The sequence below is a fragment of the Thermobia domestica genome, chromosome 9 (assembly GCF_964235325.1).
Source record: "Thermobia domestica chromosome 9, izTheDome1.hap1.1, whole genome shotgun sequence".
In the NCBI taxonomy this organism is placed as follows: Eukaryota; Metazoa; Arthropoda; class Insecta; order Zygentoma; family Lepismatidae; genus Thermobia; species Thermobia domestica.
Genome location: NC_137462.1, coordinates 247,721,630 through 247,793,718, shown reverse-complemented (window position 1 = coordinate 247,793,718; position 72,089 = coordinate 247,721,630).

The window sequence follows — 72,089 nt, the reverse complement described above, 5'->3', positions numbered from 1 at the left end:
AATGGTTAGGGTTTAATAATTTGCATAATAATTAAATAAATAAAAATAATATAATATTACAAATGTTGTAATGTAATTTAATTTGCTTAAACATGAAAAATATTATGAAAATGAATTAAAAAATCTGGTGAATATAAAAAACGATACAGTGTTTTTTCATATAAGGTGTGTTATTATATGGAAAGCACTGTATCATTTTTTATGTCGACATTAACAGCTGTATTAGAAAAATAAGTTGCTAATGTTGGTATAAAAATATTATGAAAATGAATTAAAAAATTTAGTGAATATAAAATTATGATACAGTGTTTTTCCATATAAAATGAGTATGAATAATGTTAATTTTACTGGTGAGGAGATGAAGGAGATGTCAATTACAAAACTAAAACAAATATGTAAAGTCAAGAAAATCCGCGGCTATAGTTATTTAAATAAGAGTGAATTAATCAAAAAAATCGAACAATACCAAAATGAACCAGATGAATTGAAAGTTATATACACAATGAAAGTTGATGAACTAAAAAACCATTGTAAAAGGAAGGGGATAAAAGGTTATTCTAAATTAAGAAAGGCTGAACTTATTGACCGTATTATAAAATATGAAGATGAACAAAACAGATCACAAATTAGAACCATATTTCCATTTAAACAAGATGTTTTTGAAGAATCCAAACCACAACGAATACCAATTAAAATAGAAACAAAGGAAACAGCAATACAGAAACGATTACAAACTATCACAATTGAAAACAGGAGGATATAAAGATCCAGTGAAGTTTTTAAATATAAGTGGGAAAGTAGTTATTAACAAAATCAAGGAAGAATTAAAGCACCATCCATTAAAAGTCAACCTTGTATTCATTTGTGATTATATTAAAGATAAAGAAGTACAAGAACGCAATTTTAAAACTATGAATGAAAGAATATTACAATCAACTGACTTAGATGAATATATAACCAATGCTAAACAAAAACTATGTAGAGAGATGGAGGAATTTCAAGGAAGAGGTTCAGGATGGTCATTACATCAAATTAAATATTTAGAAATCAGATTAAATAAATATGTACCATTACGAGCTTCTTCCTATATTGACCTTCCTAAACCAATTAAAGATAAAAAAGCAGTGATTAATGTTCAAAATAAAGATAATAAATGTTTCTTATATTCTATTGCATGTTATTTAAAACCTATAGATCACCAATCACATCCTCAACGGCCTTCAAACTATACAGAAATTGTGGATGAATTACAAGAGAAATATTGTAAGGGTATTGAATTTCCTGTACAATTAAAAGATATAGTAAAGTTTGAAAAAAGAAGTAACATATCCATTAACGTGTATACCTATGATGATGAATATAATATATACCCACTTCAAATCACAAAAAATAAGCAGGATAAACACATCAATTTATTATATGTAAAAGATGAAAATAATGATCACTTTCGTTGGATAAAGGATTTATCAAGATTAATAAGAAGTCAAGTAACAAAGCATAAGGAAAAATTATACTTTTGTGATAGGTGTTTAACAAGACATTTTAGAAATGAGATACAATTAGAAGACCATGAACTATATTGTAAGGAGCATGAATCTGTTAGAATAGAACTTCCAAAACCATATGACAATCAAATACAGTTCCAAAATTATAATAGATCATTAAGGGTACCATTTGCGATATATGCCGATTTTGAATGCTTGTTATGTAAAATGGAAGTAGACCATAATTGTTCTAAAACTGTGAAGTATCAAAAGCATTTACCAATGAGTTTCTGTTATTACATCAAATACTCAAATGGTGTGTATAAAAGGCCTGTTAGTTATATTGGTTTAGATGCTGCAAAGGTGTTTGTGGAGAAGTTAAAACAAGAAGCAATAGAAATAAAGAAAATATATAACAAAAGAGTTGAATAACCTAACTAAAGATGAGGAAGAGTTATATAATAATTCCAATAGTTGTCATATATGTGAGAAAAACTTGAATGATTTACCACCCGCAATTGAAAAACAAATAAATGTGTTAAATAAGAAAATAAAATTCGCTAAAAATAATGATAGCATGGTTGAAAAATTAGAAGAATGGAAACATGAATTAGGTAAATGTTTGAAAAATATAAATATAAATAAAGCAAAAGTAAGAGATCATGATCATTTAACTGGAAAGTTTAGAGGTGCAGCTCACAGTTATTGTAACTTAAGCTATCGAAATCCTAATTTCATTCCAGTATTTATTCACAATTTAAGTGGTTATGATACTCACCTATTGGTTAAAGAACTTGCTTATGATAAGAATGAAATAAAACTAATTGCAAACAATGAAGAAAAATATATAACATACTCGAAATATGTGAAGGTTGATAAAAAGAATGGAATTAATTTACGATTTCTAGATTCATTTAGGTTTATGTCAAGGGGTTTAGCAGAACTAGCAAATAACCTTACAAAAGAACAATATAGAGAAACGTCAAAGTATTTCACTTATGATTTATTAGATTTAGTAATTAAAAAAGGTGTGTACCCATATGATTATATTGACTCAATTGAAAGATTAGAAGAAACAAAACTACCTTCAAAAGAAATGTTCTTTAATAAACTTACTAACACCCACATCAGTGATGAAGATTATGAGCATGCGAAAAATGTTTGGAAGTCATTCAATATTAAAAATCTAGGTGAATATACAGAACTTTATAACAGGACAGATGTATTAATATTAGCCGATGTATTTGAAAATTTTAGAGATGTATGTTTAAAGGCATATGCTTTAGATCCTGCTTGGTATTTCACTGCTCCTGGTTTATCATGGGATTCAATGTTAAAGGTGACTAAAATCGAACTAGAAATGTTAACTGACTATGACAAAATATTAATGATTGAAAAAGGTATAAGAGGTGGAATTTCACAATGTAGTAAGAGGTATGTAAAAGCAAATAATAAGTATATGAAAAGTTATAACAAAGACAAACCTTCAAAGTATTTAGCTTATCTAGATGCAAATAATTTATATGGATGGGCAATGAGTCAATACATGCCTTACAAAGACTTTAAATGGGTTCAACCTTACATAAACATAATGAATATTCCAGATAATTCAGAAACTGGTTACATATTAGAAGTTGATTTAGAATATCCAGAATACTTACATGATAAACATACAGATCTACCATTAGCTCCAGAAAATATGTGCCCACCAGGATCGAAACAATCAAAATTATTAACAACGCTTTACAATAAAGAAAGATATGTTATTCACTATAGAAATTTAAAATTATATATGTCACTTGGAATGATATTAAAGAAAATTCACCGAGTATTAGAGTTCAAGCAATCAAACTGGTTAAAGGAATATATTGATCTAAATACAAATATGAGAACACAAGCTAAGAATAATTTCGAGAAAGATTTTTACAAGTTAATGAATAATAGTGTATTTGGTAAAACAATGGAAAACATTAGAAAGAGGCCATCAATTACTTTAGAATGTGATCCAATGAGGGTGGAAAAGTTAATAGCGAAACCGAACTTTGATTATAGAACAATATTTACTGAAGATTTGTGTGCGATACATATGAAAAAAGAAAAATTGACCTTCAACAAACCTATATATGTTGGTATGAGTGTGCTAGATTTGTCAAAACTATTAATGTATGACTTCCATTACAACATTATGAAACATAAATATGATATTGATATAGGGTTATGTTATATGGATACTGATAGTTTTATATATGAAATTAATACAGATGATTTCTACAAAGACTTAAAAGAAATGGTTGATTTATTTGATACAAGTGAATATGGAAAGGATAATCAATATGGAATACCATTAGTAAGCAAAAAAGTATTAGGAAAGATGTAGGATGAAAACAATGGTAAAATAATGACAGAATTTATTGGGTTAAGATCAAAGATGTATGCCTTTAAAGTTGAAAATAAAGAGAAGAAAAAAGCAAAAGGAATAACAAAATGTGTAGTATCAAAAGAGTTACAATTTGATGATTATAAGCAAACCCTATTCAATGATGTGAAAACATACAAAAATATAAATCTAATTCGAAGTTGTAAGCATGATGTGTATACCATAGCTGTAAATAAATTAGCTTTAGATTCGAATGATGATAAAAGATATATACTAGAGGGTGGTATAAGTACATTAGCTTGGGGGCATTATAAGATATAGTTAAAATGTATTTATGTGTAGTTTAGTTTTAGGTCATATTTAATTAACTTTTATGTATAGTTTAGTTTTAGATAAAATTTAATTAACTTTTATGTATAGTTTAGTTTTAGGTAAATTTAATTAACTTTTATGTATAGTTTAGTTTTAGGTAAATTAATTAACTTTTATGTGTGGTGTAGTTTAGTTTTAGGTCATATTTAATTAACTTTTATGTATAGTTTAGTTTTAGGTAAATTTAATTAACTTTTATGTATAGTTTAGTTTTAGGTAAATTTAATTAACTTTTATGTATTGTTTAGTTTTAGATAAAATTTAATTAACTTTTATGTATAGTTTAGTTTAATTTTAGGTCATATTTAATTACCTTTTATGTATAGTTTAGTTTTAGGTAAATTTAATTAACTTTTATGTGTGGTGTAGTTTAGTTTTAGGTCATATTTAATTAACTTTTATGTATAGTTTAGTTTTAGGTAAATTTAATTAACTTTTATGTATAGTTTAGTTTTAGATAAAATTTATATTTTTAAGTCATAAAAGTTGTTTTTGTAATTTTATCCTTAGACATAGGCAACCAGTAACGCGTTAGAAAAAAATTATAAAAAATAGAAACCATTTACCGTTTGAATTTTGAAAATCGGTTAATATTTGACGATGTTATAGCAAGTTCAAAATTTCGGGAATTTTTTACGGGTTTATTTTTGAGTTTTCGGGAAAATGTTATTCTTTAAAAAAGTCTTTAAATTTTATTCTAATTATGATAGTATTTTTATTTTTTCGATTTGTTGAAATTTTGTGGAGATATTGAAAAAGGGAAAAGTATCCTTTGGGTTATGCAACAATTTATGCATTTTAGAAAATTGGCTATGTTATTAGTATTCATTTGTCGTTTGAACTTTGAAAATCGGTTAATAAACAACAAAGTTATAACGACTTAAAAAAATAACATCCCTCGAGTACGCCATTAAAACAGGGTTGGTTATCGTTTCCAAAAAATTATCATATTTACCTTATTTGGTACTAGTTCATTTGTAATAGTTTCAGAGCTTAATTCATAATTTTAACAATTCTGGAAAAATATGTTAAAAAGAATTAGTTTCCAACCCTGTTTGTCACGCGAAAGTAAAAATCATCACGTTACCAGTAAGAAGTTTAAAAGAGTTTAAAAATTTTTCGACTGTGAAGAGAGAGAAAATTGTAACTGCATAACGTGACTAGCTAACGTGACGTGACAGTTTTGGTGTTATTATTACACTTTCCATATACTGCTTGACTACTAAAAAAAAAAATGTTGTTGCTGCTCCGGTTGACTGAAGAGAATGTGAGTGTGGATGAGTGTATGATGATGTAAGCAAGTCACGTTCCCATGCTAAGAAAGAAAGAAGGAGAATTATCGTAAATCTCATGTACATATATGCCATTCCTTCTCTCAAGCAAACTCAATTGTAAATGTGTGTGTGGACAAACCTTCTGTGCTGTGTTGGGTTGCATAAATACAGGCGGCAAAATGCTAAATTCGTTATTTTTTATCCGATTTTGATAATTCAAACGGCATTTAAAAGAGTATGTATCAGAGTTTAAAATGCAATTGTTCATTCTTGTTAAATGTTGTTAGATTTAGTGATTTTTTTTTGTTTTTGTAACTAGATTTAGTGATTTTTTATAACCAAATTTAGTAATTTTTAAAACCAAAACCGGCTATAACCAGATTTTGTAACTAAATTTAGTGATTTTTGAAGTCAAAACCGGTTATAACTAGATTTTGTAACTAGATTTAGTGATTTTGTGACTAAATTTAGTGATTTTGTAACTAGATTTAGTGACTTTTTTGTAACCAGATTTAGTGATTTTTTGTAACTAGATTTAGTGATAGAATGCATTAGAAGTTATTATGAGTTAGATAGAAGTTATTTGATATGGTGATAGAAGTTATTTGGGAAATAGGGAGTGAGGTAGAAATTATTAGGGGTAGTTTAGAAGTTATTTGGAGGTAGGGGGATGCGCTATTGTTATTAGGAGTGCGCTATTATTATTGATGGTGTGCTAGATTGTTATTGGTAATGATGAGGTGGCGCAGAATCCCCATCCCACACCTACTTATGTAATAATTTTAATGGCAAAATATTCACTAAGTTAGTTACGTAATCTTGAATAAACACGTCATTATCTGGCATGTTAATAATTGCAATAACTATTACAATTATAAGTGTTTGATAATGAAAACCTGCCTGATAAAATGAACTTTAGTCCAAGGAGTATGTTTCAAGTTGTATCAACCATTGGCAACGGAATGTGCTGTTTCAGCATAAGATACAGCATTTTCCATAGTATCAGAGGTTCGAGTAATGGTATTAAAAAATGTTATTGGATTAATTATTTACTTGAAATGGAGTTTTAAGTATATAGAATATAATGTGCATTTATCCCATTATGGTTGCAGAAGATAATAAATGCAACATGAATGATAGAAAATTGTTGATAAATTTTCTTTTAGTGTAGTTGTTAAACAAAGCTTGGATATTTCACGTTTTTTAAAGAATATTGGAAACAAGAAGGTTGTATATGCCTATGAAGGCTAGATTAGCCATAAATGATCTTCCTTGCTCTAGTGCGAATCGAAGTTATATAGGATTGTTTTAGAAAGATCTGAAATTAATGGAAATCTTCAATTAAGATTAATAGATATACATTTAATTGTTTTATTACTCATTTTTAGACAAGCTGAGTTTTTAGAAAACGATAATCATGAGTATTTGTTATTGTAAACGAGTAGGTTTGTTTAACATAAACTGAATAGAATAAGTGAAGCCGTGACTTCCATAAACCACGCAAGTGCTGCTGAAGAGATTGAAAACCTCAATAAAAACTGAATATTTGTTGCAAATTAAAGTTAGTGATATTTGGTTTTAAGCAAAGTGTGAGTATGAAAAAAGTATGATTTGCAAGTTCATATTTCCAACAAAAACCTCGTTTTTATTAAGTTTCTCATTAATTATTTCTTCAGCTGGAGTTGTATGGTTATGGAAGTCACGGATTCAAATGTATTATTTTACCCTTTTTACTGGTGGGACGTCTAGCGTTGCTGCTCACTGTCTATGGTATTACAATATGAATGTCTGTATGACTGTTTCTGGTGCTTGGGGTCCCGGGTTCGATCCCAGCCCCCGCCAAGTGAACTTTGTGGTGGACAAACACCGTGTGCGTGGGTTTTCTCGGGGTTCTCCCGTTTCCTCCCACTTTCTTCATTCCACCATTTCATTCATTACTCATCATCACCGTCTCCATTAGCCTAACCGGCATAACCGTGGGACGTAAAACTCAAAGATTTCATTTCATTTCATTTCATGTATGACTGTTGAAGCTGAACATCAGAATACTTGAATGGTATATTTGGAGAGTGATGTGAGTTATTGGTAATTGTATTCTTGGCTGTCTCTGTATGTGTTTCGTTGCTTTTGTGTGTGTTTCTTTATGCGTTGTCTTCTCAGTTTGTGTTGTGCTTAGTACAGAATGAATTGATCATTAAGCGAAAGATAGAATAAAGAGAGTAATTTGTGGCTAATTGATTATCTGGATTAACGCATCCACGGAGGGACAACGGAGTTTGCAATTACGATTATCTATTTTAAAAAAAACGTATGAATATTGATTATTATATGTTGGTACCTGTGATGAAGATATGCTATTGGTTCAAGTGGTTTTCATGTGATGTGAGTCTTTGCAACAGGTTAGTAGGATTTACTGTGGCAATTTTGATCTTTCGTCGAAATGATGTTGAATAAACTCATCAGTGATAAGTGATATTTCATGCTAATTTTAAGTATTGTTTTTTCTACTGTATGTAAATGATATTAGTCAATCATATATTTGTTCTCGGTTTTCATAGAATTTATATGTTCTTAATTCAAAATTGCCCCGTTTTGACGATATGGCTAATATTTTGATTATTAAAAACTTGAAAAATTTATAGAATTACTTCTTCGTATTATATTTGTAAGGATATATTCTAAGGTGATATTCTGGGTGAAATGTTCGGTTTTAATAATGGATAATTGAGATGATTGTTTGATAAGCATGGTCCGTTGTTCTGGTATCACGTCAGAAAGCCTACACAAATGGGCGAGATAGAAGGGCGAGTCAAAAAGGCCCTGCGACAAAAGAGCCCGGCGAAATGACCTATTATAAAAGTAAAATATATACTGAAATGTATAAAAATGCTTGTTAGTTGAAAATATTCTCTGCACGGTACCTGACGTATTTGTGTTGAAAGAATATAATCGTAGATCTGTATACGAAGTTGTCAAACGTATAACGACGGATCAATAATAACGGTACAGTGGACAGAGGGAAGTGAATGTTGCAGCTTGGTACTGATACGCAAACTGCATTGAATGGGATATGGAGTTTGAGCCAGATACCTCAGGTTCCACCATATTGGATATTACTGAATATTCCTCTAATGAAAAGAGGTATGTTTGTCACATTAGTTTCCCACAAATGAGAATGTGAATTATTATTGTTTAAATTTATATTCAATCGTTTCCAAATAGGGCGTGACACAAGACTATTTGACTTTTGTCTAGTGGACAAAAATACCTGAACCTCCAATCATTAACGAGATATGAAAGGAGGGAAAAGCAAGATAGCAGGCGGGCATTAGTGCAAAATTTGCATTGAACGAATATATGCACATCGTAGCAAAAGTCTTTGGATTTCGCCATTTTAGATATAACAATACATTTTAATGGAAAGGAATATATTAGCACTTCTATTTAGGCTTGCACCTTCTCGAAATGTGAATCAGAACTCATTTCACCCTTTCATCATTCGCTTGTGTTAACTTTGATATTTGTATGTAGTAGATAAATGTATCAGAACAGGTCAGTAAAAACGCTACGTGCTGGCGGAGGAACAGCAAATATTGCAAGTGGGTGTTGGTGCAAAAACTGCACTGAAAGGGGATACGGACATCGGGGTAACCAACTTGGATTCCATCACATTGGATGTAATATAATGTTCTTTAAATGGAAACGATATGTGCCACCCTAATACTACTTTCTACCTATCGCTAATTCTTTATGACATAGAGTATGCTACTTTCGACATTAAAATTGAGACTTATCTGAAAAAGATTTACTATATTCCTGTGAGTAACTGTACACTACACATTACAGAGAGTATGGAACAGAAAATACATTATTTACTCAATTTTCTTGCACTTTGTCAATTGCTTGACAATAGACTACCCAGTCATAAAAATTGGAAGGTGTTTGCTGCAGCACATCACGACGAAGTCTTCTTGATTCTTTAATAATCCTATGCAATAACTCAATTAGGAAGTGTGGGTATGGTGTTATAAACAATGTCCTTAATGTATGCCAATATATCGTAATCAAGAATGATACATTGTGAAAACGTGTCATCTTTTATGTAATTATTGTCAAGAATTCACTTCATAGTTTAGAAGCGGCCCGCCCTGTTGAGCTAAACGCGATCAAAATTAGTTGTAGATACTTCATGGCAGAAAAGAAATTGTTCACGAACCGTCAAATACTTCTCACCTTTCAGAATGTCGTCATTGAGAGAATGAAAAATAATGATGTTTTCTATCATCCTACCCACAAATCGGTTTCTGTCGGGACTGGAAATGATGATCCATCACCCAATACGGGTTTTTGTCGCTCCAATATTATGAGATGTCCCGTCATCGAACGCGGTTTATAATAGTTTATCTGACCGCTCAGCATAAATAATCTTTCATCTAGGAATACAACGTTATTTAATTTAATATTACCGTCATTGATATTTTGCACCATTATTTTACAAAGTTCATTGCGGTGACAAAAGTCACTTCTCATCAGCTCATTTACTAAACTTGCATTGAAGGGTTTAAATTACTGCGCACTAAAATTCTTTCCATTGAACTCTTCGAAATCACCAACGTATTGGCAACGCTGGTTGTCGATATTTGCGGAGTTTCCACTAAATTTTGTAACACATCCAAAGAAACTGTCTCATTGTTACATGATTTAAGTCTCCCTGATTACACTTGATCTCTATCATTTTCACTTTCTGCAAAATGTTGAATGGCTCTTTCGACTGTTGACTTTGAAAGTGAGAAGGTAGCTTTAAATTACTGTCGAGTCTCGATTTACGATCAGTTGTGATTTCCTCAACCACACATCATTAGTGACATAGTTGTTTTCCGTCCACTTTGTTCTGTTCTGACGACTGAAACAGACACAACGTTCATATGTAAGGTAATAAGTGTAACTGAATGTTATATTCTGAGGTTTGCAAGTTCCACTCGTTATGAGCTACTTCATGTAATAAATAATCGTATTTGTAGTATGATACTAAACAATTTTGATCCATGAATAAAAAAGAATTCTGATTCCATTTTTTCTTTATTTGCTTTTTTCCTAAAAACTAAGTAGAGGTACAGATAAGGGCTAAAGTTCTTTTACACTAACACTTCAATAGCTGCCACTTAAATTACTCACTAAGAGTACTCATCTTCACATATTCTTAACGTTGTACAACTAAAATCACTGTAACTCTCTGATCTAATTTATATAGCATAAACAATAGCAACTCCTAATTTTAAGGTATGTCCCAAAAATTTTAAACATTTTCTTCCTTATTATAACTAAAATTTGTAACACTGATTTTCGGATCTTCTTAGGTGGCACATATGTATCCCGCAGTACAGTATCCCACATCAATATTGAGATTCTTCCACAAATATATATATATATATATATATATATATATATATATATATATATATATATATATATATATATATATCGGGCGTTGCAAAATAAGTGTTACAACTCTTGGGAGGTGACTCCTGTCAGTGAGACAAGAAAAAAAGTTGTCTTGAACTTTCGGCTATCGGACATAGTTTCGGATCTAGAAGATGCCGAAAGCGTGGGAAAATGACTTTCGGACGCCAATAGCTCGGAAACTATCCAACGTAAAGAGGGCGGGTAAAAACTTCACTGAAGAAGTCATACCTGCTGTATTGAATTTTGCATGTTTCACAATTCTACCATGCACACGCAAGGGATTCCCCAAAGGAACGTAAGGAGTCCCGGATAATCTGCCAAATAAAAATTGGTCTAAATGAATACGAATTGATAGGGTTTCTACCAGGTAACAATAATTCGTTTGTATTAAGTCGATATCTAGAACAAATACAAAATGGCGGACACCTTCATGGCTTTTGTGTGTGGTTGCACAATTGCCAGGTACGAATGCTGGCCAACAGTGACGTTCTGAGTATTAAGTGTAGCGAATTTGTACTCAAATGCTCTAGAAATATATTTGGAATGACGGTAGAACACAACAGATGAAGCAGGGTGATTCACATGTGTGAAAACACATAACGAAAAATGACCAGAAAAAAAATCACTCATACTAAAACGTGAGTTCAAAGCGTCGGAAATGTAAGGAATAGCATCAAGAACATGAAAGCCATTGCCTATTCACCAATAATATTCCATCAAACCGATGCAATATGATGTGCAAGGTTGCAATTGGATGCAACAACTGAGGCCAAGTTGAAATTGTGCAAGGGGACTAACAAAGAAACTCTAAACTAAAGAAATGTCACTAGTGGAACATGATCGATATTGAAATGTGGCTAATGTGTGTGTTGATATCAACACGGCCCGAATGAAAACGCCGTCATCGAAAGGGCTTGGGTCAGAAAGGTCCCACTAGAAAATGATCCAAGTCGAAAGGCCCTGCGTCAAACGGGTCCGGATCAAACAGGGGTCCATTACAATAGGGCCCGAGTCAAACGGACCCGCGTCAAAACGGCCCGGGTCAAATGCTCTCCGCAAGAAAAGGGCGGGAGGCAAAAGGCCCGAATCAAAACACACTCATGAAAAGGACCCGTGTTAAAAGGTCACCACAACAAACGGGCCCGAGAATCATTTTTAAATTAACGCAAAAATTTGGGATTTAGGTAGTGTCAATACACATAATAAACATAATTATAATGACTGTCTGCGTTACGTTACTATACTCAGAACTTTTGCTACAACTAACGTCAGTAATAGAGGCGACTTTTGAGGGAGTTACCATTAACATTTTACGAATGCAATCCACGAGAAATTAACTACGCAAATGTATGATGGAATTTCATTTACGGTGGAAAACATTAATGGTATCAAAACAAAAGTTCAAACAAAACACATCAACCACTTTTTGTTCATTGTTATGCATATTTTGATTATTATTAGTATTATTATTACTGGTATTATTATTATCATTAAGATTAATAATAATAATATACAAGGTCCGTGGTAGCCTATGGATTTAAACTAGTATACGCCACTGCTCTAAACCATTAACTCTACATTAAAATCGGTCGTCTTTTGATCATTTTATGTTACTCCCCCCCCCCTCCACAAGGTGTGCATGGGTGTCTTACTCCTTACCCCAAAGCAAGAAAAGCAAACAATATTTTCGCAAACATAGGCAGGGGCAGAGAGGAAGCGACATAGAACGCATACAGCTCGATGTATAGCTGCAATAGACCCCTCGGTAATTATGATTGCCCTCTTGTTACAAGGGGTTCAGTAAAGGGTGTACCTACCAAGATCCATTCCGGCAGTTGAACATGGAGTTGAGTGTTAGAATACAACAGCAGCATACAACCATTCCCTTCTGTTTACTTTTCACAAATATTTTTCACCTTCATGCGTACAGGTCACGTATTGTGTAGATTTAAGTTACATGATGTGTCAAGTATATATTCCCAAAAAGATATGAGTACTAAAAAGGCAAAAATATTTACCTATTTTTGTTTTCCCTTTTTCTATTAGCCAGTGGAAGTGCGTATGGTTGTTTCAACATCGATCTTGTAGTTTGCTTAGGAGTCTCTTCCTCTTTTTAGTTAAGCTTTTGGCTATAAATACCACCGCGACAAGTCGTGGTTCTTATGATAGTTTCGTATTTTCGCCTGGAGAAATTACGGAAATAATAAATAACGTAGTCTATGATGCTTTTGAAACGGACGATGAATGTAGTTTGTAAGAAGATTCTAACATCAATTTATGTGACACACATACCTATTTTCACATAGCCTCGCTGCTGAACGGGACATTCAACCATTGGCAAAGCGTATTGTTAAAAACGGGGTAGACACACATATAATAAGCAGGGTGGTACATTTTAATCTTTCCACGGAAATATCTCGAAAACGGTTGAGCATAAATAAACTGGACCAAAACTCAAATCGGAAATGTCATGGGACAAATCTAATAGTGCTGTCGCGGTGCCTCCAAGGCCGCTCTTGAAGGGGGGCCGTGGCCAACTTTAAAATTTTAAATAAAAACATGGGGTGAGTGACACTTCATTCGATAGGTCTTTAAAAACTAAAAAGCGATGTGGCAAAAGATTTTTCATATTGGTCACCGTATTCAAAATGGCCGTCAAAATATGTTATCTGTATGAGATAAACGTCCAGTAGCACTAATATGAAAACGGCTGAACATAAATGAATTGAACAAAAACACAAACAGGAAAGCCATGGCAAAAAATTGTTCATATGGGTCACCGTTATCAAAATGGCCGCCAAGACATCTTTCTTGTATCAGATAAAACATCCATTACCACTAATATGAAAATGGTTAAAAATAATAGAAGGGATGAACGGAATAAAACTCCTATAGGGAATCACAGAGGGTATTTATCATTCCACGGATCAAAGATCTTGCAACAGAGGAGAAGGTGATTAGAGTAAAAGTGCCATAATACAAAGGAGGAAATCTAATTGCACAAAATCATCGGTGAAGGGGGACGGGAAGGAACGGTGAAATTGCAAACGAGTACCTTAGTTTTTGCAAATTGTATCTACCCAACAAAATTATCTGAATGTGTTTTTTTATGTAATATAGGTCTGTAATGGAAAAAAGTAGGTAACATTGCTGTTAAACGGTACCTTCCATTTTGATTGCAGGCAATAATTTGTGCAAAAATGAATCAATTGAAATGCGAAACCAATTTGTCGAACAATGCAATTTTAAAACAATATGAACAAACGTTGGTTTTCTGAAAAGTCGTCTGCAGAATATTAGTTCATTACCGTACTAGTCACTTGTATATCCAAGTGTTTCAGACAAACCACACCTATTGCAAGTAAATGTGGGATTCTTATTTGAAATTTTACCATTCATTCCCGCTTCTCCCACTTACGGAGGGAGATCGGAAAGATAATTTTCTAAGAATTAGATTTCCTCTTTAGCATTATCACCTATACTTTAATAATCTTTTTCCCCAGTGAATTATTCTCGAGGCGGGGAATACTAATTACCCACTGTGAATTCCTATAGGAGTTTTATTCTCTTCATCAGCTATTATCTTCAACCGTTTTCATAATAGTGGTACTGGAAGTTTTATCTGATACAAACAAGATGTCATGACGTCCATTTGGAAATGGTGACTGATATGGACAATATTTTGCCACAATCCAGTTTAGTGTATGAAGATCTATCGGACGAGGTATCACGTGACCCATAATTTCGTTTAAAATTTCTAAATTGGGCCTGGACTCCCATGAAAGGCAGGCCTGGAGGCACCGCGACAACATTATTCGATTTGGCCCATGGCTTTCCTATTTGAGTTTCGGTTTGTTTCATTTATGTTCAACCGTTTTGATATTAGTGCTACTGGAATTTTATCTGATATAGATAACATATTTTGGTGGCCATTTTGAATACGGTGACCGATATGAAAACCTTTTGCCACATCGCTTGTTAGTTTTTTAAAGATCTATCGAAAGATTTAACTATCGTCACTCGCCACATGTTCCCATTGAAAATTTTAAAGTTGGCCCCGGTCCCCCTTGAAGAGCGGCCCTGGGGCAACGCGCCATTACCATTCGATTTGGCCCATGGTATTTCATATTTGAGTTTTAGTTCCGTTCAGTTATGTTCAACCATTCTCGAGATATTTGCGTGGAAAAATTAAAATGGGCCATCTTGTATCTATCTATCTATCTATCTATCTATCTATCTATCTATCTATATATATATATATATATATATATATATATATATATATATATATATATATAATATATAATATATATATATATATATATTCTCACCTGCTTTAGTATATATTAAAACCTGTTAACTTGGCCACCTGCCTATCTTGGAAGTTGACCACATTGAAACAATGCTTACCCTTGACGATAATGATAAATTTAACTGCGTATCTTGGCCACGCAAAGTACTATATTGTTATTTATTCTTAACTCTTTCGTATTCCCATTTGCGAGGCAGATGTTCTATATTTGTAACTGGAGACAAAGATGCATAGATTCCCACGATTTGTTCTTGGAGGTAAAAACTACCCTTACAAAGGGTTGGTGAAGGAAGACATTAATAAGAAAAAGCACGTACAGGAATTCCGGAAATGATTGCACGTATTTCTTTACTCTGTTTTAGTAAAATCATTAGCTATAGCGTATCAGCTCCTTTCATCAGTGGGGAGCTTTAGTAATTCCGGAAAATTCTCAAGGTTAGAGCTAACCATCTTAATTGTCATCTGTTGGCAACCTGAGAGTTTGTGAAAGTTAACGGAGGTTTTGAAATATGAATAAGAATTTCTCAAAACATTTTTTACTCCGAGGAAAACACTTCTAGCTCATTAACAAGAAGTAGTTAAATTATTAATAAATTGTATACACATTATTTTAAAGTAGCTGTCATACCACTGCTTATTAACAAGCAAGTAATACTAGAAATCCTATTCTCAAAATACACGAATCAGACTTATTTTCTGTAATTTTTCCACTTTTTAATGGAACCAATGTTGGCCAACATAGACAGGTTTCACTATATATATATATATATATATATATATATATATATATATATGTGTGTGTGTGTGTGTGTGTGTGTGTGTGTGTGTGTGTGTGGTATTTGTAAAGCACATGTTTACTCTCTTCGTTTAAGTATAAAATTTTATAACTAGTGAATTTTATAATTAGACTTCTGAATTGTAGCACATTTGCAAGAAATGGGGGCATTACTTCCCCATATCCTCCTTAGGGATACTCATTTCTAAATACCTTAGAGATGAGTTGTAAAGTAAGAAAACGATAGAAGTAAAAAAAGCCAAACACCTTACAACACCTAACTTAATACCTAATATAAAATACCTTACCTAATACCTTACAGTCTTGTAAATTAGCTCCATACCCTGTTGTTCATTTGGGCGAAAATATTAATAGCTCTTTCTTTGAATTCAGGTATCCTACAAAGCTTCCATACCAAGTTCTTTAATGTAAGTGTCCGTAATTCAGAAAGCTTGTCATGCTGTTCGTTAAGTAAGTTACACTATTTTCAGGGCATTTATTGAATGTTTACAAAAAAAAAAAAAAAAAAAAAAAAACTGAATTTGATGAAATGCTCAATACCATATTTAGCAGCTTTGCTGTTTCCTAATATATGCTTTGAGGTTCATTACTGAGAATATATTTCAAGTATTCAGGAAGAGAAATGTGTTCGTTACTATTAGAATATAAGTCGATAAGTTCATTCTTAAGCTGATCTGAGCAAAAAGTATTAGGAAAGGTGGATACTAAGTTATTCAGTTTGCCATATGGAATAATATGTAGATGCATACTGAATAATCTATAATTTATTAGTTCTACAATGACCAGATTTTTGCATTTTTCAAATCTTTCATCTGCATAATGATTGAGCGAAGAATCTAATATAAATAGAGTTTTTTGTGTGTCTATCTCTCTATCTTTGTGTATGTGTGATCCAGGGGACCAGACGAGTGGACCGAGTTACCGAAATTTGGTCACATGGACCTTGATCTAGGCCTCAGACCAAGACGAAAAGTTTCTTCTTTTCAAAATTCGAACCAGGTGGGCGTTTGTCGGGGCATGTAAATGTACTTGTCACTCTCGCAAAAAACATAAATGTGATAGAATTGCCAATACGTCTAAACTTTTCGTTAGGAGGTATTTTTTTTTATTCTGATATTGGAGACACATAGGGACAAAATATATATATACTAATGTTCTTCAAGGGTACGTTATAGCAATTTAAGATTTTATAGAGGTCGGTCGAAAGAAGAGATAGCGGTCTGATTCTGTCAGTTACAAATCCAGCTTAAAATTAAGATATGCAGCCCTGTAAACGTAGGCAGCACAGCAAACGTCTTTTCGCAGCTACTACTACAGAGCGCGAGTCTTTGGACTTCAAGTTCTTACGTGGCCGTTTCTTCTACGCTTCTATAAGTTGATGCAAGTTAAAGGAGCAGATCGGGTTAAAAACAAGTTTGGTGCAATAGAAAGAGTAACAAAAAATAAGAGACCCATATTTTTGATATCTTCATAGGCAGTCTCGTTCAACTTGTATAGGCATTTGTTGTTTTTTGATAAATCGTAAATACTGACGTCGCGTGTGCGCTACGCGAGTAACTCAATGTGAGTCACTAACCACTCCCTTGTACGCATGTGATAAACCTTTAACAGTGCAGCGGATTTAATAGATTTTGTTTTGGGTTTGTTAACAGTCTTTCTTTGTGTTGAATTCTTGAGGGATGTTTTTGTAAGTTGTTTTTCCTACAGCATTGGTATAAAAAGAGTAGAGAGCAGTAATTACGTAGTGTTGTGAGAAGCAGTGTTTCTTCCAGACATGTTTTTAGAGGAGCACTGTCTCCCTGAGCTTTGAGAGTGCCCCTCGTATACTAAAATAATACGCCTATCATGTAATAAATATAATAGTACTGTGTGAAAATAGTGTGCCTCTCCGAATATTAAGTGCCCCCCGAACATTTTTTCTTAAAGAAACACTGTAGTCCAGCCAACGTACGAACAAAGACATTTTACCTCGAACAAATTGCAGCAGAAATGAAACATGCGCCAAAATGTTGCTGAGCACATTCTAAGCAAACCTGAAAAAGTCCTCAAGAATATTCAATCTAGAAGGTCGATAAATACAATATGGTCGCTGTTGGTGGTCATTTACGGCAGACATAATAACAATGGAGTAATTATGGGACTTTGTAAAAAAAATTACAGACTTAACATCACTGATAAAAGTTGTTTACCATTATGTGTTCCTTTTGAATGAGGCATTGAACATACCTGTAATATGCAAGGTGTCTCAAAAGCAACCGGATTATAGGTTAACTCTGTTATTATCAGAGTTATAACAAAATGTAGAGGAAAACCGTCTTCAAGTATGATGTTTTCAATCTAAAAAGAAGGATTTTTTTCAAATCAACGAGCTGTTTATGCTGTACACTCTTTATGTGCCCAATGTTAAATGAAAATGCAACTTTGCCATTAACCGGGATGTGGATAAATTTTGTAAGAGTATGACGTTCAAGAAGGTTCCGAAATAATGTGGTCTTTACTTTAGTTTAAAGGTAAAGAGGAAATTAAATGAATATATTTACGTCAAGAAATCGTTGATCTCCACAAAACTAATAACAGATGTGAACTACCGTCGGTCTAATTTGGAGCATTTACAGTCGTTCCCAATATCATCAAGTATGTACAATAGCGAACCTGGGATTAGTACTGTTCATTTGTACTAATCCCAGCGTCGGTGACCAAGCGTCGTGAGAGAATGGTTTAGGTGGTTTGATCAACCTGGATAGATTGATGCTCGATGATGCGTGCCGCTCTCTTTTATCCTGGATTGTCGGCTGCCATCGGTGATCTACGTGTTGCCGACTTCTGGCGAATGTGGGCGACTCCTCTTCGGGTCCGTCGTCTGCGTTGTTTCTGTTTACTATTGACACGTGTAATACATATGGTTATCGCATTTTATGGGGACATGCGGAACTTTACACCTCTGGGGCGTAGAAAAAATAAGCCATAGGGTTATTGTTTGCCATTATGTAGAATCTGCATATTAGTCACAGTATACACGGGAAATGCAGTAAAATATTTAAACACAGAAGCAAAGTTAAAAGCACTGGTCTCTGTTATAGTACTGTACGAGTCACTATCACACAAATAAAGTTGAAAGTTTAAGTTGAAGCACTAACAGTTTGCCTCTAACCTAAACAGGATCCGTATATTACGTCATCTCGCTCAAAGGAGAGGCTGTCGAAGCTCTGGCGGTTATAGTTAGTATTTATACACTAGGCCACTGATTGTAATGTCTGTAGTATATTGTTGTAAATTTCGCACGTCATGTGGTGCTATTATAAAATGTTTCTAATATCGGTCTAGTTCGTACTAGTCGTAGCAAATGAATGGCAGAACACAGTTATATAAAAGTGAAAGTTACTACTGTGAGAAACGTAGTCACCCCGGAAGAAAGTTTGTCAACTGAAAATCCTGAATTTCTGAACACACTGTGTATATAAAGCTTATTATGTTAGCGGTAGTCATATGATTCGCGGCGGAGGAGCGAAAAAATATTTTTGTTGGCCTTGTGATGTCCATTCGCTCGAGTTAGAAAGAAAAATGCTGCTTTGCAATTTTGTTCGTATGCAGGCAGTGCGAATGACAGAATGCAGAAAGGTGAGGAATAATAAAAGTGAAAGAAAGACATGGGATTTGTGGCAATGTGAATACTAAGGCACATACTACATTTGGTCACTTCAAACAATTAGCCGTATCAAATGTCATATCTTGTTTACAGATATTCCGTGTTTTTGTTGCTGTCTCCTGTATATTTTTCTTTTTTTTTTCTTTTGCCGCTGAAACATAAAGAGCTCTCCTCACGTGTCGCTTGTTCGTATCTCCTGAAATCATATTATTCTTGTTTTCCTCTCTTTTATCTATTCTACACTTCTTCCTAGGTGTTGCGTACGTCATCATTATCCCATGTTCTTCGGCGTCATAATATGGTGTCATTCTGTCGATAGAAATATTCTGTTCTTTCTCCCTGAAATTGCCGGGCATGCGAACTCGGTAGAGATAATTATTTAGCTTTTAAAGTATTGTGGTCGGTACGCAGTACCTGTCGGTCCATTGTGATGACTCTCCGACCCTTCAAAAGGGGAAGTAAATTAATACTTTATCTCCATTGTTGAAGGTTTCTTGCATATCTTTTTCGTCAAAATACTTCCTTTGCTGTTCGTGAGCCTTTATTAAATTTTGCCGTATTTTTTCTCTTAGTTTTACAAGTTGATCTCGTTCCAGCTGTAGCTGAGGAGCAGTCTGTAATTGGCAATCGCTGATTGTCCTAGGTTCGTACCCGTACATTTAAAAGAAGCTTCATTTCTTCATTCCTAATTGGACGAAACTGTTTAAACCAAAAGTGATGTGAGGTAATAGCTTTGGCCGTGTTTCGTGAATTTGGTGGACAAAAAATTTTAAAAATTCGTAGGGTTTTGTTCATGACTTCAACTAATCCTATATCCTCATGATTGAAAGCACGACAGAACTTAAATTCAAAATTGTACATCTGCTAGTTTTTTGAAGTTTCTTTGCTCTGTGGACTAGGTGTTTGACCAGATGAAGGAAACGAAAGGCGCCAAATTTTAAAATAATTTCTTCCAGTAAGAATTGTTTAATTGTATCTGCGGTGATGCTATTAACAGCTTTCGTCACTGTATAACGAGTGCTAGTTTCAATGGCAACTAATACGTATTTTGGTATCCCTTCTTCGTATAGATAAGGTCCTAAACAGTCACACATCCATCGTTCTCCTATAAGGTCTGGCGGGTGTTGAAGGTGTTCTCCTTGTGGCTTTTTCGGGAGTTTCTTTAATAGTTGACACTCTCTGCAGTTCCTGACTCTAAACGCTAAGTATGATTTCATGTTTGGCATGTAGTACTTATTGAGGACGGTTTTATATGTCTTCGAAAATCCAAAATGAGGCGCTGACGGATATTTGTGAATATATTCAAACCAATGTCCTGCAAATTTTCGGGATACACAAAAGATAAATTAATCCAAGTTCTGGATGTTTTGTGTACGACACACTAGGTAGTCTTTTAAGCGAAAATACTTAGCTTATCCCATGGTAGAACTTTTTGTCGGTTCTCTCCCTTCCAAAACTGCCATTATTTCAGCGTGTGCGTCATCCTTGTTCCGTTCTTCCCGTAAGGTCTTCATAGATTCTGAAAAATGGGTTCTTCTAGAGAATTGGATCTGTATGTATGCAAATCCTCGGTTGCCTGACGTGGGTCCGTGGATTGTGGAGTATTATTTGTTTTGTTCTAAGCGCCAGGTGCTTCTTTCGTTCAATATGGCAGATATCAAAGTTATAGTCAGCTAAGAATAAGTCTATAGCGTGTGTATTTTCCTAACCTATTTTTTCTTCGGTCCATTTAAATTTAGCATTTCTAGTAAGGAGTGGTTGAAACGGTTCTACCTATATATATATATATATATATATATATATATATATATATATATATATGCATATGTGTGTGTGTGTGTGTGTGTGTGTGTGTAATAAGGAATGGAGAGATACGCAACTAAAAAATAGCATTACATCAATGAATGTATGTAAATTATGACTAGGATTATATGACCTTTTCTATCTGATGCACTATCGAGGGCACTTTGATACTGATATATGTAGTAGATATGTGCTCTCTGTTTGAAATAAGTCTTTTAGTTCTTAATTTTAAAGAAGGTCACCGGAGATATAAAATTAGGTTCACGAAGAAATGTTATTAAATATATGTAAGTTATGAATAGGAATCTATGACGTTTTCTAGCTGTTGCACTAACGAGTGCACTTTGAAACTCATATATGTGGTAGATATGTGCAATGTTTCTGAAATAATTTTGTAGTTCTAAATTCGGAAGGCGATAACCGGAGATATAGAATTAGATTCACGAATAAATATAAATTGGGTTTAAGATTCAAGGGCTTTTTCTACCTGATTCACTTTTGAGTGTACTTTAATAAACATATTTGTAATTGATATGTGTTATGTCTTTGAGAAACGTTATGTAGTTCCGAATTCAGAAAGGGTCACCGGAGATATAGAATTAGATTCACAAGGAAATATTATTCAATGTAAATTATGTCGTAGTGTAAATTATGTCTACGATTCTGTGATCTTTTCTCTCTGGTTCACTTTCGAGCGAACATTGATAATCATATATGTGCTATAAAAATGCTCTGTGTTTGAAATAAGTCTCTTAGTTCAAAATTCCGAGGTGGTCATTGGAGACATAGAATTAGATTAGCGATGGAATGTTATTAACTATATCTAAATAATGACTACGATTCACTTTCGAGATAACTTTGATCCTCATATACGTTGTAGATATCTGCAGTGTTATTGAAATAAGGTATGTGGTTCTGAATTCGGAGGGCGGTGACCAGGGATATATAACTAGATTCAAGAAGAATTGTTATACAATATATGAAAATCATGACTACGATACTATGATATTTTCTACCCGACTCACTTTCGAGTGCAATTTGATATTCATATATGTAGCAGATATGTTCAAATCATTGAAACAAGTTATCTAGTTCTCAATTCGGAGAGGAGTCACAAGATATATAGATTTAGATTTATGAGTATCTGTTATTAAATATATGTAATTTATGACTACGATTCTATAATCTTTTTTACCTGATTCACTTTAGAGCGCATTTTCATACTCATATATGAGGTAGATATGTATATACGACACCAAAAGTGCATTACCACCTGCAATTCTCCTTTTCCTGCAATAGAAGCAAACCAAAAAGCTCGGCGGTTGGGTTGGTTGCAAATTCGAAAGGCGTTGGACTAAGCCTCAATTTTGTCACAAATATATCAGTGTGGCAAACTGCAAATAAGAGAATAAAACAAATAGTTAAGAATGACAATTTTATTATTGTGACGGAGTTGGATGACATCAAAAGTTACAAAATGACTTACTTAAGCAGTTCTTACAAGAGGAATGGTAAGAAACAGATATAAGAAGAAAGCGTTTCTCTTTTCCCCCCCTCCACACCCAGAAAAAGAAACTCATAAAAAAAGAGTTACACAATATAAAGGTTTCATATAAAAGCCTACCAGCACAAAAACAAATAGCTAAACGAAACGAAAAAGAGACAAACAGAGAAGAGGGGACACCAGTGGCGTAGCAGACTTACGGCCCTCCCATGAAAGATAAAGAAATGGGACCCTAGCTGTAAACCCCATTGTTATATTATTATTATTATTATTATTATTATTATTATTATTATTATTAATAATAATAATAATAATAATAATAATAATAATAATAATAATAATAATAATAATAATAATAATAAAAAGTCGTTTTCGTTTCAAAATCTCTGACTCTGCATAAGAGCATGAATGCATATAGCGATCACGTGTGCACGTTTTGTCAATGAGCGGTCCCAAAGGCCAAAAGAGGTGGAAATATCCAAGAGAGAGAAATAAAAACTTTCTTATGGTAAATTCTAATTCAATGTTCGAAGCACTTGCTTTTGCACGTGATTTTTGTTTCTTTTTTCAGGGAACAGAAAAGTTCTGGCGCCTAAGAAATTATACCATATAATATTGCAAATTTGCAACTGGATGTATTTACATTGCAATTTGTGGTAATAAAGATATTATGAATAGAAAATAGTATTGTAAAAAGGAAGTTTAATTTCTTCATCCATCGTAAGTCTTAGGGGTCCCTTATACCTCGCCACCCCCCGGATATCGAATCGAAAATTTAGAATAATATATTCATGTCCATATATTCGCGATATCGACTGTTGATATATGATAATATAGATATCGACGATAGCGATGTATCGACATATCACAGGCCCAGGTCCAAGAAGTGATGCTTGAAATATACTGGAATCAACAATCAAGTTCTAAATAAGTTCTCCATTTCCGTATTCAATGTTGAGGGGGAAGGGTGTGAACCCGAATAGAAATTTTAAGAAAAACAAATGTTAAGATAAAAGTAGGTTTTCCGTCTCCCCTTGAATACAAAAATTAACAGAAAACTATTATTGTAATTTACCTTGTACTTCTGTTTCTGATTGTTATCACAAATCAGCGACAGTACACATACTTTACATAGTATAAAAATACACTCTATAACTTTTCACAACCAAGTAAGCCGGAGGATGAATTTCCTGTGATGTTAAAGTGGAATGTTCTACAAATAAGTCATAATTCATAGGCCATATTTCTATCAGTACTTCAGTACGGACTAAGAGCTACAAGACTAAAAGAACTAGAAATTAGAGATTTCATTCCTTTTTTCTCAGACTAAACAACTTCCGCATTTTCCTGAGATTTTCATTTTGTTAATATAAGTTCCCTATTCTGAGCTTATTCTGGCTACCGCGGTTTCGAGATAACCGGTAAACGAAAGAGTAAAGTTTGTCGACTCTAAACTCTCGACAGTTTGTGAGAAGATATTTCACAATTCATGTTGTTATTTCTTCGTTAAAAAAACACTTCTAGTTTACTCTATTCTTTACTGGTAAATTACTGAACTTATAAACATTTACAATTATTGAAAAATGAATAATTATTTTTAAACATAAAAAGTCGTTATAGTTCAGTAGAATGCAGTAGTAGATGGAAGTGAATGAAAATATTGTTTAGTTGTTGAGATGTTCAAACTGAATGTGAATAATAAGTGTTTCCCAATCTCTTGTCCAGAGGCGGATCTACGATAGACTTCTGGGGGATTGGTGGTTGATAATACTCCTACTTAGAGCTATTTTTAAGAGCTCCAAACTCCGGAAAGGGTTTTGTTTATATATAACATAAGAAATATTCCCTTTCTGGGGGGCAATCGCCATGATGGCAACCTGGATCTGCCCCTTCTTTTGTGTAGCAGACTTTGAAGACATTTATTTCGTGTATGCTTCTGACGATGCTGACTAGGGATGGCCACATCTGGATAATTTTTTATTCTGATATCGGATAGAAACTTATCCGGATTTCCAATATCCGGTTGACGGATGACAAAAAGGATGACGCATAACGGATAATATGCGGCTGGCGGATAATATCCGGATATCGGGTGAGGGATAAGGTCCGGATAAGGGACAATATTCTGATGTCGGGTAATATCCAGATATTGGATTTATCCGGATAATTTATAAAATTTAGATAACGGATCATATCTGGAAAATACACTGTAGAACATTCGGATAACTGATTACATCCGGATCACGAATAAAGGGTAATAACCGGATACCGTGTATGGTTTTAAAGATACATAATAGGAGAGGGATGTATCAGTCTTTTATGCTCATGGAGTTATTAAGGCGATCATCGGGCATAGGTCTTTACCATTGAAAGAAATTGCTTCTTAAAATATTTTCTAGTAATTTGCTATTTTCTTGTTCCTCTTGTGGGGCGCGTTGATCAATGGTAGACTGCTTGCTCTGGTGTGTGGGATCCTTATTGTTTCCATCCCCAGCCAAGTAAGTTTGTGGTGGACAAGATTGTATCCGTGGATATTCTAAGAGTACTCCCGCCTCTTGCAACTTTTCATTCCATCAATTCTTCTATTATTATTGTCTTGCTTTAATCATTGAGCGCGGCGGCTCAGTAGTAGAGCGTTTCCTGCGATGCGTGGGGTCCTTTTTCTATCGATCCTTACCCAAGTAAATTTGAACTGGACAAGATCGTATCCGTGGTTTTTCTCAGGGTACTCCCACTTCTTTACACTTTTCATTCCACCAATTCCTCTATTATCATTGACTTGCTTTAATCATTGGGTGCGGTGGCTCAATGGTAGAGCGCTTATTCTGCTGCGTGGGGATTTTATTGTTTCCATCAGCGGTCAAGTAAGTTTGTGGTTGACAAGATCGTATCCTTGGGTTTACTCAGAGTACTCCCGTTTATTCGAACTTTTCATTCCACAAATTCCTGTATTATCATTGACTTGGTTTAATCATTGGGCGCGGTGGCTCAGTGGTAGAGCGTTTCCTCTGGTGGGCCAAGTACGTTTCGGGTTAACAAGATTGTATCTGTGGGTTTTGTCAGGGTACTTCCGTTTCCTCCCACATTTCATTCCACCAATTCTTGACTTACTTTAATCATTGAAAACGGTGTCTCAGTGGTAGAGCGGTTCGTCTGCTGTGCCAAGTAAGTTTCTAATGGACAAGATCTTATCCGTGGTTTTTGTCAGGGTACTTCCGATTCTTCCCCCTCTTTCATTCCGCCAATTCCACTATAATCAGTAACCTACCTTAATCATTGGGCGCGGTGGCTCAGTGGGAGAGCGTTTCCTCTGCTGGGCGAAGTAAGTTTGTGGTGGAAAAGATCGTATCCGTGGGTTTTGTCAGGGTACTCTCGCTTCCTCACACACTTCATTCCACCAATTCTTATATTATCATGGATTTCCTTCAATAATTGGCGCAGTCGCTCAGTGGCAGACCGCTTCCTCTGGTGGGCCCATTAAGTTTGGAGTGGACAAGATCGTATCTGTGGGTTTTGTCAGGGTACTTTTAATTGTTCCCACTTTTCACTCCACCAATTTCTATTTTATCATTGAGTTCATTCAAACATTGGTCACGGTGCATCAGTGGTAGAACGCTTCCTCTGGTGCGTGGGGTTCTTACTGTTTCGATCCTCTGCCTGATATTTGTGGTGGAAAATATCGTATCCTTGGGTTTTGAAAGGGTACTCCCCTTCCTGCCACATTTCATTCCACCAATACCTCTATTATCATTGACTTATAATAATCATTGGGCGCGGTGGGTCACTGATAGAGTGTTTCGTCTGGTGTGCCAAGTAAGTTTGTGGTGGAAAAGATCGTATCCGTGGGTTTTGTTAGCGTACTCCCGCTTCCTCCCACATTTCGTTCCACCAATTCTTATATTATTATTGACTTGCTTCAATCATTGGGCGCAGTGGCTTGGTGGTAGAGCGCTTCCTCTGGTGGGCCAAGTAAGTTTGTTATGGACAAGATCGTATCGGTGGGTTTCCTGAGGGTGCTATCGCTTCTTACCAATTTTCATTCCACCAATTCCTCTATTATCATTGACTTACATTAATCATTGGGCACGATGGGACACTGGTAGAGCGCTTCCTCTGGTGTGCCAAGTAAGTTTGTGGTGGACAAGATCGTATCCGTGTCTTTGTCAGGGTACTCTTGCTTCCTCGCACTTTCCATTCCACCAATTTCTCCATTATCATGGACTTGCTTCAATTGTAGGGCGGTTGCTCAGTGGTAGAAAATCTCATTTGGTGCGTGGGGTTCTTACTGTTTCGATTCCCGGGCTATTAAGTTTCAGGCGGACAATATCGTATCCGTGGGTTCCCACATTGCAGTCCACTAATTCCTGCTATTATCATTGACTTGGTTTAATCGTCGGGTGCAGTGCCTCAGTGGTAGAACGTTTCCTCTGGTCGGCGAATAAGTTTGTGGTGGAAAAGATCGTATCCGCGGCTTTTGTCAGCGTACACCCACTTCCTCCCACGTTTCATTCCACCAATACCTCTATTATCATTGACTTACTTTAATCGTTGGGCGCAATGGTTGAATGGTAGAGCGCTTCCTCTGGTGGGCAAAATAAGTGTGTGGTGGACAAGAACGTATCCGTAGGTTTAGTCATGGTACTCCCTCTTCCTCCCACACTTCATTCCACCAATTTCTCTATTATCATTGACTTACTTCAATCATGGGCACAGTGGATCAGTGGTATTGTGGTTTTTCTGGTTGGCCAAGTAAGTTTGTGGTGGACAAGATCGTATCCGTCTGTTTTCTCAGGGTGTTACCGCTTTTTCCCACATTTCCTTCCACAAATTCCTCTATTATTATTGCCTTACTCTAACCATTGGCCACGGTGGCTCAGCGGTAGCTCGCGTCCTCTTGTGCGTGTGGTCGTTATTGTTTCGATTCCGGGCCAAGTACGTTTGTGGTGGACAAGATCGTATCCGTAGGTTTTGTCAAAGTAATCCGGCTTTTTCCCACATTTCATTCCACCAATTCTTTTATTGTCACTGACTTGCTTCAATCATTGGGCGCGGTGGCTAAGTGGTAGAGCGCTTCCTCTGGTGGCGAAGTAAGCTTTTGGTTTACAAGATTGTATCCGTGGGTTTCGTCATGGTACTCCTGGTTCCTCCCACATTTCATTCCACCAATTCTTCTATTACTTTTGACTTGCTTCAATCATTGGACGCAGTGGCTTAGTGGTAGAACGCTTTTTCTGGTGGGCCAAGTAAGTTTGTGGTGGACAAGATCGAATCCGTGGGGTTGTCTCAGAGTACTCCAGCTTCTTCCCACTTTTCATTCCAACAACTTCTCTATTATCATTGAATTGGTTTAATCATTGTGCCTGGTGGCTCAGTTGTAGTGCGCTTCCTCTGGTGGGCCAAGTAAGATTGAAGTGGACAAGATCGTATCCACGGGATTTGTCAGGGTACTCCCGCTTACTCCCACATATAATTCCACCAATTCTTCTATTATCATTTACTTTCTTCAATTATTGAACGCAGTGGCTCAGTAGTAAAGCGCCCCCTCCGGTGAGCCACATAAGCATGTGATGGAAAAGATCGTATACGTGGGTTTCCTGAGGGTACTCCCGGTTCTTCCCACTTTTCATTCCGCCAATTCCTCTATTATCATTGATTTACAATAATAATGGGTGGGTTGCCTCAGTGGTAGAGAGCTACCTCTGGTGGGCTTATCAAGTTCGTTAGTGGACAATTTCATATTCATGGTTTTTTAGGGTACTCCCGTTTCTTCCCACTTTTCATTTCACCGATTCCTCTATTATATTTGACTTGGTTTAATATTCGGGCAGTGGCTCAGTGGAACAGTGCTTCCTCTGGTAGTCCAAGTAAGATGGTGGTTTACAAGATTGTATCCGTGGGTTTTGTCAAGGTACTTTCACTTTCTCCATTATTTAATACCACCAATTATCCTATTATTATTGACCTACATTAATCATTGGGCGCGGTGGCTCAGTCGTAGAGCGCTTCATCTGGTGTGCCAAGTAAGATTGTGGTGGACAAGATCATATCCGTGGGTTTTGTCAAGGTAATCGAGCTTCTTCCCACATTTTATTCCACTAATTCTTCTACTATCATTGACTTGCTTCAATCATTGGGTGCAGTTGCTCAGTGGTAGTGCGCTTCCTCTGGAGGGTTAAGTAAGTTTGTGGTGGGCAAGATCGTTTCCGTGGGTTTTGTCAGGGTACTCCCACTTAATCTCACATTTCATTCCACCAATTCCTCTATTATCATTGACTTACATTAATCATTGGGCGCAGTGGCTAACTGGTAGAGCGCTTCCTCTGTTGGGCCAATTAAGTTCTTAGTGGACAAGATTGTATCCATGGTTTTCTTAGGGCACTCTCGCTACCTCCCACGTTTCATTCCACCAATTCCTCTATTATCATTGAATTGCTCCAATTATTGGGCGCAGTGGTTCAGTGGTAGAGTGCTTCCTCTGGTGAGCTTATTAATTTTGTGATGGACAAGATATTATCCGTGGGTTTACTTAGGATACACGCTTTTCTTCCCAATTTCATTAAACCAATTCCTCTATTATGATTGCCTTTAATCATTGGACGCGGTGGCTCAGTTGTAGAGCGCTTCGTCTGGTGTGCCAAGTATGTTTGTAATGGATAAGATCGTATCGGTCGGTTTTCTCAGGGTACTCCCGATTCTTTCCACTTTTTATTCCAGCAATTCCTCTATTATTATTGACCTATCTAATCATTTGTAGCAATGGCTGAGTGTTAGAACGCTTCCTCTGGTGGGTCAAGTAAGTTTGTGGTGAACAAGATCGTATCCGTGTGTTTTCCCAGGTTACTCTCACTTCCTCTCACATTTCATTCCACCAATCCCTCTATTATCACTGACTTATTCTAATCATTGAGCACTGTGGCTCAGTGGTAGAGCGCTTCCTCTTGTGCGTGGGGACTTTATTGTTTCTATCCCCAGCCAAGTGCGTTTGTGGTGGACAAGATCGTATCCGTGGGTTTTCTACGGGTACTCCCGCTTCTTCCCATTTTTCATTCCACCAATTCCTCTATTTACATTAACTTCTTTTAATCATTGGAGAGGTCTTGACCCTTTGAGCATTGCAGTGATGTGAGAAATCAGATTCGTTTACAAGCATTTGGGTTGTGATGTAAACATTTGCTGTGATTCAATCTCAGTATTTTATTACGCGAGATAACCCATCCATACAACTATAAATGTTTTATATCTTGCGCAACCAGGTATTGAGATTGAGCCTATTCGGAGACTCATTTCTGTAGCTTCGAGGCCTGGATCCAATTTCGGACATTACGCTGTCCTCAAAGGACTAGGATCTTTCGAATGTTACCATCCGCGTCCAACAACCCTCTGTTCAAAAGGGGAATAGAAAAGACCCGCCTCTAAAACTTCCGGACCCAGTTTCTTGAGGTTCAAGGCTAGGGATAGATTTCTGACATCACAATTGTACTTAAGGTATCAAAACCTTTCAAATGCCGCCAACGCCCTCCAACAGCTTCTTGTTTAATATGTGAATAGAAGGGACTCGAGCCCATAATGTCAGGACCCCATTCCTTGAACTTGGTGGCCTGGGCCTGATATCTGACATTACTGCTGCACTCGGGGGCAGTGGTAATGTCTGAAATCATAAACCTAACTTTGTGGGCGAATGGGTATCCTCCCAGCTGGTTTAGTGGCAAGCACGTGATCTTCTATTACCCCAGAATTTTTCAATGAATGCATTTTTTACTAATTATACTATTTTGTGTTTTAAAAAGGTGCAAACAATACGTTTGTTTATTTAATACGTAGTAACTGTTGAACAAAGTTCTCATTTTTATATTTGGCAATAAGATCACCTCTCTTCTGTCTCTAGATTCAGTCATATTACACTTAATAAATGTCAAATAGAGGAAGGCGCCTAAGGGCAGGTTCCTTGCTAAACTGAAGACTAGCACTCAGTCAACATATTGCATAGCTATCAATAAGTCACATTCACAGGTTCTTCCAAACGTTTTGTATAACAGGTTAATCAAACTACGTTGCTGTAGGTAAGGGATGAGACTCTGAAATACCAATAAGTGTTAGAGCTCAGAGCCGTACCTAGAAACTTCGTTGCCTGGGGCAAAATAGAATTCGGCGTCCCCAGACAATCACCTTACCAAGCGTTGACTTTTCCTTTCTGTGCCTTTAACATATAAGAGAAACAAATTTTTGTTGTTATGCTACGCTGATTTTTTTTACCAAGCCGTTTTTACAGACCATCGCAACAGCCAAAAGTGATCGTTATGTATTCTTTAACAAATTGGAGAGGTCCGGGTCCCCTGAGTGCAGCAGTAATGTCAGAAATCAGACCCAGGCCACGAACCTCAAGGAATGGGGTCCTGGCGTTATAGGTTCGGGTCCCTTCTATTCGCCTATTAAACATGAATTTGTTGAATGGCGTTGGCGGCATTTGAAAGGTTTTGATCTGTTGAGCACAATTGTGATGCCAGAAATCGATCCCTAGCATTGAACCTCAAGAAACGGGGTCTCGAAGCTTTAGACGCGGGTCCTTTCTATTCCCCTTTTAAACATGTGGTTGTTGGACGCGGATGGTAAAATTCGAAAGATCCTAGTTCTTTGAGGACAGCGTAATGTCCGAAATTGGATCCAGGCCTCGAAGCTACAGAAATGAGTCTCCGAATAGGCTCAATCTCAATACCTGGTTGCGCAAGATATAACAACATTTATAGTTGTATGGATAGTTTTATCTCGCATAATAAAATACTGAGATTGAACCACAACAAAGGTTTGCATCGCAACCAAAATGCTTGGAACCGAATCTGATTTCTGATACCATCGCAATGCTCTAGGGTCCAAAACCTCTACAATGATTAAAGCAATGATAAAAGAAGAACTGGTGGAATGAAATGTGGGAGGCAGCGGGAGCACCATGAGAAAACCCACGGATACGACCTTGTCCACCACAAACTTACTAGGCCAGCAATCGAAACAATATGGTCCCCGTGCTCCAGAAAAAGGACTCCACCACTGAGCAACCGCGCCCAATGATTAAACTGTCAATGATAATAGAGGGATTGGTGAAATGAAATGTGGGATGAAGCGGGAGTACCGTGAGAAAACCCACGGATACGATCTTGTCCACCACAATCATACTAGACCGGGGATCAAAACAATAAAGACAAAACGCACCAGCGGAAGCGCTCTACTACTGAGCCACTGCGCCCAACGATTGAAGTAAGTCAATGATAAAAGAATAATTGGTGAAATGAAATGTGGGAGGAAGCGGGAGTACCCTGACAACACCCACGGATACGACCTTGTCCACCACAAACTTACTTGGCCTACCAGAAGAAACGCTCTACCACTGAGCCACTGCGCCGAAGGATTGAAGCAAGTCAAAAATAATAGAAAAATTGTAGCAATGAAATGTGGGAGGAAGCGGGAGTACCCTGAGAAAACCCACTTATACGATCTTAATCACCACAAACTTTTTGGCCCACCAGAGGAAAGGCTTTACTAGTGAGCCACTGCGCCCAAGGATTGCAACAAGTCAATAATAATAAAGGAATTGGTGCAATGAAATGTGAGAGGAAGCGGGAGTACCGTGACAAAACCCACGGATACGATCTTGTCCACCACAAACTTACTTGGCCCAACAGAGAAAGCTCTCTACCACTGAGCCACTACGCCCAATGATTGAAGAAAGTGAAGTCCAACTGAAGAATTGGTGCAATGAAATGAAAGACGAAGCGAGAGAACCGTGACCAAACCCACGAGTAAGATCATGTCCACCACAAACTTACTTGGACCACCAGAGAAAGCTCTCTACCACTGAGCCACTACGCGCAATTATTGAAGAGAGTGAATGATAACAGAAAAATTGGTGGAATGAAATGTGCGAGGGACCGGGAGTACCCTGATAAAACCCACGGATATGAACTTGTCCACCACAAACTTACTTGGCCAAAAAAAGCAAGCGCTCAACCACTGAGCCACTGCGCCCAACGGTTGAAGTAAGTCAATAATACTAGAAGAATTGGTGGAATGAAATGTGGCAACAACCAGGAGAACCCTGGCAAAACCCACGGATACGATCTTGTCCACCACAAACTTACTTGGCCCACCAGAGAAAGTCCTCCACCACTGAGCTACTACGCCCAATTATTGAAGAGAGTGAATGATAACAGAAGAATTTGTGGAATGAATTGTGCGAGGAACCGGGACTACTCTGACAAAACCCATGGATATGAACTTGTCCACCGCAAACTTACTTGGCCAACAAGAGGAAGCGCTCTACCACTGAGCCACTGCGCCCAACGGTTGAAGCCAGTCAATAATGATGGAAAAAATGGTGGAATGAAATGTGGGAAAAAGCGGGAGTACCCTGACAAAACCAACGCATACGATCTTGTTCACCACAAACTTCCTTGGTCCACAAGAGGAAAGGCTTTACTAGTGAGCCACTGCGGCCAAGGATTGAAACAAGTCAATAATAATAGAGGAATTGGTGGAATGAAATGTGCGCGGAAGCTGGAGTACCCTGACAAAACCCACGGATACGATCTTGTCCACCACAAACTTACTTGGCCCAACAGAGAAAACCCTCTACCACTGAGCCACTATGCCCAATGATTGAAGAGAGTGATTGATAATAGAAGAATTGGTGGAATGAAATGCGCCAGGAAGCTGGTGCACCCTGACAAATCACACGGATTCGATCTTGTCCACCAAAAAACTTACTTGGCCCACAAGCGGAAGCGCTCTACCACTGAGCCAGTACGCCAAATTATTGATGAGAGTGAATTATAACAAAAAAATTTGTTGGAATGAAATGTGCGAGAAACCGGGAGTACCCTGAAAAAATCCAAGGATATGAACTTGTCCACAAAAAACTTACTTGGCGAACAAGAGGAAGCGCTCTACCACTGAGCCACTGCGCTCAACGTTCCAAGTAAGTCAATAATAATAGAAGAATGTTGGAATGAATTGTGCGAGGAAGAGGGAGTACCCTGACAAAACCCACGAATACGATCTTGTCCACCACAAACTTAATTGGCCCGCTACAGAAAGCCCTTTACCACTGAGCCACTACGCGCAATTATTGAAGAGAGTGAATGATAACAGAAGAATTGGTGGAATGAAATGTGCGAGGAACCGGGAGTACCCTGACAAAACCCACTGATATGAACTTGTCCACCACAAACTTACTTGGCCAACAAAAGGAAGCGCTCTACCACTGAGCCACTGAGCCCACGGGTGAAGTAAGTCAATAATAAGGGAAGAATTGGTGGAATGAAATGTGGCAAGAACCTAGAGTACCCTGACAAAACCCACGGATACAACCATGTCCACCACAAACTTACTTGGCCAACAAGAGGAAGCGCTCTACCATTGAGCCACTGAGCTCCCGGGTGAAATAAGTCAATAATAATAGAAGAATTGGTGGAATGAAATGTGGCAAGAACCTGGAGTACCCTGGAAAAACCAACGGATACGATCTTGTCCACCACAAACTTACTTGGCCCACCAGAGAAAGCCTTTTACCACTGAGCCACTACGCCCAATGATTGAGGAGAGTGAAGTCTAATAGAAGAATTGGTGGAATAAAGTGTGGGAGGAAGCAGGAGTACCGTAACAAAACCCACGGATACGACCATGTCCACCACAAACTTACTTGGCCAAAAAGAGGAAGCGCTCTACCACTGAGCCACTGCGTCCAACGGTTGAAGCCAGTCAATAATAATGGAAAAATTGGTGGAATGAAATGTAGGAGGAAGCGTGAGTACCCTGACAAAACCCACACATACGATCTTGTTCACCACAAACTTACTTGGCCCACCAGAGAAAGCCCTCTACCACTGAGCCACTACGCCCAATGATTGAGGAGAGTGAAGTCTAATAGAAGAATTGGTGGAATAAAATGTGGGAGGAAGCGGGAGTACCGTAACAAAACCCACGGATACGACCATGTCCACCACAAACTTACTTGGCAAACAAGAGGAAGCGCTCTACCACTGAGCCACTGCGCCCAACGGTTGAAGAAAGTCAATAATAATAAATGAATTGGTGGAATAAAATGTGCGAGGAAGCGTGAGTACCCTCACAAAACCCACGCATACGATCTTATTCACCACAAACTTACTTGGCCCACCAGAGAAAGCCCTCTACCACTGAGCCACTACGCCCAATGATTGAGGAGAGTGAAGTCTAATAGAAGAATTGGTGGAATAAAATGTGGGAGGAAGCGGGAGTACCGTAACAAAACCCACGGATACGACCATGTCCACCACAAACTTACTTGGCCCACAAGAGAAAGCCCTTTACCACTGAGCCACTACGCCCAATGATTGAGGAGAGTGAAGTCTAATAGAAGAATTGTTGGAATAAAATGTGGGAGGAAGCGGGAGTACCGTAACAAAACCCACGGATACGACCATGTCCACCACAAACTTACTTGGCCAAAAAGAGGAAGCGCTCTACCACTGAGCCACTGCGTCCAACGGTTGAAGCCAGTCAATAATAATGGAAAAATTGGTGGAATGAAATGTAGGAGGAAGCGTGAGTACCCTGACAAAACCCACACATACGATCTTGTTCACCACAAACTTACTTGGCCCACCAGAGAAAGCCCTCTACCACTGAGCCACTACGCCCAATGATTGAGGAGAGTGAAGTCTAATAGAAGAATTGGTGGAATAAAGTGTGGGAGGAAGCAGGAGTACCGTAACAAAACCCACGGATACGACCATGTCCACCACAAACTTACTTGGCCAAAAAGAGGAAGCGCTCTACCACTGAGCCACTGCGTCCAACGGTTGAAGCCAGTCAATAATAATGGAAAAATTGGTGGAATGAAATGTAGGAGGAAGCGTGAGTACCCTGACAAAACCCACACATACGATCTTGTTCACCACAAACTTACTTGGCCCACCAGAGAAAGCCCTCTACCACTGAGCCACTACGCCCAATGATTGAGGAGAGTGAAGTCTAATAGAAGAATTGGTGGAATAAAATGTGGGAGGAAGCGGGAGTACCGTAACAAAACCCACGGATACGACCATGTCCACCACAAACTTACTTGGCCCACAAGAGAAAGCCCTTTACCACTGAGCCACTACGCCCAATGATTGAGGAGAGTGAAGTCTAATAGAAGAATTGGTGGAATAAAATGTGGGAGGAAGCGGGAGTACCGTAACAAAACCCACGGATACGACCATGTCCACCACAAACTTACTTGGCAAACAAGAGGAAGCGCTCTACCACTGAGCCACTGCGCCCAACGGTTGAAGCCAGTCAATAATAATGGAAAAATTGGTGGAATGAAATGTGGGAGGAAGCGTGAGTACCCTGACAAAACCCACGCATACGATCTTGTTCACCACAAACTTACTTGGCCCACCAGAGAAAGCCCTCTACCACTGAGCCACTACGCCCAAGGATTGAGGAAAGTGAAGTCTAATAGAAGAATTGGTGGAATAAAATGTGGGAGGAAGCGGGAGTACCGTAACAAAACCCACGGATACGACCATGTCCACCACAAACTTACTTCGCCCACCAGAGAATGCCCTTTTCCACTGAGCCACTACGTCCAATGATTGAGGAGAGTGAAGTCAAATAGAAGAATTGGTGGAATAAAATGTGGGAGGAAGCGGGAGTACCGTAACAAAACCCACGGATACGACCATGTCCACCACAAACTTACTTCGCCCACCAGAGAATGCCCTTTTCCACTGAGCCACTACGTCCAATGATTGAGGAGAGTGAAGTCTAATAGAAGAATTGGTGGAATAAAATGTGGGAGGAAGCGGGAGTACCGTAACAAAACCCACGGATACGACCATGTCCACCACAAACTTACTTTGCCAACAAGAGGAAGCGCTCTACCACTGAGCCACTGCGACCAACGGTTGAAGCCAGTCAATAATAATGGAAAAATTGGTGGAATGAAATGTGGGAGGAAGCGTGAGTAACCTGACAAAACCCACGCATACGATCTTGTTCACCACAAACTTACTTGGCCCACCAGAGAAAGCCCTCTACCACTGAGCCACTACGCCCAATGATTGAGGAGAGTGAAGTCTAATAGAAGAATTGGTGGAATAAAATGTGGGAGGAAGCAGGGGTACCGTATCAAAACCCACGGATACGACCATGTCCACCACAAACTTACTTGGCCAACAAGAGGAGGCGCTCTACCACTGAGCCACTGCGCCCAACGGTTGAAGTAAGTCAATAATAATAAAAGAATTGGTGGAATAAAATGTGCGAGGAAGCGTGAGTACCCTCACAAAACCCACGCATACGATCTTGTTCACCACAAACTTACTTGGCCCACCAGAGAAAGTCCTCTACCACTGAGCCACTACGCGCAATGATTGAGGAGAGTGAAGTCTAATAGAAGAATTGGTGGAATAAAATGTGGGAGGAAGCGGGAGTACCGTAACAAAACCCACGGATACGACCATGTCCACCACAAACTTACTTGGCCGACCAGAGAAAGCCCTTTACCACTGAGCCACTACGCCCAATGATTGAGGAGAGTGAAGTCTAATAGAAGAATTGCTGGAATAAAATGTGGGAGGAAGCGGGAGTACCGTAACAAAACCCACGGATACGACCATGTCCACCACAAACTTACTTGGCCAACAAGAGGAAGCGCTCTACCACTGAGCCATTGCGCCCAACGGTTGAAGCCAGTCAATAAGAATGGAAAAATTGGTGGAATGAAATGTGGGAGGAAGCGTGAGTACCCTGACAAAACCCACGCATACGATCTTGTTCACCACAAACTTACCTGGCCCACCAGAGAAAGCCCTCTACCACTGAGCCACTACGCCCAATGATTGAGGAGAGTGAAGTCTAATAGAAGAATTGGTGGAATAAAATGTGGGAGGAAGCGGGAGTACCGTAACAAAACCCACGGATACGACCATGTCCACCACAAACTTACTTGGCCCACCAGAGAATGCCCTTTACCACTGAGCCACTACGCCCAATGATTGAGGAGAGTGAAGTCTAATAGAAGAATTGGTGGAATAAAATGTGGGAGGAAGCGGGAGTACCGTAACAAAACCCACTGATACGACCATGTCCACCACAAACTTACTTGGCGAACAAGAGGAAGCGCTCTACCACTGAGCCACTGCGCCCAACGGTTGAAGCCAGTCAATAATAATGGAAAAATTGGTTAAATGAAATGTGGGAGGAAGCGTGAGTACCCTGACAAAACCCACGCATACGATCTTGTTCACCACAAACTTACTTGGCCCACCAGAGAAAGCCCTCTACCACTGAGCCACAACGCCCAATGATTGAGGAGAGTGAAGTCTAATAGAAGAATTGGTGGAATAAAATGTGGGAGGAAGCGGGAGTACCGTAACAAACCCACGGATACGACCATGTCCACCACAAACTTACTTGGCGAACAAGAGGAAGCGCTCTACCACTGAGCCACTGCGACCAACGGTTGAAGCCAGTCAATAATAATGGAAAAATTGGTGGAATGAAATGTGGGAGGAAGCGTGAGTAACCTGAAAAAACCCACGCATACGATCTTGTTCACCACAAACTTACTTGGCCCACCAGAGAAAGCCCTCTACCACTGAGCCACTACGCCCAATGATTGAGGAGAGTGAAGTCTAATAGAAGAATTGGTGGAATAAAATGTGGGAGGAAGCAGGGGTACCGTATCAAAACCCACGGATACGACCATGTCCACCACAAACTTACTTGGCCAACAAGAGGAGGCGCTCTACCACTGAGCCACTGCGCCCAACGGTTGAAGTAAGTCAATAATAATAAAAGAATTGGTGGAATAAAATGTGCGAGGAAGCGTGAGTACCCTCACAAAACCCACGCATACGATCTTGTTCACCACAAACTTACTTGGCCCACCAGAGAAAGCCCTCTACCACTGAGCCACTACGCGCAATGATTGAGGAGAGTGAAGTCTAATAGAAGAATTGGTGGAATAAAATGTGGGAGGAAGCGGGAGTACCGTAACAAAACCCACGGATACGACCATGTCCACCACAAACTTACTTGGCCAACAAGAGGAAGCGCTCTACCACTGAGCCACTGCGCCCAACGGTTGAAGCCAGTCAATAATAATGGTAAAATTGGTAAAATGAAATGTGGGAGGAAGCGTGAGTACCCTGACAAAACCCACGCATACGATCTTGTTCACCACAAACTTACTTGGCCCACCAGAGAAAGCCCTCTACCACTGAGCCACTAAGCCCAATGATTGAGGAGAGTGAAGTCTAATAGAAGAATTGGTGGAATAAAATGTGGGAGGAAGCGGGAGTACCGTAACAAAACCCACGGATACGAACATGTCCACCACAAACTTACTTCGCCCACCAGAGAATGCCCTTTTCCACTGAGCCACTACGTCCAATGATTGAGGAGAGTGAAGTCTAATAGAAGAATTGGTGGAATAAAATGTGGGAGGAAGCGGGAGTACCGTAACAAAACCCACGGATACGACCATGTCCACCACAAACTTACTTTGCCAACAAGAGGAAGCGCTCTACCACTGAGCCACTGCGCCCAACGGTTGAAGCCAGTCAATAATAATGGAAAAATTGGTTAAATGAAATGTGGGAGGAAGCGTGAGTACCCTGACAAAACCCACGCATACGATCTTGTTCACCACAAACTTACTTGGCCCACCAGAGAAAGCCCTCTACCACTGAGCCACAACGCCCAATGATTGAGGAGAGTGAAGTCTAATAGAAGAATTGGTGGAATAAAATGTGGGAGGAAGCGGGAGTACCGTAACAAACCCACGGATACGACCATGTCCACCACAAACTTACTTGGCGAACAAGAGGAAGCGCTCTACCACTGAGCCACTGCGACCAACGGTTGAAGCCAGTCAATAATAATGGAAAAATTGGTGGAATGAAATGTGGGAGGAAGCGTGAGTAACCTGAAAAAACCCACGCATACGATCTTGTTCACCACAAACTTACTTGGCCCACCAGAGAAAGCCCTCTACCACTGAGCCACTACGCCCAATGATTGAGGAGAGTGAAGTCTAATAGAAGAATTGGTGGAATAAAATGTGGGAGGAAGCAGGGGTACCGTATCAAAACCCACGGACACGACCATGTCCACCACAAACTTAATTGGCCAACAAGAGGAGGCGCTCTACCACTGAGCCACTGCACCCAACGGTTGAAGTAAGTCAATAATAATAAAAGAATTGGTGGAATAAAATGTGCGAGGAAGCGTGAGTACCCTCACAAAACCCACGCATACGATCTTGTTCACCACAAACTTACTTGGCCCACCAGAGAGAGCCCTCTACCACTGAGCCACTACGCGCAATGATTGAGGAGAGTGAAGTCTAATAGAAGAATTGGTGGAATAAAATGTGGGAGGAAGCGGGAGTACCGTAACAAAACCCACGGATACGACCATGTCCACCACAAACTTACTTGGCCAACAAGAGGAAGCGCTCTACCACTGAGCCACTGCGCCCAACGGTTGAAGCCAGTCAATAATAATGGTAAAATTGGTAAAATGAAATGTGGGAGGAAGCGTGAGTACCCTGACAAAACCCACGCATACGATCTTGTTCACCACAAACTTACTTGGCCCACCAGAGAAAGCCCTCTACCACTGAGCCACTACGCCCAATGATTGAGGAGAGTGAAGTCTAATAGAAGAATTGGTGGAATAAAATGTGGGAGGAAGCGGGAGTACCGTAACAAAAACCACGGATACGAACATGTCCACCACAAACTTACTTGGCCCACCAGAGAATGCCCTTTACCACTGAGCCACTACGCCCAATGATTGAGGAGAGTGAAGTCTAATAGAAGAATTGGTGGAATAAAATGTGGGAGGAAGCGGGAGTACCGTAACAAAACCCACGGATACGACCATGTCCACCACAAACTTACTTGGCCAACAAGAGGAAGCGCTCTACCACTGAGCCACTGCGCCCAACGGTTGAAGCCAGTCAATAATAATGGAAAAATTGGTGGAATGAAATGTGGGAGGGAGCGTGAATACCCTGACAAAACCCACACATACGATCTTGTTCACCACAAACTTACTTGGCCCACCAGAGAAAGCCCTCTACCACTGAGCCACTACGCCCAATGATTGAGGAGAGTGAAGTCTAATAGAAGAATTGGTGCAATAGAATGTGGGAGGAAGCGGGAGTACCGTAACAAAACCCACGGATACGACCATGTCCACCACAAACATACTTAGCGAACAAGAGGAAGCCCTCTACCACTGAGCCACTGCGTCCAACGGTTGAAGCTAGTCAATAATAATGGAAAAATTGGTGGAATGAAATGTGGGAGGAAGCGTGAGTAACCTGAAAAACCCACGCATACGATCTTGTTCACCACAAACTTACTTGGCCCACCAGGGAAAGCCCTCTACCACTGAGCCACTACGCCCAATGATTGAGGAGATTGAAGTTTAAAAGAAGAATTGGTGGAATAAAATGTGGGAGGAAGCAGGAGTACCGTATCAAAACCCACGGATATGACCATGTCCACCAGAAACGTACTTGGCCAACAAGAGGAAGCGCTCTACCACTGAGCCACTGCGCCCAACGGTTGAAGTAAGTCAATAATAATAAAAGAATTGGTGGAATAAAATGTGCGAGGAAGCGTGAGTACCCTGACAAAACCCACGCATACGATCTTGTTCACCACAAACTTACTTGGCCCACCAGAGAAAGCCCTCTACCACTAAGCCACTACGCGCAATGATTAAGGAGAGTGAAGTCTAATAGAAGAATTGGTGGAATAAAATGTAGGAGGAAGCGGGAGTACCGTAACAAAACCCACGGATACGACCATGTCCACCACAAACTTACTTGGCCCACCAGAGAAAGCCCTTTACCACTGAGCCACTACACCCAATGATTGAGGAGAGTGAAGTCTAATAGAAGAATTGCTGCAATAAAATGTGGGAGGAAGCGGGAGTACCGTAACAAAACCCACGGACACGACCATGTCCACCACAAACTTACTTGGCCAACAAGAGGAAGCGCTCTACCACTGAGCCACTGCGCCCAACGGTTGAAGCCAGTCAATAATAATGCAAAAATTGGTGGAATGAAATGTGGGAGGAAGCGTGAGTAACCTCACAAAACCCACGCATTCGATCCCTTTCACCACAAACATACTTGGCCCACCAGAGATAGCCCTCTACCACTGAGCCACTACGCCCAATGATTGAGGAGAGTGAAATATAATAGAAGAATTGGTGGAATAAAATGTGGGAGGAAGCGGGAGTACCGTAACAAAACCCACGGATACGACCATGTCCACCACAAACTTACTTGGCCAACAAGAGGAAGCGCTCTACCATTGAACCACTGCGCACAACGGTTGAATCCAGTCTATAATAATGGAAAAATTGGTGGAATGAAATGTGGGAGGAAGCGTGAGTACCCTGACAAAGCCCACGCATACGATCTTGTTCACCACAAACTTACTTGGCCCACGAGAGAAGGCCCTCTACCACTGAGCCACTACGCCCAATGATTGAGGAGAGTGAAGTCTAATAGAAGAATTGGTGGAATGAAATGTGGGAGGAAGCGGGAGTACCGTAACAAAAACCACGGATGCGACCATGTCCACAACAAACTTACTTGGCCAACAAGAGCAAGCGCTCTACCACAGAGCCACTGCGCCCAACGGTTGAAGCCAGTCAATAATAATGGAAAAATTGGTGGAATGAAATGTGGGAGGAAGCGTGAGTACCCTGACAAAACCCACGCATACGATCTTGTTCACCACAAACTTACTTGGCCCACCAGAGAAAGCCCTCTACCACTGAGCCACTACTCCCAATGATTGAGGAGAGTAAAGTCTAATAGAAGAATTGGTGCAATAAAATGTGGGAGGAAGCGAGAGTACCGTAACAAAAACCACGGATAGACCATGTCCACCAAAGACTTACTTGGCGAACAAGAGGAAGCGCTCTACCACTGAGCCACTGCGCCCAACGGTTGAAGTAAATCAATAGTAATGGAAAAATTTGTGGAATGAAATGTAAGAGGAAGCGTGAGTAAACTGACAAAACCCACGCATACGATCTTGTTCACCACAAACTTACTTGGCCCACCAGAGAAAACCCTCTGCCACTGAGCCACTACGTCCAATGATTGAGGAGAGTGAAGTCTAATAGAAGATTTGGTGGAATAAAATGTGGGAAGAAGCGGGAGTACCGTAACGAAACCCACGGATACGACCATGTCCACCACAAACTTACTTGGCGAACAAGAGGAAGCGCTCTACCACTGAGCCACTGCGTCCAACGGCTGAAGCCAGTCAATAATAATGGAAAAATTGGTGGAATGAAATGTGGGAGGAAGCGTGAGTACCCTGACAAAACCGACGCATACGATCTTGTTCACCACAAACTTACTTGGCCCACCAGAGAAAGCCCTCTACCACTGAGCCACTACGCCCAATGATTGAGGAGAGTGAAGTCTAATAGAAGAATTGGTGAAATAAAATGTGGGAGGAAGCGGGAGTACCGTAACAAAACCCACGGATACGACCATGTCCACCACAAACTTACTTGGCCCACCAGAGAATGCCCTTTACCACTGAGCCACTACGCCCAATGATTGAGGAGAGTGAAGTCTAATAGAAGAATTGCTGGAATAAAATGTGGGAGGAAGCGGGAGTACAGTAGCAAAACCCACGGATACGACCATGTCCACCACAAACTTACTTGGCCCACCAGAGAATGCCCTTTACCACTGAGCCACTACGCCCAATGATTGAGGAGAGTGAAGTCTAATAGAAGAATTGGTGGAATGAAATGTCGGAGGAAGCGGGAGTACCGTAACAAAACCCACGGATACGACCATGTCCACCACAAACTTACTTGGCCAACAAGAGGAAGCGCTCTACCACTGAGCCACTGCGCCCAACGGTTGAAGTAAGTCAATAATAATAAAAGAATTGGTGGAATAAAATGTGCGAGGAAGCGTGAGTACCCTGACAAAACCCACGCATACGATCTTGTTCACCACAAACTTACTTGGCCCACCAGAGAAAGCCCTCTACCACTGAGCCACTACGCCCAATGATTGAGGAGAGTGAAGTCTAATAGAAGAATTGGTGGAAAAAAATGTAGGAGGAAGCGGGAGTACCGTAACAAAACCCACGGATACGACCATGTCCAACTCAAACTTACTTGGCCCACCAGAGAAAGCCCTTTTCCACTGAGCCACTACGCCCAATGATTGAGGAGAGTGAAGTCTAATAGAAGAATTGCTGCAATAAAATTTGGGAGGAAGCGGGACTACCGTAACAAAACCCACGGACACGACCATGTCTACCACAAACTTACTTGGCCAACAAGAGGAAGCGCTCTACCACTGAGCCACTGCGCCCAACGGTTGAAGCCAGTCAATAGTAATGGAAAAATTGGTGGAATGAAATGTGGGAGTAAGCGTGAGTACCCTGACAAAGCCCATGCATACGATCTTGTTCACCACAAACTTACTTGGCCCACGAGAGAAGGCCCTCTACCACTGAGCCACTACGCCCAATGATTGAGGAGAGTGAAGTCTAATAGAAGAATTGGTGGAATGAAATGTCGGAGGAAGCGGGAGTACCGTAACAAAACCCACGGATACGACCATGTCCACCACAAACTTACTTGGCCAACAAGAGGAAGCGCTCTACCACTGAGCCACTGCGCCCAACGGTTAAAGCCAGTCAATAATAATGGAAAAATTGGTGGAATGAAATGTGGGAGGAAGCGTGAGTACCCTGACAAAACCCACGCATACGATCTTGTTCACCACAAACTTACTTGGCCCACCAGAGAAAGCCCTCTACCACTGAGCCACTACTCCCAATGATTGAGGAGAGTAAAATCTAATAGAAGAATTGGTGCAATAAAATGTGGGAGGAAGCGGGAGTACCGTAACAAAAACCACGGATAGACCATGTCCACCAAAGACTTACTTGGCGAACAAGAGGAAGCGCTCTACCACTGAGCCACTGCGCCCAACGGTTGAAGTAAATCAATAGTAATGGAAAAATTTGTGGAATGAAATGTAAGAGGAAGCGTGAGTAAACTGACAAAACCCACGCATACGATCTTGTTCACCACAAATTTACTTGGCCCACCAGAGAAAACCCTCTGCCACTGAGCCACTACGTCCAATGATTGAGGAGAGTGAAGTCTAATAGAAGATTTGGTGGAATAAAATGTGGGAAGAAGCGGGAGTACCGTAACGAAACCCACGGATACGACCATGTCCACCACAAACTTACTTGGCGAACAAGAGGAAGCGCTCTACCACTGAGCCACTGCTTCCAACGGCTGAAGCCAGTCAATAATAATGGAAAAATTGGTGGAATGAAATGTGGGAGGAAGCGTGAGTACCCTGACAAAACCCACGCATACGATCTTGTTCACCACAAACTTACTTGGCCCACCAGAGAAAGCCCTCTACCACTGAGCCACTACGCCCAATGATTGAGGAGAGTGAAGTCTAATAGAAGAATTGGTGAAATAAAATGTGGGAGGAAGCGGGAGTACCGTAACAAAACCCACGGATACGACCATGTCCACCACAAACTTACTTGGCCCACCAGAGAATGCCCTTTACCACTGAGCCACTACGCCCAATGATTGAGGAGAGTGAAGTCTAATAGAAGAATTGCTGGAATAAAATGTGGGAGGAAGCGGGAGTACAGTAGCAAAACCCACGGATACGACCATGTCCACCACAAACTTACTTGGCCCACCAGAGAATGCCCTTTACCACTGAGCCACTACGCCCAATGATTGAGGAGAGTGAAGTCTAATAGAAGAATTGGTGGAATGAAATGTCGGAGGAAGCGGGAGTACCGTAACAAAACCCACGGATACGACCATGTCCACCACAAACTTACTTGGCCAACAAGAGGAAGCGCTCTACCACTGAGCCACTGCGCCCAACGGTTGAAGTAAGTCAATAATAATAAAAGAATTGGTGGAATAAAATGTGCGAGGAAGCGTGAGTACCCTGACAAAACCCACGCATACGATCTTGTTCACCACAAACTTACTTGGCCCACCAGAGAAAGCCCTCTACCACTGAGCCACTACGCCCAATGATTGAGGAGAGTGAAGTCTAATAGAAGAATTGGTGGAAAAAAATGTAGGAGGAAGCGGGAGTACCGTAACAAAACCCACGGATACGACCATGTCCAACTCAAACTTACTTGGCCCACCAGAGAAAGCCCTTTTCCACTGAGCCACTACGCCCAATGATTGAGGAGAGTGAAGTCTAATAGAAGAATTGCTGCAATAAAATTTGGGAGGAAGCGGGACTACCGTAACAAAACCCACGGACACGACCATGTCTACCACAAACTTACTTGCCCAACAAGAGGAAGCGCTCTACCACTGAGCCACTGCGCCCAACGGTTGAAGCCAGTCAATAGTAATGGAAAAATTGGTGGAATGAAATGTGGGAGTAAGCGTGAGTACCCTGACAAAGCCCATGCATACGATCTTGTTCACCACAAACTTACTTGGCCCACGAGAGAAGGCCCTCTACCACTGAGCCACTACGCCCAATGATTGAGGAGAGTGAAGTCTAATAGAAGACTTGGTGGAATAAAATGTCGGAGGAAGTGGGAGTACCGTAACAAAACCCACGGATACGACCATGTCCACCACAAACTTACTTGGCCAACAAGAGGAAGCGCTCTACCACTGAGCCACTGCGCCCAACGGTTAAAGCCAGTCAATAATAATGGAAAAATTGGTGGAATGAAATGTGGGAGGAAGCGTGAGTACCCTGACAAAACCCGCGCATACGATCTTGTTCACCACAAACTTACTTGGCCCACCAGAGAAAGCCCTCTACCACTGAGAAACTACGCCCAATGATTGAGGAGAGTGAAGTCTAATAGAAGAATTGGTGGAATAAAATGTGGGAGGAAGCGAGAGTACCGTAACAAAACCCACGGATAGACCATGTCCACCAAAGACTTACTTGGCCAACAAGAGGAAGCGCTCTACCACAGAGCCACTGCGCCCAACGGTTGAAGTAAGTCAATAATAATGGAAAAATTGGTGGAATGAAATGTAATAGGAAGCGTGAGTACCCTGACAAAACCCACGCATACGATCTTGTTAACCACAAACTTACTCGGCCCACCAGAGAAAGCCCTCTGCCACTGAGCCACTACGCCCAATGATTGAGGAGAGTGAAGTCTAATAGAAGATTTGGTGGAATAAAATGTGGGAAGAAGCGGGAGTACCGTAACGAAACCCACGGATACGACCATGTCCACCACAAACTTTCTTGGCCAACAAGAGGAAGCGCTCTACCACTGAGCCACTGCGCCCAACGGTTGAAGCCAGTCACTAATAATGGAAAAATTGGTGGAATGAAATGTAAGAGGAAGCGTGAGTACCCTGACAAAACCCACGCATACGATCTTGTTCACCACAAACTTACTTGGCCCACCAGAGAAAGCCCTCTGCCACTGAGCCACTACGCTCAATGATTGAGGAGAGTGAAGTCTAATAGAAGATTTGGTGGAATAAAATGTGGGAGGAAGCGGGAGTACCGTAACAAAACCCACGGATACAACCATGTCCACCACAAACTTACTTGGCCAACAAGGGGAAGCGCTCTACCATTGAACCACTGCGCCCAACGGTTGAAGCCAGTCAATAATAATGGAAAAATTGGTAAAATGAAATGTGGGAGGAAGCGTGAGTACCCTGACAAAGCCCACGCATACGATCTTGTTCACCACAAACTTACTTGGCCCACGAGAGAAGGCCCTCTACCACTGAGCCACTACGCCCAATGATTGAGGAGAGTGAAGTCTAATAGAAGAATTGGTGGAATGAAATGTGGGAGGAAGCGGGAGTACCGTAACAAAACCCACGGATACGACCATATCCACCACAAACTTACTTGGCCAACAAGAGGAAGCGCTCTACCACAGAGCCACTGCGCCCAACGGTTGAAGCCAGTCAATAATAATGGAAAAATTGGTGGAATGAAATGTGGGAGGAAGCGTGAGTACCCTCACAAAACCCACGCATACGATCTTGTTCACCACAAACTTACTTGGCCCACCAGAGAAAGCCCTCTACCACTGAGCCACTACGCCCAATGATTGAGGAGAGTGAAGTCTAATAGAAGAATTGGTGGAATAAAATGTGGGAGGAAGCGAGAGTACCGTAACAAAACCCACGGATAGACCATGTCCACCAAAAACTTACTTGGCCAACAAGAGGAAGCGCTCTACCACTGAGCCACTGCCCCCAACGGTTGAAGTAAGTCAATAATAATGGAAAAATTGGTGGAATGAAATGTAAGAGGAAGCGTGAGTACCCTGACAAAACCCACGCATACGATCTTATTCACCACAAACTTACTTGGCCCACCAGAGAAAGCCCTCTGCCACTGAGCCACTACGCCCAAAGATTGAGGAGAGTGAAGTCTAATAGAAGATTTGGTGGAATAAAATGTGGGAAGAAGCGGGAGTACCGTAACGAAACCCACGGATACGACCATGTCCACCACAAACTTACTTGGCCAACAAGAGGAAGCGCTCTACCACTGAGCCACTGCGCCCAACGGTTGAAGCCAGTCAATAATAATGGAAAAATTGGTGGAATGAAATGTAAGAGGAAGCGTGAGTACCCTGACAAAACCCACGCATACGATCTTGTTCACCACAAACTTACATGGCCCACCAGAAAAAACCCTCTGCCACTGAGCCACTACGCTCAATGATTGAGGAGAGTGAAGTCTAATAGAAGATTTGGTGGAATAAAATGTGGGAGGAAGCGGGAGTACCGTAACAAAACCCACGGATACTACCATGTCCACCACAAACTTACTTGGCCAACAAGAGGAAGCGCTCTACCACAGAGCCACTGCGCCCAACGGTTGAAGCCAGTCAATAATAATGGAAAAATTGGTGGAATGAAATGTAAGAGGAAGCGTGAGTACCCTGACAAAACCCACGCATACGATCTTGTTCACCACAAACTTACTTGGCCCACCAGAGAAAGCCCTCTGCCACTGAGCCACTACGCCCAATGATTGAGGAGAGTGAAGTCTAATAGAAGATTTGGTGGAATAAAATCCGGGAGGAAGCGGGAGTACCGTAACAAAACCCACGGATACGACCATGTCCACCACAAACTTACTTGGCGAACAAGAGGAAGCGCTCTACCACTGAGCCACTGCGACCAACGGTTGAAGCCAGTCAATAATAATGGAAAAATTGGTGGAATGAAATGTGGGAGGAAGCGTGAGTAACCTGACAAAACCCACGCATACGATCTTGTTCACCACAAACTTACTTGGCCCACCAGAGAAAGCCCTCTACCACTGAGCCACTACGCCCAATGATTGAGGAGAGTGAAGTCTAATAGAAGAATTGGTGGAATAAAATGTGGGAGGAAGCAGGGGTACCGTATCAAAACCCACGGATACGACCATGTCCACCACAAACTTACTTGGCCGACAAGAGGAGGCGCTCTACCACTGAGCCACTGCGCCCAACGGTTGAAGTAAGTCAATAATAATAAAAGAATTGGTGGAATAAAATGTGCGAGGAAGCGTGAGTACCCTCACAAAACCCACGCATACGATCTTGTTCACCACAAACTTACTTGGCCCACCAGAGAAAGCCCTCTACCACTGAGCCACTACGCGCAATGATTGAGGAGAGTGAAGTCTAATAGAAGAATTGGTGGAATAAAATGTGGGAGGAAGCGGGAGTACCGTAACAAAACCCACGGATACGACCATGTCCACCACAAACTTACTTGGCCGACCAGAGAAAGCCCTTTACCACTGAGCCACTACGCCCAATGATTGAGGAGAGTGAAGTCTAATAGAAGAATTGCTGGAATAAAATGTGGGAGGAAGCGGGAGTACCGTAACAAAACCCACGGATACGACCATGTCCACCACAAACTTACTTGGCCAACAAGAGGAAGCGCTCTACCACTGAGCCACTGCGCCCAACGGTTGAAGCCAGTCAATAAGAATGGAAAAATTGGTGGAATGAAATGTGGGAGGAAGCGTGAGTACCCTGACAAAACCCACGCATACGATCTTGTTCACCACAAACTTACCTGGCCCACCAGAGAAAGCCCTCTACCACTGAGCCACTACGCCCAATGATTGAGGAGAGTGAAGTCTAATAGAAGAATTGGTGGAATAAAATGTGGGAGGAAGCGGAAGTACCGTAACAAAACCCACGGATACGACCATGTCCACCACAAACTTACTTGGCCCACCAGAGAATGCCCTTTACCACTGAGCCACTACGCCCAATGATTGAGGAGAGTGAAGTCTAATAGAAGAATTGGTGGAATAAAATGTGGGAGGAAGCGGGAGTACCGTAACAAAACCCACGGATACGACCATGTCCACCACAAACTTACTTTGCCAACAAGAGGAAGCGCTCTACCACTGAGCCACTGCGCCCAACGGTTGAAGCCAGTCAATAATAATGGAAAAATTGGTTAAATGAAATGTGGGAGGAAGCGTGTGTACCCTGACAAAACCCACGCATACGATCTTGTTCACCACAAACTTACTTGGCCCACCAGAGAAAGCCCTCTACCACTGAGCCACAACGCCCAATGATTGAGGAGAGTGAAGTCTAATAGAAGAATTGGTGGAATAAAATGTGGGAGGAAGCTGGAGTACCGTAACAAACCCACGGATACGACCATGTCCACCACAAACTTACTTGGCGAACAAGAGGAAGCGCTCTACCACTGAGCCACTGCGACCAACGGTTGAAGCCAGTCAATAATAATGGAAAAATTGGTGGAATGAAATGTGGGAGGAAGCGTGAGTAACCTGAAAAAACCCACGCATACGATCTTGTTCACCACAAACTTACTTGGCCCACCAGAGAAAGCCCTCTACCACTGAGCCACTACGCCCAATGATTGAGGAGAGTGAAGTCTTATAGAAGAATTGGTGGAATAAAATGTGGGAGGAAGCAGGGGTACCGTATCAAAACCCACGGATACGACCATGTCCACCACAAACTTACTTGGCCAACAAGAGGAAGCGCTCTACCACTGAGCCACTGCGCCCAACGGTTGAAGTAAGTCAATAATAATAAAAGAATTGGTGGAATAAAATGTGCGAGGAAGCGTGAGTACCCTCACAAAACCCACGCATACGATCTTGTTCACCACAAACTTACTTGGCCCACCAGAGAAAGCCCTCTACCACTGAGCCACTACGCCCAATGATTGAGGAGAGTGAAGTCTAATAGAAGAATTGGTGGAATAAAATGTGGGAGGAAGCGGGAGTACCGTAACAAAACCCACGGATACGACCATGTCCACCACAAACTTACTTGGCCAACAAGAGGAAGCGCTCTACCACTGAGCCACTGCCCCCAACGGTTGAAGCCAGTCAATAATAATGGTAAAATTGGTAAAATGAAATGTGGGAGGAAGCGTGAGTACCCTGACAAAACCCACGCATACGATCCTGTTCACCACAAACTTACTTGGCCCACCAGAGAAAGCCCTCTACCACTGAGCCACTACGCCCAATGATTGAGGAGAGTGAAGTCTAATAGAAGAATTGGTGGAATAAAATGTGGGAGGAAGCGGGAGTACCGTAACAAAACCCACGGATACGAACATGTCCACCACAAACTTACTTGGCCCACCAGAGAATGCCCTTTACCACTGAGCCACTACGCCCAATGATTGAGGAGAGTGAAGTCTAATAGAAGAATTGGTGGAATAAAATGTGGGAGGAAGCGGGAGTACCGTAACAAAACCCACGGATACGACCATGTCCACCACAAACTTACTTGGCCAACAAGAGGAAGCGCTCTACCACTGAGCCACTGCGCCCAACGGTTGAAGCCAGTCAATAATAATGGAAAAATTGGTGGAATGAAATGTGGGAGGGAGCGTGAGTACCCTGACAAAACCCACACATACGATCTTGTTCACCACAAACTTACTTGGCCCACCAGAGAAAGCCCTCTACCACTGAGCCACTACGCCCAATGATTGAGGAGAGTGAAGTCTAATAGAAGAATTGGTGGAATAGAATGTGGGAGGAAGCGGGAGTACCGTAACAAAACCCACGGATACGACCATGTCCACCACAAACTTACTTAGCGAACAAGAGGAAGCCCTCTACCACTGAGCCACTGCGTCCAACGGTTGAAGCTAGTCAATAATAATGGAAAAATTGGTGGAATGAAATGTGGGAGGAAGCGTGAGTAACCTGACAAAACCCACGCATACGATCTTGTTCACCACAAACTTACTTGGTCCACCAGGGAAAGCCCTCTACCACTGAGCCACTACGCCCAATAATTGAGGAGATTGAAGTCTAATAGAAGAATTGGTGGAATAAAATGTGGGAGGAAGCAGGAGTACCGTATCAAAACCCACGGATATGACCATGTCCACCACAAACGTACTTGGCCAACAAGAGGAAGCGCTCTACCACTGAGCCACTGCGCCCAACGGTTGAAGTAAGTCAATAATAATAAAAGAATTGGTGGAATAAAATGTGCGAGGAAGCGTGAGTACCCTGACAAAACCCACGCATACGATCTTGTTCACCACAAACTTACTTGGCCCACCAGAGAAAGCCCTCTACCACTAAGCCACTACGCGCAATGATTAAGGAGAGTGAAGTCTAATAGAAGAATTGGTGGAATAAAATGTAGGAGGAAGCGGGAGTACCGTAACAAAACCCACGGATACGACCATGTCCACCACAAACTTACTTGGCCCACCAGAGAAAGCCCTTTACCACTGAGCCACTACACCCAATGATTGAGGAGAGTGAAGTCTAATAGAAGAATTGCTGCAATAAAATGTGGGAGGAAGCGGGAGTACCGTAACAAAACCCACGGACACGACCATGTCCACCACAAACTTACTTGGCCAACAAGAGGAAGCGCTCTACCACTGAGCCACTGCGCCCAACGGTTGAAGCCAGTCAATAATAATGGAAAAATTGGTGGAATGAAATGTGGGAGGAAGCGTGAGTAACCTCACAAAACCCACGCATTCGATCCCTTTCACCACAAACATACTTGGCCCACCAGAGATAGCCCTCTACCACTGAGCCACTACGCCCAATGATTGAGGAGAGTGAAATATAATAGAAGAATTGGTGGAATAAAATGTGGGAGGAAGCGGGAGTACCGTAACAAAACCCACGGATACGACCATGTCCACCACAAACTTACTTGGCCAACAAGAGGAAGCGCTCTACCATTGAACCACTGCGCCCAACGGTTGAATCCAGTCTATAATAATGGAAAAATTGGTGGAATGAAATGTGGGAGGAAGCGTCAGTACCCTGACAAAGCCCACGCATACGATCTTGTTCACCACAAACTTACTTGGCCCACGAGAGAAGGCCCTCTACCACTGAGCCACTACGCCCAATGATTGAGGAGAGTGAAGTCTAATAGAAGAATTGGTGGAATGAAATGTGGGAGAAAGCGGGAGTACCGTAACAAAACCCACGGATGCGACCATGTCCACTACAAACTTACTTGGCCAACAAGAGGAAGCGCTCTACCACAGAGCCACTGCGCCCAACGGTTGAAGCCAGTCAATAATAATGGAAAAATTGGTGGAATGAAATGTGGGAGGAAGCGTGAGTACCCTGACAAAACCCACGCATACGATCTTGTTCACCACAAACTTACTTGGCCCACCAGAGAGAGCCCTCTACCACTGAGCCACTACTCCCAATGATTGAGGAGAGTAAAGTCTAATAGAAGAATTGGTGCAATAAAATATGGGAGGAAGCGAGAGTACCGTAACAAAAACCACGGATAGACCATGTCCACCAAAGACTTACTTGGCGAACAAGAGGAAGCGCTCTACCACTGAGCCACTGCGCCCAACGGTTGAAGTAAATCAATAGTAATGGAAAAATTTGTGGAATGAAATGTAAGAGGAAGCGTGAGTAAACTGACAAAACCCACGCATACGATCTTGTTCACCACAAACTTACTCGGCCCACCAGAGAAAACCCACTGCCACTGAGCCACTACGTCCAATGATTGAGGAGAGTGAAGTCTAATAGAAGATTTGGTGGAATAAAATGTGGGAAGAATCGGGAGTACCGTAACGAAACCCACGGATACAACCATGTCCACCACAAACTTACTTGGCGAACAAGAGGAAGCGCTCTACCACTGAGCCACTGCGTCCAACGGCTGAAGCCAGTCAATAATAATGGAAAAATTGGTGGAATGAAATGTGGGAGGAAGCGTGAGTAACCTGACAAAACCCACGCATACGATCTTGTTCACCACAAACTTACTTGGCCCACCAGAGAAAGCCCTCTACCACTGAGCCACTACGCCCAATGATTGAGGAGAGTGAAGTCTAATAGAAGAATTGGTGGAATAAAATGTGGGAGGAAGCGGGAGTACCGTAACAAAACCCACGGATACGACCATGTCCACCACAAACTTACTTGGCCCACCAGAGAATGCCCTTTACCACTGAGCCACTACGCCCAATGATTGAGGAGAGTGAAGTCTAATAGAAGAATTGCTGGAATAAAATGTGGGAGGAAGCGGGAGTACAGTAACAAAACCCACGGATAAGACCATGTCCACCACAAACTTACTTGGCGAACAAGAGGAAGCGCTCTACCACTGAGCCACTGCGTCCAACGGCTGAAGCCAGTCAATAATAATGGAAAAATTGGTGGAATGAAATGTGGGAGGAAGCGTGAGTAACCTGACAAAACCCACGCATACGATCTTGTTCACCACAAACTTACTTGGCCCACCAGAGAAAGCCCTCTACCACTGAGCCACTACGCCCAATGATTGAGGAGAGTGAAGTCTAATAGAAGAATTGGTGGAATAAAATGTGGGAGGAAGCAGGAGTACCGTATCAAAACCCACGGATACGACCATGTCCACCACAAACTTACTTGGCCAACAAGAGGAAGCGCTCTACCACTGAGCCACTGCGCCCAACGGTTGAAGTAAGTCAATAATAATAAAAGAATTGGTGGAATAAAATGTGCGAGGAAGCGTGAGTACCCTGACAAAACCCATGCATACGATCTTGTTCACCACAAACTTACTTGGCCCACCAGAGAAAGCCCTCTACCACTGAGCCACTACGCCCAATGATTGAGGAGAGTGAAGTCTAATAGAAGAATTGGTGGAAAAAAATGTAGGAGGAAGCGGGAGTACCGTAACAAAACCCACGGATACGACCATGTCCACCACAAACTTACTTGGCCCACCAGAGAAAGCCCTTTTCCACTGAGCCACTACGCCCAATGATTGAGGAGAGTGAAGTCTAATAGAAGAATTGCTGCAATAAAATTTGGGAGGAAGCGGGACTACCGTAACAAAACCCACGGACACGACCATGTCTACCACAAACTTACTTGGCCAACAAGAGGAAGCGCTCTACCACTGAGCCACTGCGCCCAACGGTTGAAGCCAGTCAATAGTAATGGAAAAATTGGTGGAATGAAATGTGGGAGTAAGCGTGAGTACCCTGACAAAGCCCATGCATACGATCTTGTTCACCACAAACTTACTTGGCCCACCAGAGAAAGCCCTCTACCACTGAGCCACTACGCCCAATGATTGAGGAGAGTGAAGTCTAATAGAAGAATTGGTGGAATAAAATGTGGGAGGAAACGAGAGTACCGTAACAAAACCCACGGATAGACCATGTCCACCAAAAACTTACTTGGCCAACAAGAGGAAGCGCTCTACCACTGAGCCACTGCCCCCAACGGTTGAAGTAAGTCAATAATAATGGAAAAATTGGTGGAATGAAATGTAAGAGGAAGCGTGAGTACCCTGACAAAACCCACGCATACGATCTTATTCACCACAAACTTACTTGGCCCACCAGAGAAAGCCCTCTGCCACTGAGCCACTACGCCCAAAGATTGAGGAGAGTGAAGTCTAATAGAAGATTTGGTGGAATAAAATGTGGGAAGAAGCGGGAGTACCGTAACGAAACCCACGGATATGACCATGTCCACCACAAACTTACTTGGCCAACAAGAGGAAGCGCTCTACCACTGAGCCACTGCGCCCAACGGTTGAAGCCAGTCAATAATAATGGAAAAATTGGTGGAATGAAATGTAAGAGGAAGCGTGAGTACCCTGACAAAACCCACGCATACGATCTTGTTCACCACAAACTTACATGGCCCACCAGAAAAAACCCTCTGCCACTGAGCCACTACGCTCAATGATTGAGGAGAGTGAAGTCTAATAGAAGATTTGGTGGAATAAAATGTGGGAGGAAGCGGGAGTACCGTAACAAAACCCACGGATACTACCATGTCCACCACAAACTTACTTGGCCAACAAGAGGAAGCGCTCTACCACAGAGCCACTGCGCCCAACGGTTGAAGCCAGTCAATAATAATGGAAAAATTGGTGGAATGAAATGTAAGAGGAAGCGTGAGTACCCTGACAAAACCCGCGCATACGATCTTGTTCACCACAAACTTACTTGGCCCACCAGAGAAAGCCCTCTGCCACTGAGCCACTACGCCCAATGATTGAGGAGAGTGAAGTCTAATAGAAGATTTGGTGGAATAAAATCCGGGAGGAAGCGGGAGTACCGTAACAAAACCCACGGATACGACCATGTCCACCACAAACTTACTTGGCGAACAAGAGGAAGCGCTCTACCACTGAGCCACTGCGACCAACGGTTGAAGCCAGTCAATAATAATGGAAAAATTGGTGGAATGAAATGTGGGAGGAAGCGTGAGTAACCTGACAAAACCCACGCATACGATCTTGTTCACCACAAACTTACTTGGCCCACCAGAGAAAGCCCTCTACCACTGAGCCACTACGCCCAATGATTGAGGAGAGTGAAGTCTAATAGAAGAATTGGTGGAATAAAATGTGGGAGGAAGCAGGGGTACCGTATCAAAACCCACGGATACGACCATGTCCACCACAAACTTACTTGGCCGACAAGAGGAGGCGCTCTACCACTGAGCCACTGCGCCCAACGGTTGAAGTAAGTCAATAATAATAAAAGAATTGGTGGAATAAAATGTGCGAGGAAGCGTGAGTACCCTCACAAAACCCACGCATACGATCTTGTTCACCACAAACTTACTTGGCCCACCAGAGAAAGCCCTCTACCACTGAGCCACTACGCGCAATGATTGAGGAGAGTGAAGTCTAATAGAAGAATTGGTGGAATAAAATGTGGGAGGAAGCGGGAGTACCGTAACAAAACCCACGGATACGACCATGTCCACCACAAACTTACTTGGCCGACCAGAGAAAGCCCTTTACCACTGAGCCACTACGCCCAATGATTGAGGAGAGTGAAGTCTAATAGAAGAATTGCTGGAATAAAATGTGGGAGGAAGCGGGAGTACCGTAACAAAACCCACGGATACGACCATGTCCACCACAAACTTACTTGGCCAACAAGAGGAAGCGCTCTACCACTGAGCCACTGCGCCCAACGGTTGAAGCCAGTCAATAAGAATGGAAAAATTGGTGGAATGAAATGTGGGAGGAAGCGTGAGTACCCTGACAAAACCCACGCATACGATCTTGTTCACCACAAACTTACCTGGCCCACCAGAGAAAGCCCTCTACCACTGAGCCACTACGCCCAATGATTGAGGAGAGTGAAGTCTAATAGAAGAATTGGTGGAATAAAATGTGGGAGGAAGCGGGAGTACCGTAACAAAACCCACGGATACGACCATGTCCACCACAAACTTACTTGGCCCACCAGAGAATGCCCTTTACCACTGAGCCACTACGCCCAATGATTGAGGAGAGTGAAGTCTAATAGAAGAATTGGTGGAATAAAATGTGGGAGGAAGCGGGAGTACCGTAACAAAACCCACGGATACGACCATGTCCACCACAAACTTACTTTGCCAACAAGAGGAAGCGCTCTACCACTGAGCCACTGCGCCCAACGGTTGAAGCCAGTCAATAATAATGGAAAAATTGGTTAAATGAAATGTGGGAGGAAGCGTGTGTACCCTGACAAAACCCACGCATACGATCTTGTTCACCACAAACTTACTTGGCCCACCAGAGAAAGACCTCTACCACTGAGCCACAACGCCCAATGATTGAGGAGAGTGAAGTCTAATAGAAGAATTGGTGGAATAAAATGTGGGAGGAAGCTGGAGTACCGTAACAAACCCACGGATACGACCATGTCCACCACAAACTTACTTGGCGAACAAGAGGAAGCGCTCTACCACTGAGCCACTGCGACCAACGGTTGAAGCCAGTCAATAATAATGGAAAAATTGGTGGAATGAAATGTGGGAGGAAGCGTGAGTAACCTGAAAAAACCCACGCATACGATCTTGTTCACCACAAACTTACTTGGCCCACCAGAGAAAGCCCTCTACCACTGAGCCACTACGCCCAATGATTGAGGAGAGTGAAGTCTTATAGAAGAATTGGTGGAATAAAATGTGGGAGGAAGCAGGGGTACCGTATCAAAACCCACGGATACGACCATGTCCACCACAAACTTACTTGGCCAACAAGAGGAAGCGCTCTACCACTGAGCCACTGCGCCCAACGGTTGAAGTAAGTCAATAATAATAAAAGAATTGGTGGAATAAAATGTGCGAGGAAGCGTGAGTACCCTCACAAAACCCACGCATACGATCTTGTTCACCACAAACTTACTTGGCCCACCAGAGAAAGCCCTCTACCACTGAGCCACTACGCCCAATGATTGAGGAGAGTGAAGTCTAATAGAAGAATTGGTGGAATAAAATGTGGGAGGAAGCGGGAGTACCGTAACAAAACCCACGGATACGACCATGTCCACCACAAACTTACTTGGCCAACAAGAGGAAGCGCTCTACCACTGAGCCACTGCCCCCAACGGTTGAAGCCAGTCAGTAATAATGGTAAAATTGGTAAAATGAAATGTGGGAGGAAGCGTGAGTACCCTGACAAAACCCACGCATACGATCTTGTTCACCACAAACTTACTTGGCCCACCAGAGAAAGCCCTCTACCACTGAGCCACTACGCCCAATGATTGAGGAGAGTGAAGTCTAATAGAAGAATTGGTGGAATAAAATGTGGGAGGAAGCGGGAGTACCGTAACAAAACCCACGGATACGAACATGTCCACCACAAACTTACTTGGCCCACCAGAGAATGCCCTTTACCACTGAGCCACTACGCCCAATGATTGAGGAGAGTGAAGTCTAATAGAAGAATTGGTGGAATAAAATGTGGGAGGAAGCGGAGTACCGTAACAAAACCACGGATACGACCATGTCCACCACAAACTTACTTGGCCAACAAGAGGAAGCGCTCTACCACTGAGCCACTGCGCCCAACGGTTGAAGCCAGTCAATAATAATGGAAAAATTGGTGGAATGAAATGTGGGAGGGAGCGTGAGTACCCTGACAAAACCCACACATACGATCTTGTTCACCACAAACTTACTTGGCCCACCAGAGAAAGCCCTCTACCACTGAGCCACTACGCCCAATGATTGAGGAGAGTGAAGTCTAATAGAAGAATTGGTGGAATAGAATGTGGGAGGAAGCGGGAGTACCGTAACAAATCCCACGGATACGACCATGTCCACCACAAACTTACTTAGCGAACAAGAGGAAGCCCTCTACCACTGAGCCACTGCGTCCAACGGTTGAAGCTAGTCAATAATAATGGAAAAATTGGTGGAATGAAATGTGGGAGGAAGCGTGAGTAACCTGACAAAACCCACGCATACGATCTTGTTCACCACAAACTTACTTGGTCCACCAGGGAAAGCCCTCTACCACTGAGCCACTACGCCCAATAATTGAGGAGATTGAAGTCTAATAGAAGAATTGGTGGGAATAAAATGTGGGAGGAAGCAGGAGTACCGTATCAAAACCCACGGATATGACCATGTCCACCACAAACGTACTTGGCCAACAAGAGGAAGCGCTCTACCACTGAGCCACTGCGCCCAACGGTTGAAGTAAGTCAATAATAATAAAAAGAATTGGTGGAATAAAATGTGCGAGGAAGCGTGAGTACCCTGACAAAACCCACGCATACGATCTTGTTCACCACAACTTACTTGGCCCACCAGAGAAAGCCCTCTACCACTAAGCCACTACGCGCAATGATTAAGGAGAGTGAAGTCTAATAGAAGAATTGGTGGAATAAAATGTAGGAGGAAGCGGGAGTACCGTAACAAAACCCACGGATACGACCATGTCCACCACAAACTTACTTGGCCCACCAGAGAAAGCCCTTTACCACTGAGCCACTACACCCAATGATTGAGGAGAGTGAAGTCTAATAGAAGAATTGCTGCAATAAAATGTGGGAGGAAGCGGGGAGTAAGCCTCGAAACCCACGGACACGACCATGTCCACCACAAACTTACTTGGCCAACAAGAGGAAGCGCTCTACCACTGAGCCACTGCGCCCAACGGTTGAAGCCAGTCAATAATAATGGAAAAATTGGTGGAATGAAATGTGGGAGGAAGCGTGAGTAACCTCACAAAACCCACGCATTCGATCCCTTTCACCACAAACATACTTGGCCCACCAGAGATAGCCCTCTACCACTGAGCCACTACGCCCAATGATTGAGGAGAGTGAAATATAATAGAAGAATTGGTGGAATAAAATGTGGGAGGAAGCGGGAGTACCGTAACAAAACCCACGGATACGACCATGTCCACCACAAACTTACTTGGCCAACAAGAGGAAGCGCTCTACCATTGAACCACTGCGCCCAACGGTTGAATCCAGTCTATAATAATGGAAAAATTGGTGGAATGAAATGTGGGAGGAAGCGTGAGTACCCTGACAAAGCCCACGCATACGATCTTGTTCACCACAAACTTACTTGGCCCACGAGAGAAGGCCCTCTACCACTGAGCCACTACGCCCAATGATTGAGGAGAGTGAAGTCTAATAGAAGAATTGGTGGAATGAAATGTGGGAGAAAGCGGGAGTACCGTAACAAAACCCACGGATGCGACCATGTCCACCACAAACTTACTTGGCCAACAAGAGGAAGCGCTCTACCACAGAGCCACTGCGCCCAACGGTTGAAGCCAGTCAATAATAATGGAAAAATTGGTGGAATGAAATGTGGGAGGAAGCGTGAGTACCCTGACAAAACCCACGCATACGATCTTGTTCACCACAAACTTACTTGGCCCACCAGAGAAAGCCCTCTACCACTGAGCCACTACTCCCAATGATTGAGGAGAGTAAAGTCTAATAGAAGAATTGGTGCAATAAAATATGGGAGGAAGCGAGAGTACCGTAACAAAAACCACGGATAGACCATGTCCACCAAAGACTTCCTTGGCGAACAAGAGGAAGCGCTCTACCACTGAGCCACTGCGCCCAACGGTTGAAGTAAATCAATAGTAATGGAAAAATTTGTGGAATGAAATGTAAGAGGAAGCGTGAGTAAACTGACAAAACCCACGCATACGATCTTGTTCACCACAAACTTACTCGGCCCACCAGAGAAAACCCACTGCCACTGAGCCACTACGTCCAATGATTGAGGAGAGTGAAGTCTAATAGAAGATTTGGTGGAATAAAATGTGGGAAGAATCGGGAGTACCGTAACGAAACCCACGGATACGACCATGTCCACCACAAACTTACTTGGCGAACAAGAGGAAGCGCTCTACCACTGAGCCACTGCGCCCAACGGCTGAAGCCAGTCAATAATAATGGAAAAATTGGTGGAATGAAATGTGGGAGGAAGCGTGAGTACCCTGACAAAACCCACGCATACGATCTTGTTCACCACAAACTTACTTGGCCCACCAGAGAAAGCCCTCTACCACTGAGCCACTACGCCCAATGATTGAGGAGAGTGAAGTCTAATAGAAGAATTGGTGGAATAAAATGTGGGAGGAAGCGGGAGTACCGTAACAAAACCCACGGATACGACCATGTCCACCACAAACTTACTTGGCCCACCAGAGAATGCCCTTTACCACTGAGCCACTACGCCCAATGATTGAGGAGAGTGAAGTCTAATAGAAGAATTGCTGGAATAAAATGTGGGAGGAAGCGGGAGTACAGTAACAAAACCCACGGATAAGACCATGTCCACCACAAACTTACTTGGCGAACAAGAGGAAGCGCTCTACCACTGAGCCACTGCGTCCAACGGCTGAAGCCAGTCAATAATAATGGAAAAATTGGTGGAATGAAATGTGGGAGGAAGCGTGAGTAACCTGACAAAACCCACGCATACGATCTTGTTCACCACAAACTTACTTGGCCCACCAGAGAAAGCCCTCTACCACTGAGCCACTACGCCCAATGATTGAGGAGAGTGAAGTCTAATAGAAGAATTGGTGGAATAAAATGTGGGAGGAAGCAGGAGTACCGTATCAAAACCCACGGATACGACCATGTCCACCACAAACTTACTTGGCCAACAAGAGGAAGTGCTCTACCACTGAGCCACTGCGCCCAACTGTTGAAGTAAGTCAATAATAATAAAAGAATTGGTGGAATAAAATGTGCGAGGAAGCGTGAGTACCCTGACAAAACCCATGCATACGATCTTGTTCACCACAAACTTACTTGGCCCACCAGAGAAAGCCCTCTACCACTGAGCCACTACGCCCAATGATTGAGGAGAGTGAAGTCTAATAGAAGAATTGGTGGAAAAAAATGTAGGAGGAAGCGGGAGTACCGTAACAAAACCCACGGATACGACCATGTCCACCACAAACTTACTTGGCCCACCAGAGAAAGCCCTTTTCCACTGAGCCACTACGCCCAATGATTGAGGAGAGTGAAGTCTAATAGAAGAATTGCTGCAATAAAATTTGGGAGGAAGCGGGACTACCGTAACAAAACCCACGGACACGACCATGTCTACCACAAACTTACTTGGCCAACAAGAGGAAGCGCTCTACCACTGAGCCACTGCGCCCAACGGTTGAAGCCAGTCAATAGTAATGGAAAAATTGGTGGAATGAAATGTGGGAGTAAGCGTGAGTACCCTGACAAAGCCCATGCATACGATCTTGTTCACCACAAACTTACTTGGCCCACGAGAGAAGGCCCTCTACCACTGAGCCACTACGCCCAATGATTGAGGAGAGTGAAGTCTAATAGAAGAATTGGTGGAATGAAATGTCGGAGGAAGCGGGAGTACCGTAACAAAACCCACGGATACGACCATGTCCACCACAAACTTACTTGGCCAACAAGAGGAAGCGCTCTACCACTGAGCCACTGCGCCCAACGGTTAAAGCCAGTCAATAATAATGGAAAAATTGGTGGAATGAAATGTGGGAGGAAGCGTGAGTACCCTGACAAAACCCACGCATACGATCTTGTTCACCACAAACTTACTTGGCCCACCAGAGAAAGCCCTCTACCACTGAGCCACTACGCCCAATGATTGAGGAGAGTGAAGTCTAATAGAAGAATTGGTGGAATAAAATGTGGGAGGAAGCGAGAGTACCGTAACAAAACCCACGGATAGACCATGTCCACCAAAGACTTACTTGGCCAACAAGAAGAAGCGCTCTACCACAGAGCCACTGCGCCTAACGGTTGAAGTAAGTCAATAATAATGGAAAAATTGGTGGAATGAAATGTAAGAGGAAGCGTGAGTACCCTGACAAAACCCACGCATACGATCTTGTTAACCACAAACTTACTTGGCCCACCAGAGAAAGCCCTCTGCCACTGAGCCACTACGCCCAATGATTGAGGAGAGTGAAGTCTAATAGAAGATTTGGTGGAATAAAATGTGGGAAGAAGCGGGAGTACCGTAACGAAACCCACGGATACGACCATGTCCACCACAAACTTACTTGGCCAACAAGAGGAAGCGCTCTACCACTGAGCCACTGCGCCCAACGGTTGAAGCCAGTCACTAATAATGGAAAAATTGGTGGAATGAAATGTAAGAGGAAGCGTGAGTACCCTGACAAAACCCACGCATACGATCTTGTTCACCACAAACTTACTTGGCCCACCAGAGAAAGCCCTCTGCCACTGAGCCACTACGCTCAATGATTGAGGAGAGTGAAGTCTAATAGAAGATTTGGTGGAATAAAATGTGGGAGGAAGCGGGAGTACCGTAACAAAACCCACGGATACGACCATGTCCACCACAAACTTACTTGGCCAACAAGAGGAAGCGCTCTACCATTGAACCACTGCGCCCAACGGTTGAAGCCAGTCAATAATAATGGAAAAATTGGTGGAATGAAATGTGGGAGGAAGCGGGAGTACCGTAACAAAACCCACGGATACGACCATATCCACCACAAACTTACTTGGCCCACGAGAGAAGGCCCTCTACCACTGAGCCACTACGCCCAATGATTGAGGAGAGTGAAGTCTAATAGAAGAATTGGTGGAATGAAATGTGGGAGGAAGCGGGAGTACCGTAACAAAACCCACGGATACGACCATATCCACCACAAACTTACTTGGCCAACAAGAGGAAGCGCTCTACCACTGAGCCACTGCGCCCAACGGTTGAAGCCAGTCAATAATAATGGAAAAATTGGTAGAATGAAATGTGGGAGGAAGCGTGAGTACCCTCACAAAACCCACGCATACGATCTTGTTCACCACAAACTTACTTGGCCCACCAGAGAAAGCCCTCTACCACTGAGCCACTACGCCCAATGATTGAGGAGAGTGAAGTCTAATAGAAGAATTGGTGGAATAAAATGTGGGAGGAAGCGAGAGTACCGTAACAAAACCCACGGATAGACCATGTCCACCAAAAACTTACTTGGCCAACAAGAGGAAGCGCTCTACCACTGAGCCACAGCCCCCAACGGTTGAAGTAAGTCAATAATAATGGAAAAATTGGTGGAATGAAATGTAAGAGGAAGCGTGAGTACCCTGACAAAACCCACGCATACGATTTTATTCACCACAAACTTACTTGGCCCACCAGAGAAAGCCCTCTGCCACTGAGCCACTACGCCCAAAGATTGAGGAGAGTGAAGTCTAATAGAAGATTTGGTGGAATAAAATGTGGGAAGAAGCGTGAGTACCGTAACGAAACCCACGGATACGACCATGTCCACCACAAACTTACTTGGCCAACAAGAGGAAGCGCTCTACCACTGAGCCACTGCGCCCAACGGTTGAAGCCAGTCAATAATAATGGAAAAATTGGTGGAATGAAATGTAAGAGGAAGCGTGAGTACCCTGACAAAACCCACGCATACGATCTTGTTCACCACAAACTTACTTGGCCCACCAGAAAAAACCCTCTGCCACTGAGCCACTACGCTCAATGATTGAGGAGAGTGAAGTCTAATAGAAGATTTGGTGGAATAAAATGTGGGAGGAAGCGGGAGTACCGTAACAAAACCCACGGATACTACCATGTCCACCACAAACTTACTTGGCCAACAAGAGGAAGCGCTCTACCACAGAGCCACTGCGCCCAACGGTTGAAGGCAGTCAATAATAATGGAAAAATTGGTGGAATGAAATGTAAGAGGAAGCGTGAGTACCCTGACAAACCCACGCATACGATCTTGTTCACCACAAACTTACTTGGCCCACCAGAGAAAGCCCTCTGCCACTGAGCCACTACGCCCAATGATTGAGGAGAGTGAAGTCTAATAGAAGATTTGGTGGAATAAAATCCGGGAGGAAGCGGGAGTACCGTAACAAAACCCACGGATACGACCATGTCCACCACAAACTTACTTGGCCAACAAGAGGAAGCGATCTACCACTGAGCCACTGCGCCCAACGGTTGAAGCCAGTCAATAATAATGGTAAAATTGGTGGAATGAAATGTGGGAGGAAGCGTGAGTACCCTGACAAACCCCATGGATACGATCTTGTTCACCACAAACTTACTTGGCCCACCAGAGAGAGCCCTATACCACTGAGCCACTACGCCCAATGATTGAGGAGAGTGAAGTCTAACAGAAGAATTGGTGGAATAAAATGTGGGAGGAAGCGGGAGTACCGTAACAAAACCCACGGATACGACCATGTCCACCACAAACTTACTTGGCCCACCAGAGAAAGCCCTCTACCACTGAGCCACTACGCCCAATGATTGAGGAGAGTGAAATATAATAGAAGAATTGGTGGAATAAAATGTGGGAGGAAGCGGGAGTACCGTAACAAAACCCACGGATACGACCATGTCCACCACAAACTTACTTGGCCAACAAGAGGAAGCGCTCTACCATTGAACCACTGCGCTCAACGGTTGAAGCCAGTCAATAATAATGGAAAAATTGGTGGAATGAAATGTGGGAGGAAGCGTGAGTACCCTGACAAAGCCCACGCATACGATCTTGTTAACCACAAACTTACTTGGCCCACGAGAGAAGGCCCTCTACCACTGAGCCACTACGCCCAATGATTGAGGAGAGTGAAGTCTAATAGAAGAATTGGTGGATGAAATGTGGGAGGAAGCGGGAGTACCGTAACAAAACCCACGGATACGACCATGTCCACCACAAACTTACTTGGCCAAAAAGAGGAAGCGCTCTACCACAGAGCCACTGCGCCCAACGGTTGAAGCCAGTCAATAATAATGGAAAAATTGGTGGAATGAAATGTGGGAGGAAGCGTGAGTACCCTGACAACACCCACGCATACGATCTTGTTCACCACAAACTTACTTGGCCCACCAGAGAAAGCCCTCTACCACTGAGCCACTACGCCCAATGATTGAGGAGAGTGAAGTCTAATAGAAGAATTGGTGGAATAAAATGTGGGAGGAAGCGAGAGTACCGTAACAAAACCCACGGATAGACCATGTCCACCAAAAACTTACTTGGCCAACAAGAGGAAGCGCTCTACCACTGAGCCACTGCGCCCAACGGTTGAAATAAGTCAATAATAATGGAAAAATTGTTGGAATGAAAAGTAAGAGGAAGCGTGAGTACCCTGACAAAACCCACGCATACGATCTTGTTCACTACAAACTTACTTGGCCCACCAGAGAAAGCTTTCTACCACTGAGCCACTACGCCCAATGATTGAGGAGAGTGAAGTCTAATAGAAGATTTGGTGGAATAAAATGTGGGAAGAAGCGGGAGTACCGTAACGAAACCCACGGATACGACCATGTCCACCACAAACTTACTTGGCCAACAAGAGGAAGCGCTCTACCACTGAGCCACTGCGCCCAACGGTTGAAGCCAGTCAATAATAATGGAAAAATTGATGGAATGAAATGTGGGAGGAAGCGTGAGTACCCTGACAAAACCCATGGATACGATCTTGTTCACCACAAACTTACTTGGCCCACCAGAGAAAGCCCTATACCACTGAGCCACTACGCCCAATGATTGAGGAGAGTGAAGTCTAACAGAAGAATTGGTGGAATAAAATGTGGGAGGAAGCGGGAGTACCGTAACAAAACCCACGGATACGACCATGTCCACCACAAACTTACTTGGCCCACCGGAGAAAGCCCTCTACCACTGAGCCACTACGCCCAATGATTGAGGAGAGTGAAGTCTAATAGAAGAATTGGTGGAATAAAATGTGGGAGGAAGCGGGAGTACCGTAACAAAACCCACGGATACGACCATGTCCACCACAAACTTACTTGGCCAACAAGAGGAAGCGCTCTACCACTGAGCCACTGCGCCCAACGGTTGAAGCCAGTCAATAATAATGGAAAAATTGGTGGAATGAAATGTGGGAGGAAGCGTGAGTACCCTGACAAAACCCACGCATACGATCTTGTTCACCACAAACTTACTTGGCCCACCAGAGAAAGCCCTCTACCACTGAGCCACTTCGCCCAATGATTGAGGAGAGTGAAGTCTAATAGAAGAATTGGTGGAATAAAATGTGGGAGGAAGCGGGAGTACCGTAACAAAACCCACGGATACGACCATGTCCACCACAAACTTACTTGGCCAACAAGAGGAAGCGCTCTACCACTGAGCCACTGCGCCCAACGGTTGAAGCCAGTCAATAATAATGGAAAAATTGGTTGAATGAAATGTGGGAGGAAGCGTGAGTACCCTGACAAAACCCACGCATACGATCTTGTTCACCACAAACTTACTTGGCCCACCAGAGAAAGCCCTTTACCACTGAGCCACTACGCCCAATGATTGAGGAGAGTGAAGTCTAATCGAAGAATTGGTGGAATAAAATGTGGGAGGAAGCGGCAGTACCGTAACAAAACCCACGGATACGACCATGTCCACCACAAACTTACTTGGCCAACAAGTGGAAGCGCTCTACCACTGAGCCACTGCGCCCAACGGTTGAAGCCAGTCATTAATAATCGAAAAATTGGTGGAATGAAATGTGGGAGGAAGCGTGAGTACCCTGGAAAAACCCACGCATACGATCTTGTTCACCACAAACTTACTTGGCCCACCACAGAAAGCCCTCTGCCACTGAGCCACTACGCCCAATGATTGAGGAGAGTGAAGTCTAATAGAAGATTTGGTGGAAAAAATGTGGGAGGAAACGGGAGTACCGTAACAAAACCCACGGATACGACCCTGTCCACCACAAACTTACTTGGCCAACAAGAGAAAGCGCTCTACCACTGAGCCACTGCGATCAACTGTTGAAGCCAGTTTATAATAATGGAAAAATTGGTGGAATGAAATGTGGGAGGAAGCGTGAGTACCCTGAAAAAACCCACGCATACGATCTTGTTCACCACAAACTTACTTGGCCCACCACAGAAAGCCCTCTGCCACTGAGCCACTACGCCCAATGATTGAGGAGAGTGAAGTCTAATAGAAGATTTGGTGGAATAAAATGTGGGAGGAAACGGGAGTACCGTAACAAAACTTACGGATACGTCCCTGTCCACCACAAACTTACTTGGCCAACAAGAGAAAGCGCTCTACCACTGAGCCACTGCGATCAACGGTTGATGCCAGTCTATAATAATGGAAAAATTGGTGGAATGAAATGTGGGAGGAAGCGTGAGTACCCTGACAAAAGCAACGCATACGATCTTGTTCACCACAAACTTACTTGGCCCACCAGAGAAAGCCCACTACCACTGAGCCGCTACGCCCAATGATTGAGGAGAGTGAAATATAAGAGAAGAATTGGTGGAATAAAACGTGGGAGGAAGCGGGAGTACCGTAACAAAACCCACGGATACGACCATGTCCACCAAAAACTTACTTGACCAACAAGAGGAAGCGCTCCACCACTGAGCCACTGCGCCCAACGGTTGAAGTAAGTCAATAATTATAAAAGAATTGGTGGAATAAAATGTGCGAGGAAGCGGGAGTACCCTGACAAAACCCATGGATGCGATCTTGTCCACCACAAACTTAGTTTGTCTGAAGTGGAAGCGCTGTACCACTGAACCACTGTCTCCAATCACTAAAGGGAGTGAATGATAATAGAAACATTGGTGTAATAAAATGTGGGAGGAAGCGTGAGTACCCTGACAAAACCCACGCATACGATCTTGTTCATCACAAACTTACTTGGCCCACCAGAGAAAGCCCTCTACCACTGAGCCACTACGCCCAATGATTGAGGAGAGTGAAGTCTAATAGAAGAATTGGTGGAATAAAATGTGGGAGGAAGCGGGAGTACCGTAACAAAACCCACGGATACGACCATGTCCACCACAGACTTACTTGGCCCACCAGAGAAAGCTCTTTACCACTGAGCCACTACGCCCAATGATTGAGGAGAGTGAAGTCTAATAGAAGAATTGGTGGAATAAAATGTGGGAGGAAGCGGGAGTACCGTAACAAAACCCACGGATACGACCATGTCCACCACAAACTTACTTGGCCAACAAGAGGAAGCGCTCTACCACTGTGCCACTGCGCACAACGGTTGAAGCCAGTCAATAATAATGGAAAAATTGGTGGAATGAAATGTGGGAGAAAGCGTGAGTACCCTGAAAAAACCCACGCATACGATCTTGTTCACCACAAACTTACTTGGCCCACCAGAGAAAGCCCTCTGCCACTGAGCCACTACGCCCAATGATTGAGGAGAGTGAAGTCTAATAGAAGATTTGGTGGAATAAAATGTGGGAGGAAGCGGGAGTACCGTAACAAAACCCACGGATGCGACCATGTCCACCACAAACTTACTTGGTCAACAAGAGGAAGCGCTCTACCACTGAGCCACTGCGCCCAACGGTTGAAGCCAGTCAATAATAATGGAAAAATTGGTGGAATGAAATGTAAGAGGAAGCGTGAGTACCCTGACAAAACCCACGCATACGATCTTGTTCACCACAAACTTACTTGGCCCACCAGAAAAATCCCTCTGCCACTGAGCCACTACGCCCAATGATTGAGGAGAGTGAAGTCTAATAGAAGATTTGGTGGAATAAAATCCGGGAGGAAGCGGGAGTACCGTAACAAAACCCACGGATACGACCATGTCCACCACAAACTTATTTGGCCAACAAGAGGAAGCGATCTACCACTGAGCCACTGCGCACAACGGTTGAAGCCAGTCAATAATAATGGAAAAATTGGTGGAATGAAATGTGGGAGGAAGCGTGAGTACCCTGACAAAACCCATGGATACGATCTTGTTCACCACAAACTTACTTGGCCCACCAGAGAGAGCCCTATACCACTGAGCCACTACGCCCAATGATTGAGGAGAGTGAAGTCTAACAGAAGAATTGGTGGAATAAAATGTGGGAGGAAGCGGGAGTACCGTAACAAAACCCACGGATACGACCATGTCCACCACAAACTTACTTGGCCAAAAAGAGGAAGCGCTCTACCACAGAGCCACTGCGCCCAACGGTTGAAGCCAGTCAATAATAATGGAAAAATTGGTGGAATGAAATGTGGGAGGAAGCGTGAGTACCCTGACAACACCCACGCATACGATCTTGTTCACCACAAACTTACTTGGCCCACCAGAGAAAGCCCTCTACCACTGAGCCACTACGCCCAATGATTGAGGAGAGTGAAGTCTAATAGAAGAATTGGTGGAATAAAATGTGGGAGGAAGCGAGAGTACCGTAACAAAACCCACGGATAGACCATGTCCACCAAAAACTTACTTGGCCAACAAGAGGAAGCGCTCTACCACTGAGCCACTGCGCCCAACGGTTGAAATAAGTCAATAATAATGGAAAAATTGTTGGAATGAAAAGTAAGAGGAAGCGTGAGTACCCTGACAAAACCCACGCATACGATCTTGTTCACTACAAACTTACTTGGCCCACCAGAGAAAGCTTTCTATCACTGAGCCACTACGCCCAATGATTGAGGAGAGTGAAGTCTAATAGAAGATTTGGTGGAATAAAATGTGGGAAGAAGCGGGAGTACCGTAACGAAACCCACGGATACGACCATGTCCACCACAAACTTACTTGGCCAACAAGAGGAAGCGCTCTACCATTGAACCACTGCGCCCAACGGTTGAAGCCAGTCAATAATAATGGAAAAATTGGTGGAATGAGATGTAAGAGGAAGCGTGAGTACCCTGACAAAACCCACGCATACGATCTTGTTCACCACAAACTTACTTGGCCCACCAGAGAAAGCCCTCTGCCACTGAGCCACTACGCTCAATGATTGAGGAGAGTGAAGTCTAATAGAAGATTTGGTGGAATAAAATGTGGGAGGAAGCGGGAGTACCGTAACAAAACCCACGGATACGACCATGTCCACCACAAACTTACTTGGCCAACAAGAGGAAGCGCTCTACCACAGAGGCACTGCGCCCAACGGTTGAAGGCAGTCAATAATAATGGAAAAATTGGTGGAATGAAATGTAAGAGGAAGCGTGAGTACCCTGACAAAACCCACGCATACGATCTTGTTCACCACAAACTTACTTGGACCACCAGAGAAAGCCCTCTGCCACTGAGCCACTACGCCCAATGATTGAGGAGAGTGAAGTCTAATAGAAGAATTGGTGGAACAAAATGTGGGAGGAAGCGGGAGTACCGTAACAAAACCCACGGATACGACCATGTCCACCACAAACTTACTTGGCCAACAAGAGGAAGCGCTCTACCACTGAGCCACTGCGCCCAACGGTTGAAGCCAGTCAATAATAATGGAAAAATTGATGGAATGAAATGTGGGAGGAAGCGT